The 71,171-nt window shown below is 40.6% G+C and overlaps 5 protein-coding genes across 13 annotated transcripts in view; 1 reads left to right on the top strand and 4 right to left on the bottom strand.

The window, feature by feature from the left end:
* Window positions 1–25,798, bottom strand: part of cadm4 (cell adhesion molecule 4) — a 145,776-nt gene extending 119,978 nt beyond the window's left edge. The window contains exon 1 of one of the 2 annotated variants that reach the window (XM_044208736.1): window positions 25,427–25,798. In XM_044208736.1, coding sequence (XP_044064671.1) covers window positions 25,427–25,499 — 73 coding nt within the window. In that variant the 5' untranslated portion in view covers window positions 25,500–25,798. The remainder of the gene's footprint in view (window positions 1–25,426) is intronic. The other variant, XM_044208739.1, reaches the window with a different exon arrangement.
* Window positions 25,799–28,893: 3,095 nt separating this feature from the next.
* si:ch211-79k12.1 (uncharacterized protein LOC568891 homolog) lies at window positions 28,894–38,519 on the bottom strand. Its single transcript, XM_044208740.1, has 7 exons — window positions 38,202–38,519; window positions 37,134–37,255; window positions 36,299–36,497; window positions 35,002–35,147; window positions 32,765–32,909; window positions 30,777–30,921; window positions 28,894–29,664 (listed from the first exon to the last, which is right to left on the bottom strand). The coding sequence occupies exons 1-7, from the start codon at window positions 38,251–38,253 to the stop codon at window positions 29,577–29,579; spliced, it is 897 nt and encodes a 298-aa protein (XP_044064675.1). The 5' UTR covers window positions 38,254–38,519; the 3' UTR covers window positions 28,894–29,576.
* A 1,216-nt stretch (window positions 38,520–39,735) lies between these two features.
* On the top strand, window positions 39,736–44,537 carry taf12 (TAF12 RNA polymerase II, TATA box binding protein (TBP)-associated factor). Its single transcript, XM_044208734.1, has 6 exons — window positions 39,736–39,894; window positions 40,499–40,726; window positions 42,052–42,129; window positions 42,431–42,545; window positions 43,521–43,609; window positions 43,796–44,537. The coding sequence occupies exons 2-6, from the start codon at window positions 40,649–40,651 to the stop codon at window positions 43,829–43,831; spliced, it is 396 nt and encodes a 131-aa protein (XP_044064669.1). The 5' UTR covers window positions 39,736–39,894; window positions 40,499–40,648; the 3' UTR covers window positions 43,832–44,537.
* A 426-nt stretch (window positions 44,538–44,963) lies between these two features.
* Window positions 44,964–49,172, bottom strand: rab42b (RAB42, member RAS oncogene family). 4 transcript variants are annotated; one of them, XM_044208731.1, is made up of 3 exons: window positions 48,771–49,172; window positions 48,394–48,616; window positions 44,964–47,037 (listed from the first exon to the last, which is right to left on the bottom strand). In XM_044208731.1, the coding sequence occupies exons 2-3, from the start codon at window positions 48,609–48,611 to the stop codon at window positions 46,587–46,589; spliced, it is 669 nt and encodes a 222-aa protein (XP_044064666.1). In that variant the 5' UTR covers window positions 48,612–48,616; window positions 48,771–49,172; the 3' UTR covers window positions 44,964–46,586. The 4 variants fall into 4 exon arrangements, with proteins under 4 accessions (XP_044064666.1, XP_044064668.1, XP_044064667.1 ...); XM_044208733.1 differs by having other exon boundaries at window positions 48,835–49,171; XM_044208732.1 differs by having other exon boundaries at window positions 48,918–49,170.
* Window positions 49,173–50,711: 1,539 nt separating this feature from the next.
* LOC122881937 (CTP synthase 1-like) lies at window positions 50,712–69,523 on the bottom strand. 5 transcript variants are annotated; one of them, XM_044208724.1, is made up of 18 exons: window positions 69,370–69,523; window positions 68,398–68,578; window positions 67,944–68,114; window positions 67,608–67,708; window positions 66,091–66,207; window positions 63,257–63,340; window positions 62,707–62,787; window positions 61,927–62,078; window positions 60,776–60,908; window positions 60,477–60,565; window positions 59,233–59,327; window positions 57,952–58,014; window positions 57,770–57,813; window positions 57,584–57,680; window positions 57,437–57,492; window positions 53,820–53,916; window positions 53,415–53,559; window positions 50,712–52,292 (listed from the first exon to the last, which is right to left on the bottom strand). In XM_044208724.1, the coding sequence occupies exons 2-18, from the start codon at window positions 68,561–68,563 to the stop codon at window positions 52,214–52,216; spliced, it is 1,770 nt and encodes a 589-aa protein (XP_044064659.1). In that variant the 5' UTR covers window positions 68,564–68,578; window positions 69,370–69,523; the 3' UTR covers window positions 50,712–52,213. The 5 variants fall into 5 exon arrangements, with proteins under 5 accessions (XP_044064659.1, XP_044064662.1, XP_044064660.1 ...); XM_044208727.1 differs by having other exon boundaries at window positions 69,296–69,513; XM_044208725.1 differs by having other exon boundaries at window positions 68,398–68,582; window positions 69,300–69,512.
* Window positions 69,524–71,171: the final 1,648 nt, after the last annotated feature.

Below are 71,171 nucleotides of genomic sequence, written 5' to 3'. Positions count from 1 at the left end.
GTTCTGTGGAACAGAAGACCCACATGCACACACAAGCGTATGAACACTGTAATTCAGTGCCGAGCAAAGCCACATCATTGTCCACCTGCTGATAGGTACCCATTTTCAACAACAGTTGCAATCAAATCCCGACACACTGCTCAGAAACGGTGAAATGGCCTGCAGATTGGCATGTATGTCATTAGCCCTTTGTGTTTGCCAATCAGTCACTCACACAGCATGTAACAGTGACTGAAGTTAGAACTGTGACTGATGATGGATAACACCTTCATTACTCTGTCCTGAGGTGCCTAAAACCTTTCCCATACACAAACTGTCGACAGACTGAAGACAAATCTCACAGTCTGAAAAATGTGTTAATATACTACTTATTTTCAACCAAATGTTTTGAAGGAGGTGTAATTGCTGTATCGATTACGTTCATTGGCACTCTTTCTAATCCAGGAAGCATGATGTACTTATGCAGCACAAAGGTCATGGGGAGGTCAGGGTGCGTGTGGTTGTGTGTCCAAAGGAGAGGCCTGTAATGTGGTTAAGGATACTAAAAGACTTGGTTATGAAACAATTATGGTTTTGGTTAAATATGTCAAAGTCAAAATGTGCTGTCTTGTGCTTTATGTTAGTATTGACTTTAATTAGCCACGTTTGTTATGTCTACCACTTTTGTCCAGACTGAAATAGCTCAACAACTATTGGATGGATTGCCATCAAATTTTGTACAGACATTCATGTTCCCCACAGGATGAATTGTAATAACTTTGGTGATGCCTTCACTTTTTATCTAGCGTCATCATCAGGTCAAAATTTGAATTTGTCCAATACTTTGTTTTTTGACCAAATACCTCTAAAACGACTGACATTGCCATCAGCCTCAGCTGCTGGTTAACATTATACTTGCTAAACATCAGCATGTTAGCATTGTCATTGTGTGCATGGTAGCATGCTGGCCCTAGCATTTAGCTCAAAGAAAAGCCTCACAGAGCTGCTTGCCACAAGAATACTCTTAGTCTTGTATTTAACCAAGACAACAATCTTCCCCTAACATTAACCAAATGCTTTGAGTTGCCTACACATAACCACAAAACAGTTAATCACACTTTAGTTTCCAGGAGCAGATGCTGTAGGGGAAACAAATGAAATAGTAAATGGTTTGCAGACATGATGAATAGAAAATTTTCTCATTATGTTGGTTAAAAACTTAATTAAATGTAACATTTCATAAAAAAACATACTGTATGTGCTAATGCAAATTAGTTGTCTATGAACATTATTTTTAGGAGACAGGTATGAATCATGATAATCATCTAGGCCTATCAACATATCCATCTATTCAACTATTTATCTGTTTGTCTGTAGCACCCTCCTAAATCTACGGCAGCCCTCAGCCACCCATATTCTACTTAAAGCTCTGTGGGATTTAGGATTTAAGAGACGAAAGCTTCGAACATTTGACTCCGTGAAGCAGCAGCCTGACTCTGAGCCAGACACGTAAGTATTTCTGGGATGGATAGACACGAGACAACGTCTGACGTACCATTAATGCAACATCACACCTTTGATCCTACAGAGGTGGACTCAGTCCACACAAAGAAGGAGGTAAAGATCGGGAGAGAAAGGGAAAAATACAGAGAGAACGAGTGAGAAAGCCACTCTTAGTCACCTCCTTCATCGCCCGTTTGTTTTTTTGTGATGATGACTCAATGAATCTCTAAGTAAAGCAGTCATTGCCCTCAGTTGCATCATGGATAAGGCAAAGATGAGAAAGAAATAAAACACAGGGGGAAGGTGAAAGTAGGCGAAGAAAACTCTTGACTCTTCCCCACTTCTCAACTTGCACAATTTAAATTTTCAGTTTTGCCCCCCCTGTTGTTTTACTCACCTTTCTCTTACTTCTCCTCATCCTTCAAAGCACTAAAATTGTGTTCAATTGCTGTCTAGTCTAGTGTTCGTATGTTCATTCATTCAAAATTAGAAAACGCAATGGAGTTGCATCATTCTACTGCAGATAAAATGTGTTGTGATGGCAGAGTTACACGAATTGGATTTAATCCACTAATGCAATTATGCATACTGGTAATCAAGTGTTATTTATGGGGTTTTCATTAAGAGAACAGTCCAGCATTTAATTAAAAAGCTTTATATTGTATTATATTTATGTTTAAGCCACACTTGCACACACAAATGCAGTTCAAAAGTCTCTCAAAAGGCAGCTTCTATGATTTGCTTTTTGTGATTTGTTTAATGTGATTGTCATTCACTCCCATTCATATCTAAACAGCACAGAAAACAACTCAAGAAACATTTTATTCAGTTTCCACAGATAATCCATCACTGAACAAGAGGCCATCAATCATGCTTTGCAGAGCTCTATAAAATATGAGGTTTTAAACTGAAAGAAATTTCACTCACTGTTTATTATTAATATGAGCATTCATATGAATTTTTTAAAAACCTGCAAACATTTACAAAGTCTCCTACTTTCTCTTTTGATTCTGCCTTTGATGTCGCATTTCTGTACTTTCCCACTTCTTCCAGCACTGCAGCAGTTTAGGGGTTTTACGAGAAGTGTGATTGTGAAAGTGGAAGTGAGATTTAGCTTCCAACAGTTGGCCTGCTCTCAACCTATAAGACTCTGAAACTGCCTGACAACGCAACTCTCCATCCAAACATAGGCGCTCACCACAGACGTGCATGCACAAACACATGCATGCACACACTAGTATACCTCCATGCTTGACAGGAAGAGGAAATGGCTTTTCTCCATTTGGAGAGCCACAAACAAGAGGTGCTGCCGGCCCATTTCAGATAGCAGCCCTCTTAAAGAGCCCCTCTGTCTATGAATATGGAAATGAGGATTTAGGAGAGAGGGAGAGGAGGAAAGAGGGGGGAAATCAAGGGAGGGACAGATCAGAGAGTGAAAAAGACGGAGTAAGAGAGAGATTCAATGTCTCTGAGGTGCTTTTCCTGCCTGCCCTGTGGCCCTTGGCTGGATTTACGCACTGGATTTAGAAGAGTGTGTGTGTTTGTGTGTGTGTGTGGTGCAAATGAGAGGGTCTATGTAGACACAGAGCCAGAGGCGACAGGTCAGAGCGTAATCACACACAGACATGCCTATAGTCATGGGACACACAAACACTAAAACACCTTCATCAGCTCCCCTCTCTTCATCTATTTCTCTTTCACACAAAACCACCTATCTTCTCCATGCTGTTAAACACATCTGCAATCACGCACTCACATACAGACCACATACACCTATGTATCAGCACAGTGCGGCAATTCTCCACCTGGCTCCTTCTCATCCTTGTGTTCATCTTTCCCTTCATTCACTGCCGAGCCAGCATCCTTTGCACCTTAGATAAGCCTATATGGTTTTCTTTCCCGCCTGCGTTCATTTATATGCAGCTCTCCAGCAAAACAAACAGCCGTCCGTGTAAAGCAGATAGCATCTCAGTATCACCATCCAGCAGCCACTACCCACCACATGAATTATGGATAGGTGGAAGTGTGAGGAGGAGGTCAGACAGGAATGATACAGGGCAATCTCTCAGGACCTGTTAGATGATTGATGACCACAAATGTAACAGTTTATTTTCATCATTATCATTGTTAGCACTGTGGTAATAATAGAAACACTTACAGAGCCACTGTCAACATGTGAGAGAAAACAACCTTCATATATGGGGGCTGACCTATGACCTCAACAAAATGAAATTACATGTGAATACTTTGAGTAAAATCATTGTCATCATCATCATCACCACAGGTGCCCACACTCATCGCCATAACTGTAACTGATCATTATTGAGACCATACTGAGGCTTTACGTAAGCTTTACCTGCCTTTCATCATTTCAACATCATGACTTTGATTGTAATTTTTACCATTACAGCAATTATTATATGCATCATGGGAAATGTTGTTTTCTTCATTGCCATATACAGTAATTAACAAATAAAGATATTAATCTGCTGACAGAAGACATAAACATCCACTCCTATAGGAGTGACTGTTCCATGGTTGCTGGCATTAAAGAATAGGTCAAGTCTGTTCTTTAACAATTCTCATATGTCCATATCCACGTTGAAAGTTGTTGGTCACTGCAAATGTTCTTCCAAGGAGCCTATAGGAGATCCCTTCCTAATGTGATTTCATTGAAAGTGATGATAGAAAAAATTGCATTCTGAAATTCAGCCAAAGTGAGTCTTCAGCAGTTAGACAGATAAAGGGTGCTTCTTCCAAAATTACTCTTTTTTTTTTTACTGTAAAATTCCCTCTGGGGCAACCTCTTGGCTTAAGGGTTTAAGGCACTGACCATGAAGTGCAACGTCCCCGGTTTGAACTCATCTGAGGACTTTTGTTGCATGTCCTTCCCTGTATCTCTCTCCCCTGTCAGCTATCTTTTTTTTGTTAGTTTTTTGTTAGAGAGAGGGAGAGAGGGGACGACACGCAGCAAAGGGGAGCTACCGTTGCACCCCCCCTGTCAACTATCTAATAAAGGCATAAAATAACCAAAAAATACTATGAAAAAAATCCCTCTTTGTGTTGCGATCCCTACACTTCAGCTCAGCAAGAAAACACTGTCTGGGGAAACAACATTTTGTACTAAAACAATTTTAACTTTGGAAGACAACTTGATTTGTCCATCTCAGACTGCTGAAGCCTTAGATTCAGTTCAACTTTAGAATAATTTTTTTGCACAGAAATAGGACTGTGCATTTTGTCCCCCTTCTTTTACATTGTAATTACATTAGGAAGGGATCCAGTATGGACAGGAAGAATGATTACAGCGACCAATAACTCTTTCAATGAGTATTTTAATAGCATAGGCTTGAAAAATCATGCACCCATCCTTTAAAGTGCATCATATTTTTCAAGATTAACATAAAATATAAAATTACTCGACAGAAAATTTATCGCCAAATATTTTTACATGAACATTTAAATTATATATCGAGCACAAATGCCAAACATTTGCAGGTACCACCGTCTCAAATGTGAGCATTTGCTGCTTTTCTCTGTTTTCTAAGATTGGAAATTCAATATTTTTGGTTTTGTACAAAAGCAATTCGAAGGCCTCGGGAAAATTGTAAAAAATATCCCATCACAATTTTCCAGACATTTTATAGTCTCAGCAGTTAAACGAGAAAATATTCCACAGATTCATTGATAGTAAAAATAAATGTTAATTGTAGTCCCATATAAAATCACCTCTATACAATAATAATACATTTTGGTAGGAGAAAAATGTCCTCACCGCATATAAGGTGTGGAAGGAGTTCTGTAATCTTTTACTTTACTTAATTTATTACTTTATTAATCCCCTTGGGGGAAATAAAAACTTTTTCACTCCATTATTATTTTTCACACACACACATAGTCTCGAAATACACACATGCGCACACACACAGGACCCATATACATGCAGTTGTTGAGAGTGACGGGGCTCCCACACAGTCAGGAACCCAGAGGAGTTAGGGTTTCGGTACCTTGCTCAAGGGCACCTCGGCAGTGCCCAGGTGGTGAACCCTGGGAAGCGTCCCTACGGACTGAGCTACTGCTGCTACTGAGCTACTGTTTCCTTCCTCACTTTTGTGCAGGTGAAAGAAAATGCTTGGACACTGCATTTTATACTACTGCTCAATTTGAACTGAACCCAAAGAGCACACTGACTTCTCAGACACACAATTATGTGGACTAGCCAAAAACATATTTCAAATTTTGTTTACAATAATTAGCAGAGCAGGTAGCACAGGGGCTCCAACAATCCAGAGACATGCAGTTCAGGTGAATTGGGAAGTCTAAGAGGTGTTAATGTGCGTGTATGAATATACTGTATGTGATAATCCTGTGATATACATCTCGTGTCTCACCTAATGCATTCTGGGAAAGGTTCCAGCCCTCCTGTGACCCTGCACAGGATAAGCGGGTATAGAAATTGGATGGATGGATAATTAGCAGAACTGACAGCACTGGCAGCCATGACACCGTCATCACATTTATCATCATTTCCATTACTGTAATCATAATTCCAACCATCATAATCATAATCAGCATTACACCAGTATCTTCATCACCATCATCACCCACCCAAGAGGATGGTATCTTACATTATTACCTTCACAATCATCATCATCATCACAATGCTAACCGACGTCACCGCCATGGCTGTCTGCGGCTTCATCATCCTCCTCCTTGGTTTCACAGACCTTGTCAGGTCTCATTTCTTAACAGCGGCACCATACAATGAGAGCCATAACCATTATTGTCTAAAGGTCTCCTGTTCCAATCCTTTACTTTACCAAATGACTTTCCCTTGCCCCGGCTCTCTCGCCTTCTCTCTTTCCCATTCCCCTGCTCTAATTACACACTGTTTATTTGGCCTCCTGGCTGCCCCCTAATGCAGAGGAGAGGCATCATTAAAATGATTTACAGATGTAATCCCCCCTCCCTCCACTCTCTCTCTCTTTCTCTCCCCTCTCTCTAAGTTCCCGCCCCTTGGCACCCCCCAAATATAGCTCACCCTAATATCACCGGCGGGATTAAAATCCGTTTCGATTAATCCCTTTTGCTCGCTGCCTCTCTCTTTTCATGCTTTCTCTCTTACTGCCCTTTCCACCTCAGCAACTTTCTCCAGCATCGCCCCCCCGCATCTCCCAACTTTTTTGGTTAAAACTGTTTTTATGAGCTGACGTTCTGTCTCCTTCACTCTTCCTTTCCTTTCTCCTCACCCTTGCCCCATCTCTCTTTCTCCCTTTCAGACACATAAACATTATTCCTCTCTGTAATTATGTTATGGTTAGAAACTGTAATCATTTCGGGTGCCTGACTCAAATGTTATCTCCTTCCATTTGCTCTGCTTCAAACATGAAGAAAGGAAGTGAGGCTGATAGTTTCCTTCCTCTTCTTAATCTGCCATCATAGCCCTGATGGCTTTCACTTTTTAAACTTTTCTTTGCCTTATTTGACCTCCTGGAACAAGCACAAGAACACATACACCAGCTCGCCGTTTAAATTTAAGTATAAAACATACACAACAAGCAGACACAAACAACAGGATTAAAATCAGATTCAATTAATCCCTTATTCCCATTGCCTCCTACTCAGCGATGCTCCCTTTCTTGCACACTTTCCACATCACTAACTTGCTCATTTTATTCCTCAACCCCTATCTTCTTAGGTTAAAATGGGTTTTTCTGCGTGTGTGTGTGGGGGGGCAGCTAAATAATTTTTTTGTTCAGCTCCCTGATTCCATGTTATCGCTCTTACCTGATTTTCCCACACTTCCACTCTCTGCTTTTAATTAACACTCTTTATTTCACAGCTCTCCCTGCTAATCTTCCATCTGAGGCCTATAGCACTAGAGGCTGAGTTTTCACTCCCACCAAGGGCTCTTTGTACTCTTTCAAAACAGAAACGGCAACAAACACAAGTCTAAGCATGCACATGCAGATAATACCCACACACACCTCTTGAAACACATTAATACACACGAATGAAAAAGCAAACGCAAAGATGCACAGGCAAAAATATCTGAAATCTGATTTATAGTGAGAAACTTCCTCTCTTTGTGCTGTGTGTTTCAGGTGGTGAATAATGCTGGTATTTTAACAGTTTTGGGTGATAACTGATGCGTTTCAACTTCAATTAAATGGGTCATTTCTACACAGCCAAGGTAAATCTTTGCAGACTGAGATCCATATTGATTATTCACTACTTTACCAAGAAAAGGAAGTAATAATTGTGTGTTTGTGTGTATGTGATTGTGTACGAGTGTGTCTGTATGTCAATACATGTCCTGTGTTTATACACTCATATATTAGGTTGGATTTAACTGCTGATAGCTTCGGAAACCTCCTCCCCCACACCTTTCCGACGTCAGATCGGGGGGGCTGTGTCCCACCATTTCTGTAACTTTCGGAAACCGAGGATCTGACATTCACACCCACTGGTCAGCTGTGCGGAGGTGAGAAAGTACGCTGAGTTTGAACTTCTCTCTTGACTAGCTGTCTTTTTTTTCTTTGGTTAAGCAACTATTTGTAGCACTTTTCGTGCGTACAACTGAGTGTGAAATAGCAATGTGGTAAAGAGAAAGATAACATCAAAGAGGGAATTTGGGCTTTGGGCGACATTTTATTTGGAGCCTTAATCTTTCCAGCACATCATGCTGTCAGTCTCAACAGATTCTCAACACAGCTCCACATAACATTAATAGATGAGTGCATTAGCATCCTACTTTCTACATGATGATTTTATTCTTGTGCAAGTAGATGTGTTAACATACAGTATTTTCACCCAGATTGTTCTGTAATGTGGGAATAACATGCATGGAATAGGCTGTAAAGGCTCACAACATATCAGTGTGTAATGCTGTGGAGCTGTCAGAGGATGTTGCCAATACCAGATTAAGGACAAAACAAGTCTGGTTTATGTCCAAATAAGGTCAAACACAGATTTGTTGACATCCATTATTGGATAATTGTGCGAACAGGCATTACGCGTGTGCCCTTGCACAGAATTTCATACTGACTTGAGATGAATTTGACAGAACAATGCGTATATAGGGGTTAATAAATCTGGAAGAGAGTTTGCACATACATATTCATGCTTTTGTGTGTATTCACAGACTTTTAGTTTTGAATCATCTGGCCCCCGGAGCATTGACACCACACTTGTCTACACCTGTAAACACCTGCAGGCTATAGATTCATCAGTGCTGACAGCACTTTGCACTGCTTCAGCTCAATAGACTGTGTGCAAAATGGACAGCGTGAGCTCACACTTCGGGAACTAAGCTCGTTGAATTGCTCTCAGGTGTGCTTGACAAATTCTCTTATTAAGCCTGAGGTTAGACTATTCTTCATGGCAGGAATTTACACAAATATCAGATGTTTCTGTTGTTGGTGCTTTATGAAGGCAATCTTTCTGAACTGTAAAAATTACTCATTGCACTGGATGTTGGAAAACAAAGACACTACTAAGATTTGTTTTATTTTTTAATAAACTAAAGCTGAAACATCTTTGTCTTATAGGATACTGCCATTTTCCCCAACCAATATGTTCCATCACTTGACTATTTATTTTTACAGTATTAGTTATTTTGCTTTTATTGTTGCAGTGGTTTGTATGCGATGGGCATTTTCTTCTCCTGCTGCCTGTGTAGTTCAGTGCAGTGTAGTTTGTATTGTTTCAGTTACTGGACTGTTTTCCAATCAAATGCCACTAAGCTTTTCTGTGCCAGAATGTAATAAAAGTGTCTGCTAGTTATATATCCTTTTACAAATCATTAATAGTGGCTGAGGGAGGCCTATGATGATGTCACTACATTTGGAATCTTTTCAGAGAAAAAAAAAGCAAAACAAAAATTACACTTTTAATTTTCTTTCATGGGTAATGTGTTTATGTCCCATGACCAACTTGTTCTGTAGTGCATAAATACAGTACATACAGATATACAGTATATAATCCAGTAAATCCAGTAATGAATAGGTGTTGTGCACAAGTCATTTATGTTCAAAGGCAATATTAGATTGTGCGTTTCTGGGTGTGTAGGTTTGTGAAGTGTTGTTGTGTGCCATAACAACTCATGACTCATTAACATTATTTCACAAATATATCTAAAATCTTAGTCTTCCTCATTGTTTTATGAGTAGAGGAGAAAATAACAGCAGAGGAAAAAAGAGGGGAAAAAAGTTGGGAGTGATAACCCGGGCTGAACTAACACCGTGCAGATGAGGTTCTGTGCTTTGCGCTATCCATCTCTGTCATCCACCCTTGAGATGTCTTTATTACAGTGAATTACATTACACTGATGTGCTATGTTTACACAGGGGAGACACATCACATAATTGAACGAGTGTCACACTTGGATCCAGACAATTGTTAAATGTAAATATGGCATTACCAAAGGGTTCTGAAATCCATGTTGCATTCATACCAGTCTATGAATAGCTCTATATTTGCGCTGCAGGCTGGGTGAAGCAGTTAAGCACAGTTGATTTCCTAGAACTCTCCTCAACTCTAACGGCGTAAAAAACATTGTTCTATCACAGGAGTTCTGATACGATGTTGAGGGGTAAGCAGCGGTGCAGAAAAAAATCAGCACAACCTTTGAGTAAAGACATCAGGTGTGTAATGCTATCACATACCCACTCTGCCTCTTGTCCCACTTTTAAACACGCTGTTTTGAAAGCCTGTCCACTCTTTCCAATCAGACCTTTATTGTCTTATAATGAATACATTTCCCATAAAAGAAAGGCGCTGTGGGAAAAGGGAAGAGAGGGAGGAAGAGAGATAAAGAAAGACCTAAAGTGGAACAAACAACAAACACAAGCGAGAGTGACGGATTTAAAAGGTGAGCAGGCTGGAGGGTTTTGGCCAAATTCTTTATTTTTTCCGGCACCTTCATATTTCACTCCCATTGTTTTCAGTTTAGTATAAAATAAGTTTTGTCAGACTTTGGGTTGCACTTGCAGCTGCAATTCAATTTGCTGGCTGGTGTGTGTGCCTGTTTTCTGGCCCGTAAAATAACCCTCATTAAAAGGGGAGCAGCAACTAATATCAATGTCCGAGCTGCACCAAGTTTGTCCCTGTGCCCTGTCCCCTTCTCTCCTTGTTTAATTTCCCTTTAAGCCCACTTATTGATTCCAGCCCCTCCATTCCGTAACTCTTTTTATTAATAACACAAAGCAATAACAAGAGTGTCACAACCCCAGTGTTTCACACAAGCAATTAATAAGATTAATCTAAAGCTGGCAGATGTGTGTTTGCAATGGTCTTTACAGTGCGGGTCTCTCCCTGACAGTACGCCTTACCTCATCATACCCCTACCCCTTTTTTCCTCGCCTCTCCTCTAAGCTTTCCATCCATAACTCTCTGCCAACTCATACTTCTGAAAGAAGGTGCAGAGGTTTTGGCCAAGTACAAAAGAATGGAATTTGATACAGAGACGGAGCTAAAGAGACTGACGGAGAGAAAGGTAAGCCAAGAGGAACAAGAGGAGAAAGACACAGAGGGAGAGAAGAGCAGGGCAGGAGAATGGAGGAGGAACTGCCAAAAGGCAAGCCTTGGTGGTAAATTCAGAGGCGGACAAGGTGGAGAGAGAGGAAGACAGAGGAGGAGGCAGAGAGAAATACGGATGTGCTGAGGGGAACAGAAATGAATAAAAGATGGAGGAAGACAGATAGGATCGAAAGGTAGCTGAGGTGAGTGAGAGAACTGCTGGAACTATTAGATTCTCAGTAGGCAGTTGCTCCCTCTCTCCACCTCTGCAGTAGTCATCAAGACCAGCTTCGTACGAGGCTATTAATGCAACTACTAAACTGTCACAGTATGACGTGTGTGTGAGTTCAAGTAAGTGCTCATTTATCTACCTGCATTTGTGCTCGTTGCATTTATGTAGAGTATATATGAACTCCATCTGTTGCCGTGAATTTGTACGTGTGAGTGGGAATGTAGAGCATGAAGGAAACCTTTCAGAACTGTGTGTGTACGCATATGTGTGTGGGCGGGTGTATGGCAGAACATCACCAACTATGAGTATGTGAAAGTCTGTTAGATCCATTGACAGACTGTGTGTTCTCTGGATCATACAGACACATTTTAAATGCTTTACTTGAATACACTTCAGGCATATCACCATAACTGCAGGGTTTAAATATTTACAGAGGTTATGTACATTCTATGACAAAGAAAACACCACCTGTGCCACACAGACAGGCTACCTGTTACAGTTGAGATGAAGCAGAATTTTGTCAGCTGTCTAGCTCTTTATTTTTCTTCCTTTTATTTTGGTAAGCCTGCCAGGTGTAACGTACTAACTGTCAGTTTGTGAACATGCCCAGGGCTGCCAAATATCAGAATCACTAACACATTTGTGTCCTAGCTCAGTGATATCTGCAACTGGGGACTGGTACCTAAAGGATAATTCCAGTTTATTACAACTTGGGTCTTATTGTCATAGCTTTGGCCATCATTTTTATTGGTTATAATAATAATAATAATAATAATATTGTACTCAGCAAAGCAAGGAGCAAGAAACACAAGCAAGTTAAGTTTGGCCAACCTGAGAGTTAGTTTCCAACCTGTGTGATTGTCTAACTGCCCCTGTTTTTTGCTGTTGGACTTTTTAGTGAGGTCGCTGTCTTCCCAGATCTCAACAATTAACTTGGTAAGCACAGTGTTATCATAACCAATACAAATGATTTACAAGACCACTTAAGATCTAAGTTGTAACAAACCAGAATTATCAATTTATTCAGTTCAACAAAAAAAGCTTAAAAAGGTCAAAAGCATAACTCATCTCTAAGATTAAAACGTGTCATTCATAATTGTTGTTTGTAGACTTGACTTGTTTAATGGTTGATCGTGAAGTGGTAAGCAGTCACATGTGCATAGTGCCCAGAACATACTGAACTCTCTACTGCTAATGACAGTTAAATCAGACGAGTTGTTTGTTATATCAGCCTCACACATAAACCCACACACCACAAAGGGAAAAGGCCAACAGATGCATCCTCGGCAAATGCATTATTTTGTGAGATTGTGCTGTTGGTCCTCTAGTGTGGGTGGGTGACCAAATCATGTAGCTATGCTACTGTGCCAGTGACAGTCAAGTGTGTGTGTGTGTGTGTGTTTGTGTACATATACACAGGATGTAACTATATGTGTGTGAATGTTGAGGACTGAAATGAAGGTGGGCTGTTATCTCCCACTGCCTTCCTCCCTCCATCCATCCCACCTCTCAGTGGCAGGTCCATGTAAGTTGGTTACAGCCACATAATTTTTGGAAGGGTCGGATGGCAGCATTTTGTTCCCTTACACTCCCCTCCCTCCCTCCCTCCACCACCCCTGGCCATTCCCAGCACTTCACAACTGGATGAGCAAAGCGGCTGCGGCTACCTACCTTACTCTGTGATTGACTGCAGTGCTGCTGAGCGAGCGTCACTGTATCTGTGCCGTGTTTATTGCTTCTTTCACCTTCACCGTAATTGAGTCCCTTCCCTATGCGAAATATGCACCGTCAGACGGGCGGATGTGTGTGTGGAAGAAATCTGTCAGGGGTGTGTGTATGTGTGGAAGCTGGGAGTTGACTGACAGGCTACATAACTCAATTCAGCAATTCTGAGGGAACCTGATGGCTGTTTTCTTGTGTGTGTGTGTGTGTCTGTGTCTGTGTGTGTGTGAGTGTACGCACACCTGGCTATCTGACAGACTGTGTCAACTGTATGTGGAAGTACAGAGTATGTGGGCTTCTATATAACCCTTTTTTTTTTACAAATGAGAACCTGGCATATCTCTAAAAGGAAGGTGTGTTTAGGTGTGTGTACTGAATTTGAAAAAAGTACCCAAACTATTTAAAAATATATTTGTGCATAAGCACATGCTGACTTATTCACAATTTAGGTCCAGGGTCAGGCTGAGCCAGTTAGGAGTGTGTTTGGCATGACAAAAACGCCAGGACAATGATGCATGTGTATGGGCCTGCATGTGTGAGCAGAATACTACTCAGCCTCTTTAAAACAGTACACACAACTGTAAAATGACCAAAATGCCAAGATCAGGCCAAGCAGAAGAGGTGAATCATGATATATAATGGATAAGTGAGATAAAGTGCCACAGAGGTTAAGGAAGAGAGATGGACAAAGTAGTAGTGAGTGAGTGATGGCCTGATCATAAGAAGAAGTAGATGGGGGAAGCTAAACTCTGCTTTGCAGCAAATAATAGGAACACAAAGTTATGCACAGGCTTCAGGAGAAATAAAAGGAGTGAGGTGGGGTGCTGGAAGGGGGGTAGAAGATATAGGGTTAATTAAAAACAGTCATGGGAGCAAGAGAAGGTGGGTGGGAGATGAATGGAGATGGTTGGGGGGACTTCACCGTCTCTGAAGTGCACGTATGATGAAAATAAGCCTCCACCTCCAGAATATTGCAGTGCAGCATTTAAGTAAAATGCACAGTTCAGCAAGCCCAGAGCAAGAGAGATGGGGAGAGAAGGTAAATCTGGAGGTATGTTACAAAGGGAAAAAAAGGCAATTGACTATAAAAAGAAAAAGGAAGTTAAAACAGAAAGTTAAAAGAAAAGGAAGGAAGTGGAAGAGGAACGTATTCTGAGAAACAAGAACAGCAGCAGAAGAAGAGGCAGGGAGAAAACAAAAATAATATTGGAAATGAATCAATGCGGTGTGTGTAAATGGAAGGAGAGAGTGAGGAAAATAAAGAGTCAGACAGAGGGAAAAAAACATTTTGTCTATGCAAATGAGAAGGGGAAAGCAGAAGCCTAAGCGTTCAAGCTGGCCACCTGGGCCCTGTCAATCCTCCCTCTCTACTTTTCTCTCTCTCACTGTCTACATCTCCACACCTGGCCCTGGCACCCCTATAGCCTGCGGCTACAATATAAGAGGTAGATAGGAAGAGGGGTGCAAGCAGCAGGGAGGCAGGAGAGACTGCTGTCCAAAAGACCCATCAGCAAGCGATCCTGGCAACGAAAAGTCCCCCTCCCCTTCGCCAGAATCTGTCTTTCCAACTATCACTGAGTCTCCCTCTCATTGCAAACTCTCAGTAACAGTTGGAGCAGATTCATGCGGACACATGCACCTGGAGCACATAAGTAGAGGGTGTGCATGGGCATGAACATTGGCATTTAAGTACCAACAAGGTTAGACGTACAAAGACAGGCACAAGGGGAGGGGTACAGGGATAAAAAAGCTTTTGAGTGGTCATGGTGAGCACAAACAAATAGACACTAAGTCATTGCTGAGGCCCTTGAACTGGCTTCACACTGCGGGAGAACTGGGATTGAGGAATCAGAGAGGAGGGAGGGGTTGAGGGAGAGAAAGACAGATGGGGGACAAGGCATAAAAAAGGCAGGGAGAGGAGAACCAGTACAGTGATCAAGAGTGAAAACAGGTTTTGATTGAGAACAAAAGGCAGGAAAAGGGTGCTACATGGATGAAAAAAAATCTGAAAACACTGTGAAAATGTTTGTACTTGAAACACAATCACAAGGTGTGTCCCTCTATTTGTATACACGATCCTGGGGAAGCTCATAAAAAAGGAGGCCAGAGACAGAACATGGCATTTAAAAAGCAGAGCACACCAGGAGACAACACGCTGCAGTAAATACGTTTGGAAAGGTCTCCACAGTCTCCCGAGTGCAGTGTAATATTTGTATTTGTGCATATGCAAATGTATGTATGTATGTATGTATGTACGTATCTACGTGTGTGTGTGTGTGTGTGTGTGTGTGTGTGTGTGTGTGTGTGTGTGTAAGCCAACCTGCCTGTCTGCTTTGCTGCAGATTTGTGCACACTTCCGTAACACGGCCAGCGATTTATACATCAGTCATCATTTAGGACCAACCTGCTTTTTAATTACCTGTGGTTTATGTTTGTTTTTAATTTTCCCCATAAGCTCATAAATCGCTTTCCCCACAGCACAACTCAAATGCATCTCCATGGTAAATAAGCATCAGTTAGAAATTGCATATACAAGTAGTGCTGTCACAAAACTAAATTTGACCCCCTTACCAATGTCGTCATGGTTTTGAGTGAATTGCTATAGAAACTGATAAAAAATATATGAGTAATATAAATAAATATATGATAATGTTTCAAGGTTTTTGATTTTGAACCGAAAAGCCATAGTTTGTTTGTTATTTTGAAGCAGGACGTATTTTGCTGATGTCTAAGCACCAAAGTAGCATGGTTGACAGAATTAACTGAAGTCATCTGTACCATAACTTACTGATTGAAATTTGTGGTAAATTTATCAGTGTCAATAATTAAAAATCATTTTTTACAATGTATTGCATTCATAAGTATGACTTTTATTCAAATTTATGATAAAATAATGATGAGAAAGTCACCTTAATTAAGTATAATCAGTGAGGAAGAAGTGAGCTGTTTTCTAATGGATTTACATTTTTTTCCATGTTGAAATTGGTCTTTCTATCCAAATTGAATTTTTAAAAAAAGGAGCTGTAAGCAACATTCACTGCCGCTAAATGTCACAAGAGCACCAGCATCTCAGACCAAAACTAAGGTGCACCAGACTCCATTGAAAAAAACAGTAATTTCACCTCGCATATCATCATAAAACACACTTCATTCATACTGGACAGGAACAAAATAAAACTCACCAAAACTGTCTTTGTTAGTCTTTCCACTATTCCAACAATCACCAACTCTGGTTTTGTCGAAATAAACCCTTAATTTACCAAAATATTCTGGCTTTACGCCTCAGCCGACAGCCGCAACAATGGCTGCTGTAGACAAATGCGACCTTCAAAGTAAGTCCACTAAAAGTGCTTGTTTTTGCCACTGGCAGGCTCAGATTGTTATAAGTGTCTGACAACATTATGGAAAGGTTCACAGACTTTTTTGTTAAACAGTAATGACAGACGTTTTATCGCTCTCGCCCGCCACCAGACTCCATTGAAAAAAAATGATTTTACCTTGCAGACCATCATTAAACACACTTCATTCAAACTCTAAAGAAACTAAATAAAACTCACCAAAACCATCTTTGTTGGAACAGTGGAAAGACTAACAATCACCAACTTTGGTTTGGTCGAAATAAATCCTTAATTCCCCGCGTCAGATGAGGAAAAAACTGCTCTCCTAACAGATGAACAGTTTCACACGAAAAACTCACTTGCACTAACATGCACGCGTAGCCGGTGCGGCTGTATAAACAAAGCACAGAGAAGCTGCGATAACAACACAGACAGACAGAGGGGGTGTGATGTCAACCTCTGCTCAGGACACCATTACTCCACTATATCTTTATATAGCAAAAAGTTGTCAGTGTTCAATGTTCAGAATCTCATTTACAGAAGCTTTAAAAATCCTTTATCTAAGTTGAAGAAACTTGCACAGTGTCCAGAATAAAATTTATCCAAGAAAGTTGTCCAAAATGTAAAATTATGCTTTGTTCTGCGTTTGGCAACGTTATCAAACCAAGTGACACATTAACTAGATATGGGAAACATCTCCTCCGTTATCTCAGTTGATCCGATCCTGACGTTGAGAAATTAACTTTGTCTTCTGCTCATTTTTGCAGACTCATACCTACTTCCCTTAGATTGTTGAGCCTTCATCTTTGTTGGCAACCTCAATTTCCTGCCTTACAAAGTATACATCAAAGAGTTTTTGCTACATAGTGACTTGACATAACCACAGATTCATGCAAGTTTACACTGTTATGCAAGACTCACAGTGATGCCTAGCACTAGTAATCATTGTCAATTGTTGTCATATTGTGTTTCTAACACTGAATAAAGTTATATTTTATTCATTCAACATGTAATGCATATTTATTTTATATTGTACATTTTAATGAGGGGATAAGCACATTTTTAAATAGTAAAATCATGTATCATTGGTCATTTTGGATCAGATATACAGCAAACTGGATCAATGATATCAGTGAGGTGAGGCGTCTGTGCAGAGCCAAAAGGATACTAAGACAATGCCCTCACCAGCCACAGTCTGTTCACCCTGCTGCCTTCTGGCAAGCGATACAGAAGTATCCATTGCCATACCACCAGACTACAGAGCAGCTTCTTTCCTCAGGCTGTGAGCCTCAATTCATCCTCTGCATTTCACCATAAATAATAGTTTTCTGTTTTGTTTTGTTTTTTTGTTTAGCATGAAGGGACTACAGGTCGCATTTTGTTGCAACCTTGTGTTGTATAATGATAAATAAATTAACCTTGAACCTTGAACTTGAAGCTTGGTGAAAACAGCAGAAGGAGTTACTCTGATAAAGGGGAGGACAGATGGCAGCCATCTTGGCCCTTGGGAAGAGAAAAAAAATAATCAAGAATGAAAGCACATTTCCCCACAGCTTTCTTTTATTAGTTTCTCTTGCAATAAAGTGTGTTACTCTATATGCAGTCAAGAGGCTACAGTGTCATGCTGTGTGTACTGTGTGGCTCTCCAGACTGCAGGATCTATATTGCAGACATGAAAACCACTTGCTGTCCATGGCTACAGAGTCCACAAAAGCTAAAAATGACTTTGGTACCGACCACAGAACCCCACTGGCCTCTGCAAGCTGCTTTACAGCTCAGTTAACCAGTATGGCCCAGCGGGTGGCAGTTGCTATGAACTACCATTTCTCCGCAACTGCGCCCAATGCCCAAGGCCTGTGTCAAACTCATTCAGTATCACAGACTGTATGGCTGTTCCACTCCTCTACTGCAATGGCCAGAGAGTGGAGACACGGTCCTTCTGCAGTCCATGATAACATTATTCACCCAACAGATGGACACAGAGATAGGAACACGTCTGTGGACATGAGTCAAAGCACCGCTTCAATCTGCTGGTATGCTTTATGGGAGGTGAGGGGAGAGGGGGTGTACCTGTTAATGGCCATAAGGTGAATCAGCAGTCGTGCACTTAAATGCCCCTTCAGCTGCTCAGGAGAAAGTGAATCCTGGGGGAGAATCAGCCAGAGCTTTCCTCAAGGTCGTTGGTGCTTGGCCACTTTTTAAGTGGCCTTGCCAACTGTAACAATCTCTGCAGAAACAATCACAGCACCAATCCAATTTGGCTCGGCTTCTTTTCTTCTCTTTAGTTCAGTGCAGACGGCTGCATAGCCTCAGTTTTGTTTTGCCCTGCTGAGAGCAGAGCATGAATTGATGACCTTATGAATCTCAAACGAGCCCAGCAAATCATTGCGGTAAATCTCACCCCAGCACATTAAGCATGACCGCAGGCTTATTCCCCTCAATTTTTTTATTTTCTTTCTTCTTTCTTTGTCCATCTCTCTCTCACTCTTTCCTTCCCACAAGCGCTTGGGGGTCTTTGTGAGCGGCCAACTTTTCGAGGATTGTTTTCATGTGCTGCTAATTAATCGCCTATAATTAATGGCTGTTTACGGTTTGCTAATGAAGTGGATCAAAGCTTACTACTCCTGACGTTGAAGCTCTTGTCTTAGGCCCGAACAAGAGATAAAGAGAAGAATAGACAGAGAGAGTTTCGCAGAAGTATCGTAAAAGCTGCAATACATTTTATTTTTCAGTAGCTGTGTCAACAATCACTTGGCATCTGTCCAGAATGGAGCCAGGCAATCTGAGTTTGATCTATCGGCAGCTGCTGTTATCACTTGTCTTTCATTGAGTGATAGCATTTGGTTTTTAAAGTGCATACAGTAAATATGTGGTTTTCTGTAACATTTGCAAAGATAATCTGTGATATTATTTTCCTTTCCCAACATCCTATTTTTTATCCCAACTTCAAATGTTCTTTCAAAATGCTTTAAACATCCATTAATATGATCTAATAAGGCCTGATCCTTCTGAGATTTCCGAAACCAACTGACACTACCACTTTATCTATGCCAGACATGGTCATAGCTCAAATGAATTTGCCACTCGTGAGAGAGACATGTTCATCTGAGACCTCTTCAGCATTGTTGTGTTCGCCTTCTGAAAATCTCCATCTGATTTCCCAGTAGATAGTGCAGTGCTTTGACTGGCAATTTTCAGCATCTGACAATCTCATCAAAGCAAACCTATTAATGGCGATGATACGAAGAAGGATTCTAAATGGCAGACAGATGAATAGCCCTGTGCGTGTGTGGGTGTTTAATTCTCAGAGCCAAAGAACCATGTAGTTTCTCTGAAAGTGGGAGGACTGGCTATGAGCTGCTGGGAAACTATTTCAATACTGTTTGCTTGTGTTTGTGTGTTTGTGTGTGTGTGTGTCTGCATACTGTGACCTCATCGATCATGACACCTTGTCTCTCTGGTGTGGTCACCTACACAGTGCTTGCCCTCTCTCCGTCTTTATCTCTGTGTATCACCATCCATCTCTCTGTCTTCCCTCCTCCTCCTCCTCCTCCTCCTCCTCCTCCTCACCCCCATCCTCTTCTCACACCAGCACCCTGCACTTTTCTGCTTTGGTCCCACCTTCTTAATCTCACCCTTCCCTCCTTCCTGACTTTTGTTAGTCTTCTAAATCTGTCATTCAGCGCAGCAGGGGTTGCTCTCTCTCCCTTGTCTTTTTTTTTTATTTTTTATTACACACCTTCCATTTTAGAGCTGAAATCCTGCAATCATTCACTTGTTTGTTGGACTCCTCTCTGCCTGACTTTCTCCTCTGCTCCGCTTCTCCTTGCTTCACTGGTCTGTGACGCCTGCCCCTGGCACTTTCCTCCCCCCACTTCTTCCTTCACTGTTTTATACACTGTGCAGCCAGCCATCGCTCCCTCTCTCTTTCACTCTCCCTCTCTGACCCCATCAGTCCCCTGGTGCCCCGGCTAAGCCTGGTCACTCTTCATCAGCTAGCCTCCACTGGACACACAGACCTCCCAAGGGTACAGGGAAATGGGGTCTTGTTGGCAACATCCGTGCCCAGCCTTGACAGTTTCACCTGGGTTTAAGTCCTTTACTGATCCTCCTTACCCCTAGACGAGCACCTCATTACCAGCCACCCTCCCCTCTTCATGTCTCTACATTAAGTCTTCCAGATGGAATGTGTATTAGCCTCCACACTGGCTGAGTACACAGTTTCCAGACCCTCAATTTTAGGCACTTGCCCTTTTCAGTTCAATCAGCCTCTTTCGTCCAATCACGGCTAGTAAGGGCTCCGTCGCAGTGCCTGAGTGGTGATAATCAGCTTGGTTACTGGTGTTACTGGAGGCCGCTGTCTAGCCAAGTTAGCGCGGCGCCCTGCGGGAGCTGCGGAGACAGGTGTCACAGCAGCGAGGGAGGGTGTTAAACAAGCCCAGGGCCAAGCAGGAGGTATAAACATTTACTCTTAGTCATGGTAACTGTGTCACCAATAGCGAGGAATGCTCACCCCATGGCGTTAGTGTTTTAATGTTTTTTCAGACTCAGGATCCTCTCTCTCTCCCTCCATCTCTGTTCCCTGACTGCAATTCAACTTTGACTGGCTTAAAACACCAAGTACACCTTGTACCCCAGTAGAAAGAATACATAGCAACTGCCTTTGTGTGTAGTGCCAAGAAGCAGTGCGGAGGGAATCGCTGTTTACTGATTTCACACTCCCATGGCAAAGACAAATATACAGCGAGAGGGGTCAGCGACTGGAGAAAAGCTGCTGGCTCAGGGGACATCAGGTCATAGTATGGAAAGCTGTACCCAAGGAGGGCGTTTCGCTTTTGTACTGAGCCAATCAGATCGGATGGAGTTAAGAACACTGGATTGATTGGCAGGCTTCAGATGCCAGCAAATGGAGGAGACGTCCTTGGCATCCTACTCAGCATTAAAAAACTTGAGCGGCAAAGTTGGTGAAACGCCAGTTGTTCTCAGAGAGCGACACGTAAGGACGACATAGATCACCATTATGATAATCACGCACGGCACTGTCTGGGGAATAGTAATGGGAAGGAGATGAGGTGGCAGCCATAAAGAGTGTTTCTACATTAGCGCTGGCCTGATTAGATTGACAGAAAGTTTCACTAATGGACAATTAAACAAATGGTCAAATGAGATATAAGGCTTCAATTAGCAATTGGTGTCTTTGTGTGCCCCTTTCAATCATTGTGCCTCATGTATTCTGTTTTTACATGAACCTATCCATGAGGACAAAACACAGATTGAAACATGGTGCTGTAAACAGGATGTGAAAAGGGATATGAGATGGCCAAGTCATTTGATGTGTCCTTGCAGTGGAAACAAAATGACTTGTCATGTCTTATTTGCCTTTATTTCTATTCAAGTTGATGTAAAAAACTAAAATCCTCTCTGGACCTGCTCTATAATGCTGGAGGGGGTTATTGAGACGCAATCATTGTGTGAAACAACAGCAGCTCAAAACAAGGAGTTATGGATCGCATTGAAGACTGGGGGGCAGATTAGGAGATAATTACTGTAAAATACATCACCTGCACTAAACGGTGAGCCTAGGAACTTCTTCTGCTTCTGAGTAATGGACCCATAAAAGCCCAGGGGAGAATAAAACCAGCCCACACTAAGCTCTGTAACTCTTTCAGTCATGACTTGCCCAAAAAGCGACACAGTCCAATTTGTTTATGGAGCTTATGCCGAGGCAGTTGCTCAGCTGAGATAGTGGGCCACCCTGTCAGGATCCTTTAAGACTGCATCAGTTGATCAAACAGGGCCGTGCACGACAGCAGTAGACAGCGTATTTAAAAAAAAAAAAAAAAAAAAAAGGCTCATTTCAGCTTCTCTTGTGCTGTCGGGCATGCCAGCACTGTCTGCCAAGTTCAGGTTGTCCAATTATTTAGACCTACAAAAGACATGGAATCACAGAAAAAAATAGAATGCAACACTGAAATCTGATTGTGTGCTGGGCTCAAATTTACACCGTGAACCAGCAGATGGCAGGGCAGAGAGCAAGGAAGCGAGGTCTCGCTCTTTTTAATTAAATTGTCGACAAGTTTATTTTATTTTGGGGGTGAATTATCCTCCAAGGTTTGGATCAAAGGATAAACCTTGGCTTACGGTGAAGACTTTTTCATCACATTAGAGAACAAAGAAAGACGGTGAAAAAGCAAGCCCAGCGCAATGTGGAAGAAAGTAAAAAGGCAATCTTTACTCTGGCATGATGCAAACTGCGTCTGACAAGCATCAAAAACTGCAATTGGGCTCAGACAAACTCTTGCATTAGCAGTCACATTCCTATGTTCAAAAGAAACTCGAATGTACTACATAAGCTATCTAGAGGCAAGGTGTATGTGTATGTATACATGTGTTTCAGCACCTATGCGCGTGCTCATGTGCGTCCATATTTTTAGTTTTTGTGTGTACAGCATTTCCCTTGATGTTTGTGTTTACACGCCAGGCCTCCCTTCTGTGACTCACAAAGACATTGATTTATGCATGGCCTCTGTGTGTGTGTCTGTGTGTGTGTGTGTGTGTGTGCTTGCACACATATACCAGCTATAATTGGTATTCAAATCTCCTCCCACAAGTACGTCCAACTGCTGCCATTTTTCAACCGCCTGAGCCCCAGCCAAGGTCCAAACAGCATGATGAGGAACAAGCTCAAACGGATGGCTCTCATTGCACACATTCAAATAAACAAATGGAGGTGATTTAATGCACACAGCGATAAGGCAGGTGGTAATGGAGGCATAGGAGAGAAATGGGGAGGAGATGGAAGAATTATAAGTGATGGAGGGTGCATGGTAGCGTTTAAAGGTGGGCAAGCAGCAGAGGTGGAGTTAACAGCATTTGTTACTGTACGTGGGGTGTAAGTTTGGCCCACAGCTGCTATGGATCAGCCACCCCCACAAAGCCATGCACTCAGCGCATGAACACAGCGCTGACTCTGTGTGTGTGTGTGTGTGTGTCCCTCAGGCCTGCCCGTCAGACACACTGTGAAGTCTTTCTGCCTTTCTTCTCCCACTCTTTTTCTCTCCCTCGCTCTTTTCTGCCTCTCTCTCCATCCCTCTGTCTCTCCTCCGTTCTTCAAAGGAGGGCCAAGTCTCCCTGCCTCGCCATCTTCACGGCACCCTCTCAATCTATCTGTCCACTCATCCGTCTTTCCATCCAATCAATCTGTCCATTTCTATCCTGGCATAATAGTAAACGTCAAACCCCATTCCCTCCCACCTTTTCTCTTCTTTTCCCCCCTTCTTCTAGATTAGTTTTGCCATTTTCCTCTGTGGAGGAAAAAGGACCAAGACATGCTGAAATACAGTTTAATGCATGCACAGTAGATGTGCATTTGTGCAGGGTGTTCACAAACAGACCATCTTTACACTTCCTTCTCCCCCTCCTTGCTCCATCCACCCCCTGCCTGTAACACCCCTCTACCCCCGGCCCCCTGTCTCTCCCGGGCCATCAGTGGCTAGATTAATGACAGTGATCAACGAGCAGCCCCCAGCAGAGGTTGCCTGCAGCTCGGGCAAAACCCGGCACTGTAAGCAGCACACATGCACATGCACACAGGCCAAAAGCAGATTTACATGCAACACACAAACACATTCATAAATGGGTGCCCAGACACACACACACACACACACACACACACACACAGACCTCTTACACAGTACTCCAGTTAGACTGACACACAAACGCCTACATGCTTGTGCATATAAATCAACCCTCCACTGTTACAGGGGCAGACATACAAATAGACACACACTCAAGGGAAGAAATCAATACACAGGCCATGGTGAGGATGGTATCAGCGCAGCCGCAAGAATGGCTATGGAGCAATGTAGCACTCCCTATATAAAGGAGACATCATCACAACAACAGCACAGCACAGGTCTGACTGTGACAATATCCGAACTGGAACTTAACCCTTTCACTGCCTCAGGACAAACGTAAACAAAGCCCTATAGAGCACAACAGCCACAGGACACAATTCAGTGAAGGAAGATTTGTGTGCGTATCCTGGTTATCATTCCTGCTCAGTCAGAATCACTGAGGCTTTGGGTGGAATTTAATAAGGTTGGTTTTGAGTCTGTATTTTACCCCAACCAAGCAGATGGCACAGAATACCATGAGGCTGAAGTTACTCAGAGTCATGATTGAGCCTAATCCAAATCCCTATTTTTGCAGTAGATGCACTTGTTATAGGGTGGTGACCATGAAATATATTGTGCCTTTAAGGGAGCTATGCAGGACTATCCCAGACTGAGCTGTTCCAGTGGGGAGAATAATAGCATCAAAGGCACTACAGGTGCCATTACAAGGCTTTGTAATAGATTGTTAGGTGTTATTGTATCTGATAAGGTGAGGTCTCAAAGGTCCTTTCAGTCCCTTCACACTATTGCAGAATATAAAAGCAGTGACAAACCCCACTGTCTGGTGTGTGACACACGTCTGGTCCACTGCGGGCATTTGTTATGAGCTCTCAAGTGGCGGTCAGAATATTCAATACATGCTTGCCTGTACGCACAGGCTGCATATGTCTCCCGGAACTCCCGTCCCGTCTCACACAGCAGGTATGATACAATAAATCCCAATCACGGTCGGTCCGGATAAAATAATCTAAATGCTGTGACGCACGAGGGTCAACAGAGCACGGCATTATTACATAAAATATTTCTGCGTGGGCAAAAAGTGACAGCGAGCCTGCTCCTTTCACTTTTTGTTTTCATCTTGAGGTGTTTTCGGGTCTTTCCAGTTTACCAGTTTCGAGAAGTGGACAACACAATGACTCATACCCAAATAGCAATACGGATGTAGCCCACACTTGCGCAAACGGCTTTGATTCTAATTACCCAGCGGTGAATAGTAACAGTGGTCCGCAGCATGATTGTTAACTGGAATATGTACACGTGTTTTTGTCCCACGGTGAGCTCCTCCTTTCCTTTTCTTTGCCTGACAAGTCAGAATAGACCCGGCGCATTTTAAGCGTTATTCAGCTTCTTCTTAGAGGACTTAGACAAACTTGCAGGGAAAAGCCTCACCACATCGCGACGGCTTAACACTCTTCTCATTCACATCACACTCATTCACTCTCTCGGTCGAGCCTTACCAGTGCGCACTAAGCAGGCGACTGTGATGATGGTTAGAGGGACGCAGTAGTTCCACACGGTCGCGAAAGCCATCGCTGTCGCTGATATTCCCCCCTGATCTTTTCTTCAGTATTCCTCTTCCTTGGAGAAATCAGAGTGACATGAACCCGCAGGTACACTCTCCGACAGTGCCTTCAGCGTCTGTGTCTGTGTGTGTGTGTGTGTGTGTGAATGTGCGCGCGTGCGACTTGTGCGTGAACGAGTGTGTATTTTATCAAGCGCTCAGTGCGTAACAGCAGATCTTCACATAGTAATGCTCCCTCTCATACACACCCACTTTCTCTCCCTCTGAATACCTGAATATGATGGCTTAGCCGGTTTTTCTTGGTTACTTTACATTGTAAATATATTTAAAAGCTTGCCAATAGGGCGGGCCTGTGTGTGTTTCTGACCAATTGCATAGAGCAGGAGCAGGTGGAGGGGTGTGCGGATGAGAAAGAGGGGTTGGGCTTTAAAAAGAAATAGGCTATACAGGAGGAGAGCAGCTGAGGGAAGAAGGGCTGCACCGTCCAATTAATTGAAATCAATTCGCTCTAAATGTGATTGATAACCAACATTAATTTTCCGACGCAAATAACCAATTTGTTTCAAATTCAGTTCCACGGACCGACAAGGATGTGTGGCACAATGATTAAGATGACGAAAAATGAAACAGATGTTTATTGTTTGAGGAGACAATAATGTTGCAGTCTTTTATTTTATTCTGAAGTCACTTGGAAAATATTATGCAGACTATTGTATTACATGTATTATGTGTGCTGAATCATCTGCATGCCAGTAATCAGGCGGACTCACCTTTCCCACATTTTAAGGCTAACATGGTGGCAAACAGAATTACTTATTATTATAAGATGATTTTTCTTGATTGTTTGGCTATTTGGTGATCAAAACTGGAGGAAAGGTTATATATTGACTCACTGCCAAGTCAGAACAACCTATGTGTAGCAGTCTTTAGGTGTTTTGAGATTAGGGGACATTCTGTTGCAGAAGCAGCTTTGTCTCCAAAATGTGCATAGGACTCATCAAGGGGAGCAGGGAACAGACCTGGGTGTATTTGGTTAAATCACCGTTCACAATGGCGGTAATGTTCCGGAAAGAAAACTTGTGCTCCGGACTAGCCAGTGTTTCTGCTCATCTGTAGTCAGGGCCTATTAGGTCCCGCTAAAGGGGCTCTTTAACTTTACCCTCATGCTGTGACCACTGTTTGCCCATAATTGTGTTTTCCAGTCAGAGAGCGCTGCTCCATTATGAAAATTGTTTCTCTTTCCACATCTCTTTTTTCCCCCACTTAATCTAGTGTTATACCATGGGCTTGTAGCCTCCAAGGCTTGAAGGCATCTTTTTGAAACTGTATCTTTGGCGCCCCCTTCAGGTAACATTAGGAACAGCACGACATGGGTTTCAAATCTGCTTTGGCCTCTCTCTCATCTGTTACGAATCCCCCACACACTTTGGTCAGTTCAGCTCAAACAGTCAGAAAAGTTCAAACAGGCAGTAAAGCATCAAAGCAGTCTATTAGCATTAATATTAATATTTCTACCCTTGACTTCCATAAAGTTCCTTTGAACTCACGCCACATATATGACCTCGACTTGTGGATTTGTGTGAAATCTTAAAGTCTCAGCTTCAGGCTCTGTCCGCTCAGTGATTTTCTTTCTCGGCACAAGTTTTAACCTTGTTGTTTTGGCGAGGATAATAACTGCCCCACTCCCCAATTCCCATTCTATCCCATTTTTCCCTGTCAGCCTCTCTGCGAGTGTTTGTTCCCCGGTTGGCAGGGAGTCGGTGGCAGCAGCTCCCCTGCACCAGATGGGGCATTGTCAGGAAGTAATGAGGGGAAAACACCTGCTACTCCAGCAAACTCCACTCCTTCATTTTCAGCCATTTGACACAACATATGCAGGATACACATACAAAACCAAGTGACCATGACAAGAACAGCAGTGGGCGATGGCATACAGTTACAAATGCCTGGCACTTTGGTATGTTAGTCAATGAGGTGCCATGTTTGGTATAACTCATCTATACATGTAGGTTAATGTACTGGGGGCTGCCTACCTGATTGTTGACACTAGTGATGGGTTGCCAGACTTTAATGTCACAGATCTGCATCCTTAGGACCTTACCTGCACCAGACTAAACATTTTGGTTGCTCTGTATTCTCTGCACAGCTCCTGTATCGCCCTAAGCTGTTGTCCGGTGGCTTATCCATGAGGCACTATCAAGGTCAAAATGTCACTGTAAACTACACTTCTCTCCCTTCCAACCAGAGCCTTGTACCTCAGGGACAGCTATACTGTGTGAAATTCCTGATACATAATCTTGTCTTTTCTGGCCAACCAGTTGAAATCCCAGGACCAAAGCCCACTGGGGAGCACACAGCTTTTCACTCATGACTGACTCAAAGGCCAAAACAAAATGGTGCTCACTGACATTTCACATGCAGGAGGGCATTTTAAATTTACAACATTGTATTTTTTCCTACGGAGTGTTACATCTTTTTAAAAGTCTTTCTATTTTGGTTACAGTCTTCCTATCTGTTGTCTCTTTATTCCTGGGGTTGACCTAAGACATAAAGTAAGCAGAAGTTTGTAGAGTTGGAAAAGAAATACAAGGAGTCTGTAAAATGCTCAACAAAGGATGGCTGCAGCAGAGGCGAGCTGTACAGAGGGCTTGAATAATCAGTTTAATAACATTATCCTGGCTGTGCTCTGTGGCGCATGCACCCGTTAATGGAGTGTCATTGTTAAACTGCCGCTTCGCCCATTATTAACGACGGCCTACGGTCAACCACACACCGATAATAAAACCACATAAAACCTAACATAACTTCAACAGACAAGCGTAATGAAATTCTCTGCATTATGTGCACGGTTATGGTAATAAGCAATGGTGCTGTGGCACGGCGTTAAGGGTTACAAGGCAACAGAGGAGAAAATTAAAAAGATGAAGTTGTAGTCTATGATGGCTATTTTGGGGGGAATCAGAATAGATTAAATCTAGTTAATATTGAAGTAGAAATAGCAGTGGCTAACCGTGCCTACTCTTATAGTGGATGGCCAAAGTTTCAAGGTTACCCGACTTTACTGTTATTCTCACTGTGTGAGAGTGTGAGTCCAGTTCATGTATGTGTTTGTGAGCTGAACTGATGGATAATGGGTTTTGTGCTTAAAGGCAGATGGGGAAAAATACAAGCATGTACAGGCACAGTATACTGCGAGAAAAGGTCATTGCTTCAGAGTAAGGTCTTACAGACTGAAGGGAAAGGTTGGTAAACAAGCTGATGCAAGCCTGAGATGGCATTGGATTGAGAAGATGTGCGGCCAAGTGAGCATGCATGGCCGGCTTTCACCACGTTGTCAATACTACAACCTCTTTTGTATCTCTAAAATGGAACAAAATCAATGGCACACATGAGGACGGTAAATATTATTTTCTGAAAGCCATTTAATATCAAAGAAATCCAAAGTACATTAAATAAAATTGTAGAGTGCAATGTGCTTGAGAGCTGTCACAGTAAAGAGATTATAATAACCTTCTCACAGATGCTTTGAGCTGGCTCTGCTTTGCAAAAAAAAAGGTTGAAAGCGAAACAAATCAACACAATAAAACCTTGTCCTATCACCCAAATGGCTCATTCATAATACACAGCTGAGCAATTATGTTTGCAACAGAAAGGAGAGAATTACATGTGGAATCTTTACAGCTCTTGCAGTACACAAGACTCATCAATGTTTTGCTAAGAATGTAGCTCACCATTTTCCACACTGCAATCGCATAACTGCAGTATACGCCCACAAGCAAATCAGCTTATGTGTCTCTAAAGCAATCATTTGCCCCTCAGGTTTTTTTAGGTTTTTTTTTTTGGTTTTTTTTACACCCAGCATGTAACTGATTTTGCTCTACCTACAATCTCCAAATATCCCACTTTGCCTCCCTCCTTTCCTCCCTCTCTCCTCCCCCAATGTGACCATCCATAACCCTATACCATCTCCTCCCTCTTTAAGTATCTCCTCTATGCCATCCCTCATTTTCTGGCCACCCACTCCATCTTCCTCGTCTCTCGTTCCATCTTCTTTCCCCTCCTCATCCTTCCAACTGCCTGTGTAGTCACACCAGAGGTTGTTTGTCTCCGCAGGTGGAGGGTAGAGACTCCACACTGGTTTTGTAGATGGGCTTTTTCTGAGATCGGTCATCACTGAAGAGAGGGACCGAAGAAAAGACAGAAGAGCATGATTATCAGTATATCGACCTCCCAGTAGGCGCTAGAAAAGTATAAGTGAGGAAATTATAGACTAGAACCGAGCATTGGAATCACACCTGGCTGTTGATATGAAAGTCCATTTTTCTCTCCTTCGCTCTGTTTCTCTATTTATGCACACATGCTCATATGCTCATATACTGTACACATGGCAGCACATGCCCAGCCACAGTTGTAAGGATTAAACTTTTTCTTCTACACCACCACAAAGACACAGAAATCATGTATGACTCAGGCACTTTTTAAAAATGCTTTTTTCAGCCCATATGGAAAAGAAGTTAATGAGCAAAGCTACGTGGGGTCATGGTGCACATTAACATACTGTCAGCAACAGATTTAATGGGCCTTCCACTAATGCTCTTATCATTGTTGTAGCCTCATTTATACTTTACTATCACAGAATTAAACCTGGAGCCATTAGCCCAGGCTTTTCACAAGCAGAAAGTGTGTGGAAACACATGGAAGAGGAGAGAGCATGAAGGAGATCAAGGATGAGGTCAAGTGGGTCAGACCTACTGAGATAGACTTTAATATTCAGTGTGGATAACACCTTTTAAAACACATAACAGCACACAGGCTCTAGTCTGTGTGTGGAAAGGTTTTCTGCAAGAACACTTGGCATACATAACACACACACACACACACACACACACACACACACACACACACGCACGCACACACAAGGTGAAGTATACACCAAGGTATTCACTAGCATACACACCAAAGCACACACACACTGTAACTGAAATGGCCTTGGTTCTATCACATGAGACAGAATGAAATATTGCAGCAATAACCATATCCGTAATATAAAGTCAAACTGCAGAAGGAGAGACTGGGGCTGAGTTAAGGAAAATAGGAAGGTGAGTGTGTGGATAAAGCGGTGTAAAGAAATCAAACAGTCACACAGGCGCACACACATTTACTCGCATTCAGAGGCACGTTATCCATCAGATTTTGAACATGATTTAAAATGAAGATCACAAGTAAAGTAAAGGAATTTCTTATTATGAAAGAGGAGCAGACATGAACAAACAGTCGTTTCTTACATGGGTCCCTTGCTGGTCTTGGTCTGCTTGGCCCTGCGGCACAGGAATACACTCATGGAGAGGATGAACACCAAGAGAGACACAGCCGCCGCCGAGGTCATCAACAGGAGACGTCCATTACTAGACTCATACCAGGGGGCATCCTCTGTGGGACAGATCAGTCAGACATGAAGGGAAACATGCATCACACAGACTATGAAATCAGCAAAACTATGAGCTTCACGCCTCCAGGCAAAGCTTCTAAAAGGAAACCTCCTGTTTGTTTGTAGAAGAAAAGCGTGTCTGCCTGGAGTTCAGATGTCATACTGTCATACGCAGCAAGGATCTTCAAGAAGTTGGCTTTTTACTATTTTAAAAACTGGCTGATTATCTCCTTCATGTGCATACTTTTCCAAATTATATACAATATTTGTGGATTTCGTGGACCTTATGTGTAGTGGACAAAGTGGACAAAGATTGAAAAAAAGATTATGAGGATTTGAGGCAGCAACAAACACATGGTAGCTGGAGTCACAGGGGTTTGCACCAGGAATGTTTCCCAAAGGTTTGTAGTTCTATTGTAGTGCAACTTCAAAGCAACAGCAGTGACATGCAACATTTGCTCACCATACTTTCAACGATGAGCAAACGTTATTTCACCATTTAGGAATATTACCTTTTTAATTAGTACATGTGCTTCAGAGAAAATACTGGAGACACTGTGGAGCGCGGTGACCAATGAGTCAATTGCAGCAGTAATAAGATAACTCTACCATAATAAATAACATGCATCGGCTTAATTGCATTTTTAGAGGTTGCATAATTTCAGCGATTGAAATCACAAGGCTTATGAATCCTACTGGGTGAGAGGAGAGTGTTTAAAAACTGCAGTGCATTAACACTGTGCAGTCATCTCACAGGTCACTGATAAAGATGATGAAGACAGATGAAGTGCCGTAACTTGGATTAGCTATAATGTTGTAATGAAATTAGTTCTCCACTTGAATACAATCTTCACGTTTCATGAGAAATAAGACAGTTTGTCAGTCATACAGGTTCAGTAAAAGAAAAACTGTCACTCCGTAGACAACCATCTACAAAAGCTAATAGACAACCAGACTTCTAATCAAGGAGTGACTGTTGTCTTTCGCTTAGTATTATCATGTACTATATGTAATGTAACTATACTGTATACTTTCTGATGATGTTAGAAAGTCCCATGGGTGCATTTAAATCTCAAAAGACTATACAATATCATTTGGAACAAATAGAATAAAATAAAATAACAAAAGCACAGCAACCAATCACCTGCTCACAAATTTCAGTTTCTAATGACTCACAAGTATTTCTAACTTCTCTTAAGGCTCTGTGCTCTAGAGTGCACTTATGTTTGGCTTGCTATTTCTGTCAAAAGAGAAAAGAAAATCAAAGATCAGGTAAAATCATTGCTTCTGGTAGATCTAATAATGATCCTCTTATCCTTTAAAGTTGGTGCAGTTCTGTCATTGCCTTTTATGCATGTTATTTAAAATGCATTATGTCCTCTGGTATCATCTTGCCTATTTTCTATTGACATTTTATGTCACCTTTTTTATATGAGGTGTTTCAATAAATGTGTTCACCTCTCTTTATTACAGCATCATTCAGCGTCTTTTTCTTACTTCTTTATCATTTCTGTGTGCAGATACATTAAACCTCAACCCTGCACTACCTCCTTAGAAATTTAGGGTTTTAAAAAGGTGTCACACTTACATATGAGAACTTGTAACATGTTCATGATGACGTAATTGCACCCAAACACCTGACCTTTGTGGTCACATTTGAGTGGCTAATTTAGAGGAAATAGAACAAAATATTTTTTGGTTTTGCTTAGGAGATGTTGACATCTGAATTTCCCAACAGTTACAAAGAAAGCTCAAACCAGTTATTAGAATGAGGAAGCGAGAAACAACTCAATCGATATGAAGGACAACAGGACTTGTCCAGGTAGATCTAAAGTCTCCTCTTACCAGACAGAACGGTGATGCTGACGGTGCGTGTCTTGCGGAGTGACTCCACAGAGGGATGCTCGGCCATGCAAGTGTACTGTCCTTCATCCACCGCCCTCACTTTCCTCAGCGTCAGTGTAGAGGAAGGAAGGATCCAGTCATCCCCCTGAGAGAGAAAGAAGACATACAAGAGGGCACAGGAGAATTAGAAGTAGAAAAAATATTTTATTGGCTGGATTGTTTGCAGCCCTAAGAGAATCGACAAAGTCCTACAAATTAAAATTATGCTGAGAGCACAAGAGAGATGGAGAATAGTTAGTTGGAAAAAGAGAGAGACGGAGAGAGAAACACAGACTATCAGACATGAAGCGTATAAAAGAGAGAAAGAAAAAGAAGCGGGGCAGAAAGTGTTATTTTGGATTTGTGTATGAGTGAAAGAGGAAAGGCGGACAAAGAGAGAACGAAATAGAACAAGATAGACTGGCAATGGCAGCGGGACATAGACTGAAAGACAGAAATATCTGCTGGTGTGTGGCCCTCAGAGAACAGACCCCAAAGTCCCAAATGAAGTGTATTTACCTGAGCAGTAATCCCAATGAATGAACACACATCGACATAAGTCAATAACCCAGATAACACCATCATCCGCAAAGAATGATGCCACAACAACACACTGTTAACACAACACATAATGAGATGGCAAGGGAGCAGGATGAATTGTTGACACAAAAATAGCAGCACTATTATGAGATACAGCCCGACATGGGAGGAAACAAATAATAGGCCAAACACAAGGATTGGAAAACAAACGAATGTGGAGGAGGGGGTAAAAAAAAAAAAAAGACATTACACCATGCAAATGATTTGGCTCCTGGGAGCTGCAGCTCCTGCCAAGAAAGTCCATTTCAATTTGAATGGATCTGAATTAAGAGGATTTCCCATAAAGGCCAGGTCTGGCTAAAGCAGCATTTTGTATGCAAATCCACTGGCTCCCAAGCAGTGGCCCATTTCTGCCTCTGTCCTGCTGTCATTACCGGGGGCCAATGTGCCCACGGCGGCTGTCTGTCAAAGTGGGCCATTCTGATGCAGCTTTTTGCCCCATATCCATTCCTGTCATACTTACAGTGGGCTTACACACAGAGATAGACAAACACACACCCACAAACACACTCCCCACTAACATTTCATCTCATCTCATCATTTCCTTGAATGTGTCATTCTTTTTTTCCAAAGGTCTTGTGACTTATGTAAATGGAGAACGAGTAGATCAACAGGTGAATCCTGACTGCTGGTGCGCTAAATGATTCTGACTCCATACAGTGACGGACGTGTCAGTCATTCTTCAACAATATTCAACAAATAATTACAAAAACCTAAAGCACTACATATGATCATGTGGAGGACAAACAGTATTAGCAGTATAAAATGCCCACTGAATTGGATTTGGACTTGTAAGCCCATTTAAAACCCGGATTATCAGTGACCCTTTAACAAGCATATTAACCCCGAGCAGACTTATCAAGAAAAATAACAAAAGGGGAAACTTGGCAATTACGTCTGCCTGTTCCCTAGATATCTTCATAGCTTCATTACACCTGTTACTTGCTGGTGGCGGTAGTGGTGGTGGACACCTTGAAAGTGTAATACCATTTTCTGACCACAAGGGCACAGTGTATCTCCCCGACTCATCAACGTCTTCTTGTTCTACATGCCTATTGTCACTATGGCATTTTACACTGACACATCTTAATTTCCCTCAGGCGAGGGTTTCTTAGCTCAGTGAAGAGCCCGGTTGAATAATTCAATACTGGTTACCCAAACACTAAAAAAATCATTAGAAATCTATCCACATAATTGTTTTCAGGTTGACTGGCTCTTGTCTAGACCTCATTAAACTATTAATCCTCTGTAAGTGGGCAAGCTGCAATCCCCAGCGAGCGGTGGGCCTAAGCCAACCGGTCACTTAAATACAGAGCACTTCTTCAGAGGAGGGGATGAAAAGACGACAGGCGAGGGGAAACAAGTGGCTTGAGAAAGTCAGGGAGAGAAACAGAGTTGTGTTAGAAGAGGAGAGCAAATTAAGAGAATGCTTGAGCAAAGCAAGGAGAGAAAGAGGGACCTAGAGAGACTGGAACAAGACAGGAAAAAAATAAAGAGGTCACGTCGAAAGTGGAGGGAGGGAGCAGGAGAGAGAATGACAAGTTCCCAAAAGCATAATGAGGACACTGCCACTGTGCAAATTCCTGAGGCTTTCTCACGTCTTTATTCCAGAAATAGCTCGGCTCCTCGGATGAGCTGGCAGAGCACTTCACCACCACGTCATCCCCAAGTCGCACCTTCAGCTCCTGTGGGACACCCAGGTAGCTGGTGTAGCCTTCCCTGGACAGTGACAGCTCCCCCATATCTGCAACGCAGCAGGAATGAGGAAGCATGATCGAGCATTAAATGAAGCAAGAAATGTAATGTACGCTGACACTACCTCTTCAAGAGTTTGTGACATGACATGTGCATATGTTTGCAGTGGAAGTAGCTGGTAAACACTCAGATCTTTTAAGTATATTTGAGTATATAGGCTGAAGTATGAATGCCTCCCAGTGGTACAGACTGTACCAAGCAATCAATAAAAATGATAATAGGCTTCATCTTATCGAAGTCTTTAGAGAGGCAGTGTTGTGAATAATGGCTAATTTTCTCTTCCATCTCAATAGATGGCCCACGTCCATCCAGCTCCTGGCTTCTCTCCCTCTCTGTCTCCTTCGGTCCTTTAGTCCATTCTAATCTTTGCCTCTTATTGATTCCCCCCATGAAGCTGAGGAGCCTATCAAACCGCATCACGGTCGATTCGATGGCCACTGAGAAGATAGAGGACACTGATAATCTGACTAGCTATGCCACGGATGCCGTTTCATGCAACTGGGGATCCTACACTGATAGTTTCAAACTTGAGCCCCACCAAGAGTCTTTGTTTGCTCGGAGTGCAGAAAAAAAAAGTGAAATGACTGTAGTCAACCTATCATAGGTAACAGTCTTTGCACTGCATCTGTACTTTTTGCACTTATTTTGTTGTACACCCTCTGCAGCTGCACTGCATAGATATGTCTTGTGTTATTAAGTATTCATGTGTTTTTCTATCCCTCACTGTGAAGAAAGCTGTGTCCACAGTGTCTATCTTTACCTCCTGCTGGTTGGAAATATGAGGAAAATTACAAGGTTTCAGAGTATCTCTGTTCTGTCTTATCACCTAGACTGTTTACCAATGTACATTTAGATCTTTTTTTTTATATAATTCCTCCTTTGTTAGTAATGTCAACACTCTCAGCTGTGCCTTGCCTTTCCTGATTGGAAAGTGAAACTCAGAAGCTGCGTATCTTACTTACGTCACATTTTTATCTAGCTTATTGTCAGATTCCTGCAGAAATCTCTTTGACCACTGAAGGACACATGGTTTATTTATTTGGCAGAAAGGAAATATAGTGTCACAGACACAGATTGTTCCACATACTTTCAGCAGACAGCCCCAACACAGCTCCTACCCATATCATCCCAGGCACTCACAATGCACTTTGAAGGCCAGCGGCTGGGAGGAGTTGTCTGGCGCAGTCACATTTTCTGCGTCGGAAACACAGCGGTAGGGCCCCTCATAGAACCTTCCTGCATGGGGCATGGACAGGACTAGTCTCTCTGCAGTTCGCTCAATTTGCATCAAATAGGAGCACCAAGATCGCTCCCAAACTGGACGCCAGCTCTGTATATACTGGTGAAGGGAAAGAAAGAAAGATTGGTCATTGAAAGATCATTGTTGTGGATACTGGTGATGATAATGGCCTATTTAAATGCATATTTTGAGAACTTTGGGGCTAAATATCAGATTCAGGAGTAATGCAAAAGTAACATAATCACAGAAAATAACTTTGAGGAGCATTCTGATGGATTACATTTCATGTGTTATAGTTTTTGTAAAATCCGCCACTGTGTTGAACCACACAACAGCCAGCTGCTTGATGTGATATTTACATAGAGCTGTTGACTGCCTATCTAGAGACAGGCACTGCAAATTAGTTTAGGCTATAAATGTTATGACATGTGACAATGTTCAGGGAGCAGTGTCAGACTGTATATAAAAAAAACAACATAGTAAAATTATTAATAATTTTTCCACTAATACAAGAGTTAAATTAAGAATTAAATCACTGAGAATATTTTACATTCATTTTACAATAATTCAAACAATAACAATGAAACACTTGAGCACTTGGGCCTTTCTTACCAACCCTGCAGTGATGTAAGCAAACCCACATAATGGTGAGTGGAGGGTCCTGACCTTTTGACAAGCATAACTTCTTTCCTCTATTTCCTCTTACACCCACCTACCCATGTTCCTGTGGCTCACCTTGGAGAAGACCTCAAAGTGGACATGGCTGATGTTGAATTCAGAGTCTGAGTACATACACTCCAGTGTGATACTCTCTCCCTCCAGAACTGGCTGGGTTGGCCCTTTAATGAGCAATGTGGCTGCATGTGGACAGAGATTACAGATGCGGGTTATTGATCACAACATGAACAGGCAGGGAGCTGACCTGCACTGGGGATCTAGCTGCTGTTCTGGTCAACACTTTCAAAACAACCTCTCCCTTTTCCTGACATTTGTTTCAGGCTCCTGCTGGAAAACTGCCAAGATACTCTCAAAGTCACAATGACCACATGACCAGCAACAGGTTCTTCCACTTTACTGTCACTAGAGAGACAGCGGCAATTTGTCTTTGACTTCAGGCAAGAATTACTGCACAACACAAACAGTTTGCATTATTTCTTCACAGTTAAGATGTGAATTTTATGGAAACAGTCTCTCACATGTAAGAGAAACAGTCTCTCACACACACACACACACATATACATATACACATATATATATATATGTATATATACATACACATATACACATATATATATACATACACATATACACATATATACACATATACACATATATACACATATACACATATATACACATATACACATATATACACATATACACATATATATATATATATATATATATATACACACACACACACACACACATATATATATATATATATATATATATATATATATATATATATATATATATATGTGTGTATATGTGTGTGTGTGTGTGTGTGTGTGTGTAAAAATATTTAGCTGTTTTCTCGTCAGTCCCTTGATAATTCCACCAACATTTGCTGTTTTAGTCTGAGTCTCATAACCACCAGGGGAAACCCATCAGTGTGACAGATGAGAAAATAAAGCGGTTTCTCTAGAGGATAAACAAACTCAGAAGCAGACACACACACACAACCAAGTGAATATGTTTGTGAAAAAATACCAGAAACAGACTTGAATATTAAACCAATAGCTCATTTAAGAAACAATAAAATTAAATGTTTTGTTTTGTATAACATAAAAACATATTTACCATAACTGCCATGAATCAGGGCGACCACTGCGACAACTAGAAGTACTTTCATGACTGTGAAAAACCTTTTCAATATCAGAAAAATGGCGTGCAGTCCTGCGCAGCTTCTAATCTGAAATGAAAGTTTCCTCAGTATTTATCTATAATGTGTGGGTGTGGCTTTCAGTCTTCTTTTTTCAGGAAGTGGGCTCAAAGTACTCTGAAATTCTGAAAGCACAAAGAAACTATCCATCCAAATCATTATATAGCTAGAAATAAATTGCTCAATAAGCCCTATTATATGTCTACGGTCTTATGACTCTGTTTTGCTGAGCAGTATTTACGCCTGAAATATTGTTTGTGTGAACTGTAAATGAAGAGGCACTGAGCTGCTCCGAATCCGATAGGCTAATCAAATTCAGCCAGTGCGTCATTTGTCTCTAAGGGGAGTCGGGGCTATCACGTTTTCAGTCTCAGCTTGTTGTTGATGTCAGTATTTTTCTGAGCAAATTCAACAGAATTCGCCAGAAAGCTTCGGAATATCCCGCTGTGATATGTAATGCGGAACAAACAATCTTTTAACGCTTCATTTGCTGTGACGTTTGATTGATTAGCTGTTAACCTGAGCTGGACAGGAGACACAATCGAAAGAAATTCAGTCTGTCAAAGGGTCTCAGAGATCATTTGCTGTACGCCGACTTAAAATGCTTACGGAGTCATCTTTTGACTATCTGACCTGCCCTCGTATTTCACTTTCATTCTATGTATGCGTCTTGCTGCAAAAACAATGTGTAAAATATTTAGGTATTTATGTATCAAAAACCATACACAGACTTACATTTTTCTTTTAAAAACTTTGACTATATTTAACCACTGGCTGCAAATTAGGGACCTCTTTATTCTTGGGAGAATACTTTTTCTAAGTCAGATGTTCTCTCCCACTTTTTCTGTACTGTATTATCTCCTTATGTAAATAACAATCACTGCTAAGGATATTAACTACTTTATATTATTAGGAAGAATAAAGAAAGCGCTCTGAAGGTGGTTTGGAGGTATTGCACAAATCTTAAAGTAAACTGGCTGTAAGATGTCTTAATGAATATGACTTCTTAATGTATGTCATTCCAAATAATATTTGTATAAATGTTGGTGGTTTGCCAGAAAAAAAAATACTTCTTCAAATTGTCTTGGCTGTATGAACACGCTTTATTGTCGTTATTTGTATATATTTGCTTTTATTATTATTATTGTTATTAGTAGTAGTAGTAGTAGCCTAGTAGTAGTATTAATGGAATAGGCATCTGCGTATTGAATTCATGATATTCAATTACCTGTGTCTTTGCATTGTTTTTGTTTTGTTTTTGTTTGTTGTTTAATTGAAGGAATAATAAAAGAAAACATTCTACACCATTTATGTCCCTTTATGTTTATCTAGCGTTCACTGCACCGTATCCACTGCGACCAGAGGTCGATTTTAGTAAACAAATCAATTTGTTTAATCCTGGTGTCGTTCTACAAAATATCCAGCAGATGGCAGAGAAGAGGCCTTATGTTGCCACCGGAAATAGACACAAAGAAAGCGGAAGTAGTGAAAATTTGCTAGGCGATTTTTCTAGCTGTGTAGAGTCAATTTGAGGGAGTCTTTTTGTATTAAACTCACTCATTGTCGTTGCAACGACATCGAAACATGGACAGATAGTGTTTGTTTAATTGGGTAAGTTGACAGTTTAGCTCGTAATTTTCGAATGCAGCGTGCATAAAGCCGCGGCGCTGGGTTAGCTGCTAATGTTAGCCTGTCCGGCTAAATTCAAAGCTTGATAGCTGCTATTGTTTTTAGCACATAACGTTATGTTAAGGTCCGTATCTTACGCGTTTCCTTTATTTGTTGAAGCTGCGAAGCCACTTAGTAGTTTCCTGACTGTTTTTTTATTTTACGAGTGGGCTGTTATTTTGCTAACTTGGTTAATATTTTGAACAGCGTTGTTTTACGGCTAAGTTAAGTGTCTGCATGTGTCGTGTAGCTAATAGTAATAATGATAGTTAACTATTTATACTACACCGTTCAAAACAAAGTTACTAAGTGATTTACAGGGGAGAAAGATTAAACATCCGCCCTACAATTAAGTAAAATCGGGCGTAAAAAAAATAGAAAATGAAAGAATCAAATAAACAACAGTAAAATAAACAAAATGAGCAGATAATTCATATTAGGACTGGAAAAACAAAACTTAAGACTAACATTAATAAATGGCTTTTGCATAAAGATTCTGCAAGCAGGTTTATCAACCTATTTTGTAATTTCTTCCTGTTTTCCCCAGATATACGGACGTGGTCCCTGTAAAGGATAATCCATCATATCTGTGCCCAGTTCTGTCACTTAGGACTCTGACACATACAGGCGCAAACAAACAACAGTTTTGCCTCTTGTGAAACGCCAGAGTCCCTCCACTTTTCCTGTGCATCCTAGCATGGCTAACAGCACCGCAACAGTAGTGAAGGCTCTGCAGCCTGGACCTGCTGGGAGAAGTAGTCCAGAGGGATCTCAGGTCAGTATTTTTTTTATTTATTTATTTTTTTTTACTCACCAAACCCAAAGATGCTGTTGCTGGGCTGGGTTGCTGCACCAGCATCTGTATAGAGTCCCGCTGACTTGCTTTCTGGATGACTGCACACATACATGAATCACATAATGTAGAATTTAAGCAGTAACATTTCCCTTGCAAATATGAGCTCCAAAATTGTTTAGCATTTAGCACTACATTTCATATAGAGATGGGTGACAAATTAAAGGCAGAACTAACATGAAGTGTCTTAGTATGGAGTCAGGCCACCACGAGCCTCCAGAACAGCTTCAGTGCTCCTTGTCAAGTCTGTGGAGGGATGAACACCATTCATACAATACAAGATATTCCCTCATTTATATATACAACCTTTTATTTAATCAGGTAATGTCATTGAGATCAAGATCTCTTTTGCAAGATAGACCTGAGTACAGCACATAGAAAGAAAAACAAACATAGCCAGACACAACAAAAGGACATATAGCATCAGAGGCAGTCACCGACATCATTAAATAGATTTGAAGATAAGTTTATATTATATCATTTGGTCTTATGGAGATGGTGATGGAGAGCATTGTCTTACATGTTGGTCCAAAATCTTCCATAGGTGTGAAACTGGGTTCTGGTGACTGTAAAGGCCGTAGCATTTTATTCACATAATTTTCATACTCACCAAACCATTCAGTGAGCCCTGGTGCACAGAAGGATCTGCATTTTATATGTTGCTTTTATTCAGGTTTTTTCCCCTTTAATTTGTCTCACTTCTGTACTTCATGTGCGTGTTAATTTAATTTTTTTTATAATTTTGATATTAGCCCAGGTTGTGCAGTTTTTCTACCAGACAAACAGTCTACTAATTACAGTCCCACCGGCTCCACAGTCGTTATGACATTGACCATTAATTCATTAGTAAGAAGAACTAATTCTCAACATCAGAGCTATAAAGTGAGGGACAATCCCACTGTGAAATTTGCCTTTTTTATATCTTGTTATCCCTCCTCAAACGATTAGATTATACATTGTCGTTGGTCTTTTTGGAACCGTATCGTATTTGGCATAAAGATTTTATTTTTACATATGAGATCTTTTATAAATATCAGTGTCAAAATCACGTTTCAGCCTCATAACCCATTTTGTGGGCCTTGACTTTATATGTAAAAAAAAAAAAAAAAAAAAAAAAAGACTTGTGGGTGCCCTGTTGTCATTTTTGCATTTAGGGCTGTCATTAGACAACTATATAGAGCACACAACATCTGCACACCTGTGCTCTTTTGTAACTGAGTGAATGGATACGTCTGCTTTCTTTCCAGGTGCTCAGTAAGAAGAAGCTTCAGGACCTTGTGAGAGAGATTGACCCAAATGAGCAGCTGGATGAGGATGTTGAGGAGGTCTGTCAGTGGTTTTAAATGCAGTTTCAAATCTGTACTTTTCATAAGCATAGTAAACAAGTAGAATGTTTGGTGTGAAATTAATACCACTTGCATCCTCCATGTTCTTGTTGCTGTAAAGCTGCCCTAACCTATTGCTGCCACATCCATCATTTGGAAATCTTGAAATCTATTGAAAGTCTGGCTGCATAATAAATGGTGTGAGCGGCTGAAAATATGAGGGATTTTCCAGCCGTTGTGGAATGTTGCTCTCCTTTACTGAACACGATTGATGGTTTTCAAAATGTCTGTCTCTTCTCAGATGCTGCTACAAATTGCAGATGACTTTATAGAGAGTGTAGTGACAGCGGCCTGTCAACTGGCACGCCATCGCAAGTCCAACACCTTGGAGGTGAAGGATGTTCAATTACATCTTGGTAAGTTGCTGGTGGCTTAATTTTCAGGGTTGTAACACCTAATATTTTCAAAAGGGTGTGTTTAGTGTGTCTCAAGTATAAAAAAAATAAAAAAATCTCAAGAATACATGATATGATGGTCAGCCTGTAATTACTGGGGGATAATGGCTTTCAAAAATGATTGTCTCAGGAATTACTATTGAAATGATGGCGCATATATCATGCAGATTTGATGTGTGAATTATTCATTTCTTAGCCCAAAATGTTATCTCATGAATTTTATCCATAATGATATTTATGTTCAAATATGATAGTTACGGGGCACCCCAGTAGCTCACCTGGAAGAGCATGTGCACAGTGTACAAGGATGAGTCCTTGCCATCTTTCCTACATGTCATTCCCTCTCTCTCTTCCACATTTCCTGTCTCTCTTCAGCTGTTATATCAAATAAAGGCTAAAAGCCCAAAAATAATCTTAAAAAACAAATATGACTGTTACTTTGAATGTAAAAAGTTATTTACCAAACTTTTTGTCAATTTAAGAAAACATAATTTGTGATAATTTAAGGGAGCAGATTTATTCCTTTTGAATTTTACAAAAACTTCTGACAGTTGGCATCTCAAAGGGAAGCCTTCATGGATGTATGTGCTGTAGAGAAAATACAAAAAAAACATGTTTGAAAATGTTCTGCCAAAAAAACCCAGCATGTTTTCTACCCTTGAGTTAAAGTAATTTGTGTTCATCTCCTTGAGTGACTGCAAACATTCAGTCATAAAATGCAAGAGCTTCCTGAGAAATTTAGTTTTAGAGTAACATGGCAACCAAATCACTGACAGCTATGTTGTCATCTCTGCTGCTTTGCTCTGTTCAGTTTAAAGCACATGCAGAATGATAGCCCTGATAGCAAAAGTGTTTTATGTCACTGAATATCTGTTGGGACTCCTGAGTAGTTCATACAGCTGGTGTCTTGCTGACATTGTACATTGCTTTTCTCAGAGCGCCAGTGGAATATGTGGATTCCTGGTTATGGCTCAGATGAGATTCGGCCGTTCAAGAAGGCTTGCACCACAGAGGCTCACAAACAGGTGAGCAATAGAAGGCTTTGTTTCTGTTGGACATGTTACAATATTCCTATTAATACAACATGTAGAGTGTGCACAGGTAGAGAAACATGACAACTGTTCATTAATAATCTTGTATTTGTCAATATTAGTGATTTGTTTTATATTGTAATGAACACTGTTTTTCTTCTGTCTTTGTTTTTATTTCAGAGAATGGCGCTGATTCGCAAGACAACCAAAAAGTAACAAGACTGTACACCAATAAGTTGTTCCCACTCTGTGTATTGTCTTTTCTTTTTGTTCTTTCCTTTTCAACTGGGATTTGTTGGGCTAATGAAGAAGAACGAGACGGTTTGGGTGGGGGTATATATATATAATTTTTTTTTATTATAATTTTTTTTTTTTTACATTAGATAGTGTTTCATCGTCATGACTCCCTAACTTTTGAGTGTTTTGCCAGCACTATCACACAATAATGTAATTCTTGTCTCTGATTCTGTTTTGTTGCCATTAAGCTAAGCCTGGCAGAACTATATTCATTGCATTTTTGTCAATAAACATTTACTGGAATACTTTTGGATTATGACCACTGCTGTATCCAGTTCACCTTTTGATACTCTAGAACATTTGGATGTGATTGTCTGCCTCCTTAAAATTGATATTTGTTGTCATCTTACCAATAATAGATAATCATAACCATTGAGTATGTAAGAAATTGTGGCTTCCCTGTTTTTCCATTCTACTCATACAATGTTGTTGATTATAGTTGGGGGTTGTTGGTTTTTTTTTTTTGTTTTTTTAATAAATAGAGGGTCTATAATACCAGATTCCTACTGCAAATGGTGGCCACAAATACAGTAAATTCTTTGTCTCTGTTGTTAGACATATATGTGCTGTTCTGTATTGTTACTGAATGTAGTAGGTTTTATTAAATTAACACATTTCAACCATCTATGTAAATTTTATTTTTACTTTATATTTCTGCAAATTGCATCAAAATATTGATAGAAGTAATGTTCCCAAGATGTTGACTTTTCACAATGTCAGATAAAAAAATTAAAAAAAGACATTATCAAACACAAAGACGTCTTGGAGTATGGCATTTGTTGCCAGACTGATCTGAGAAAAGGTTAGCCAAGGGTTATTCATGCATAGGAAAGGGTTCTATTTGAGTTTTTAGGGAAGGATTATACCTTGTAACTAGTGTAAAACAAAACGCACTTCTTCACTTATTGCCATTGCCTGCTGTTTTTAATCTGACTTTTAGTAGCAAAATCAATTGTCTGCGTTTTGGTTGCAGAAGCACAGGAGGCTGTTCATCTGCCAGATGAACAGTAATTGCAATAGAAACCTCTCACAACATTTCAAAAGAACAATATCCAAAGACACCCTAGAGTTTTTATTAAATTAATTTCAACAACAGCACCTGAAAACAATCACTCACTTATGGGATGCTGTGCAATTATTGATGATGCAACAAAGCTTTTTCCAGACAACTACTCAGGCCCAAAATATTAATTCACATAGATGGGTGATGTTTCTAATCTCAACCAGGGGACCCAATACCTTAACTGCTACCACTCATGGACAGAATGAGCAATATAGACAAGAATCACTAATATATGTCCAGAAATGGGTTCTGAGGAAAAAGCAGAATGTCCTTATAGTGCAGTCGTTCCCAACCTTTTTGACCAATGCCTACTTACAACCCCTCATTACAAGTTACGACCATAGGGTGGACATGAGCAGTTTGACTAAAGATACATTTTTGACTCTGAAAGAGATAAAAAGTAAAAGCAAAAATAAACAATTGTAACAAAAACATAATTTTTCTTTTTTAATCATCTTCTGACCCCTCAGATATATCTTAAGACCTATTGGGGCATCAGGACCCCCAGGTTGGCAACCACTTTTCCACTGTACAGGTCTCGAGGTCCAAAAATCAATAATAGAGAAGATGTGATCGTATCCCATCCTTGTAGATTGAATGCGGTGGTGAAGCAGTCACATCTGGCACCAATGGCTTTGGCTCAATATGTCATCATTACAACCCCTGCCCTACTGAACTGAGGTAAGAAATAACCTCATCAGTCCATGTTAGTCTGGTCAGCTGTTGGCCTAGCATCTTACATAAGAGAGCGTGAACCTCTCTGTCAACTTTTGGTCATATGAATACAAAAAACTATAGATTTTGCAATTAAACAGACAAACAGAGTTTACAGCTATGCTAGCAGCTTTGTGAGGCTGAACTAAGGCACATTTTGAGCTAAATTCTAGCAACATTCAAACTCACAGTGATAATGCTAACATGCTGATGTTTAGCAGGTAATATTTATGAGGTTCACCACCTTAGTTTAGCCTGTTAGCATGCTAACATTTGCCAATTAGCAGTAAACACAAAGTACAGCTATGGCTGATGGGAATGTCATTAGTTTTGCAGCTATTTAGTCACAAGCCAATGTATAGGGCAAACTGAAATTTTGACAGATGATGGCACTAGATTTAAAGTTAAGGGACCTTCAACACCTGTAGCAAATTTCACAGCAGTCCATCCAATAATTGTCGAGACATTTCACCCAAAACCTAATGTCAACCTGCTTGTGGTGCTAGATGAAAAGTTTTAGGGTTTATAGCTATTTTAGTCTGAACCAAAATGGTGGACCGACTGACTGACTGACCAACCAACATTGCCACGCCGCTATCATGGCTAAGAATAACAATTACACAAAACCTTTATTTCTAAAGTTAAATCTTCACTCATTTCAGGAATGTCAAAGTATTGTAAATACAAAATCCCAAAGTGTTTCCTCAAATGAGTCTCTTACATTACTGGTTAAGATTGTATCTTCACAACAAAGGTGCAAAGTGCAAAAAATGCATTTCAAATCTGTGTGTTTCATGATGGTCCCGTTATTACAGTAAAATTCCACCACAAGTCCAACTTCCTAGGCTGGTTTTGGTTCTACAGTAACATGAGTGCATATGGGTAGTAGTCCACAATTTAATCACAGCACTTCTTGTTGTTCTTGGGGGCTGTGCTGGGCTGTGCCAGGCCGGCTCTCTGTAACTGCAGCGCCTGTGGTGCAGTGCACTTGACTCCATCCCAGCCCTCTTGCAGCTCTACCTCTCCACTCAACAGACCCTGGTAAACCCGACGAGTGAGCAGCTCAAAGGCGTCCCTCACGTTCTGACCTGTCTTGGCAGAGGCCTCCACATAGGGTATCCCCAGCTGTCCGGCCAGTTTCTCAGCCTCTTCCAGGCTCACCACCCTCTCCCCCTGAGCATCTCGGTCACTCTTTTGGCCAACCAGGACAAAAAGAACCTTATGCGGCTGCACTCGCTCGCACACCTCAGCATGCCACTCTTTAATATGGTCAAAGGAGGCTCGGTTGGTCATGTCAAACACCAGCAGGCCTCCGACAGAGTTGCGATAATAGGAACGGGTCACTGACCTGAGGAAAAAAAGAGACATGGGAGAGAAAAATTAGGAAAGAGGAAGGAGGTCTGAATTTTAGCACATGAAAACCTCCCTACGCTGTCACTGGGTAGTGCAGAATTCAGACTTTGCTACCAACTTATTTCCTGTTCCAGTGAGTAAATAATCAGCTGATTCTCTGCACTGTTTGAGTTGAGCTATTTTTTTAGATAAGCAGATTGACAAAGAGTCTGTTTCTTTGTAAGAAATTGATAACCACTGTTTTTCTCACCTTAATCATAGAGCTGTCAAGAGGTACGTAGTTCCCCTATGAGTCACTGAATGTTTAAACCAAAGGAAAGGTTTGGTAAAGAGTCCTCCCAGCTGCCAGTTGGTAAAAACTTACTTCTTCATTAGATAACTTCTTTATGAAAACAAACCGGATTTGGCTGAACTTTTAGCTGACTCATATGGGATTAGCAGGCTACAGATACCATGCAGAGAGGAAGTAAACACAAACAAGCACAGTTTGCAATTTGCTACGGTTCATTCAACTGGAGAACTGAAATAATGAATTTAGAGACAGAATGAAACATGTTACTCCTAGTGTTTTCGTTAAATATGCTCGGCAAGAAGAATAATGCCTTTTCAAAGATCTGCCATTTCTACTTTAAGCATTACACATATTGCATCTCTGTACACATTGCACACTGATCTTGTGAGGGTGACAGGGTGGATACACAGTCATAGCTGAAAGCAAACACTGATGTACAGCGCCGGTGTAAATGGAATAACCAGTGGTAGTTTATTTGGATAGTATATTTGCATGCACACAGATCATTCCTTTAATATTCATTATAAGAACTGTGTTCTTTGTTTTACTGTCTTATATAAAAAGGCATAGACCAGTGCTGTGCTACTAGGCCTGGTGCACAAAGAAGGCATTTAGATATATTAAAACTAGGGTAGGTAACGTTGGAGAAACTACCAAGAGACAGCTAGATTTTGAAAGTATCCAACCGAAAAAATCCCACCCCCTCCTGTCGAACCTCCCTCCAAAGCCACCTCCAAAACACATTTTCATGCGCAATGAGTGCAGGGCAGAGTGCGCGCAGGTAGACAGGCAAGTAGGCTTATTACAGGCCTGCGACATCGACAGATATCAGATTTTTTTTCCCCCAGAGTATTTGATTTATTGATTTCTGTCGGGATGTAAAGAAAATTTCAACAAATATAACAGAAAATGCTACCGACATTACCTACGCTAGCTTTAAGACATCCAGTAGTGCAAAGAATCAGAAATCTGCATTTGGAGAGGTGTTAAGCTATGACTGGCTCTAATGTAAAGACAGACACCTTGTCCCCATTTGTCACAAGATGGGCTCATCCTCACCTGAACCTCTCCTGTCCAGCTGTGTCCCAGAACTGCAGCTTGACACGGACCCCCGGCTCCACCTCCAGGAAGTGAACGTAGAAGTCTACACCCACCGTCTGGTTGATGGACTCCAGGAACAAATCTTCAGTGTAGCGCTTCAGCAAGGAGGACTTGCCCACTGTGGAGTCCCCCAGCATGATGATCCTGAACTGGTACTGCCACAAAGTGAGGTCCATTGTTTCTGGTAGTGGGAAAAGAGGGATGAAGACAGCTTGCGGGAATACAGAGGGAAAGAGAGAGAATAATACGATATACACTGCAGGAATTATAAAAAGGGGTTATAAAGCAGGTTAGGTATGGTTGAGGAGGAATATACTGGACAGCCTAGATGGTACCATGGTGGTTGGAGAAAGAGAGAAAGAAAGAGATGAACGCTGTTAGAGACTAGCAATCCCACACCAGCTTGCCACCAATTGGTTCCCTGTCTTTGATACTCCAAATGTTGAGAAACAACCACAGCAGCCACTCCGTATAAATCTCACAATCAGTAGAGCAGTCTATGTTCACAGTGATCACAAACTCCTATGTCGTTGATGGGAAGTCCCTCAGTCTCATTCCCGTGGTGGTTCGTCACAAAGTAGATCCCAGTATCGCTGCAGTTCTCATCTGATTTGCTGATCTTAACTGCTATTGTAAACATGTGCATGAGTGTGCTGTGCAGGGGTGTGGACTTCTAAAGTTTGCCTGTTGATACTTGACAAAAGGTGGGGCAAGAGCACAAGGACAGGGGAGGAAAGGGAGGGCCAGATGTGGGAGTGGGGGGGTTACGGAAGTAGTAGCTGCATTTAATACCATGTCAAGGCAAACCGTGCAGTTTTCACCAGCTCATAGCTACATGTCATCATTAACAATCATAGAAAGTGAGGGTGGGCGACTGTTTGCCCATACAATTTGCAGCTATGCTTATCACTCTGGTCCTGTCCGTTGAGTGAATATTGCTACCTAAAACGGGAAGTTGATAACAATGCAGCTTTACATTCCCTGGGGAACGCTAGGAAAGGCTCGGGATATATAATTCATTTTCTATAATATGTTTGTTGGAGGTTTAATGCTATATTTACATTAAATATTTTAGTGATGACTACATGAATTTAGTCATTGTGGCTATTTTAGTATTAAACGTGGGTGCCAGTCATTAAACACTAGAGTACCATATTAAAATCAGAATTCAATTATAGTAAACCAACATTTAGACACTGGCATCACTCCCAAATTGATTGAGCTTTTTTAAATATGATAATCACTAGACAACCACTAAATCTAAGTAATTGTGTTCTGCTTCTGTAAAAGGTTTGTTTACATAATAATTTCAGTAAACCTTAGCTGCTACCTTTTCATATTGTGGGGTGTAATAAATAGGACAGTGTCTAGAGCCTGCTAGAGTGGCTTTAGACTTTTTGTTTTGTATATAAATAATTACACTGGGAACCAGTGATTTCAAGTGATGCCAAAATACACTGAAAATAGTGCTATCAGTGAAGACAAAGTTTTTCAGTCACTTTAAGACATGTGAGAGTATCAATGCATGTCTCTTTACAATTTTGCTTCAAAGTGTCACACAGTTGCTGGTAAAAAGCAGAACTTGCTGATTCTGAGCTCTACTAGAATAAAAGCCAGATTGTCAAGATGAATAAAAATATATATATTTAGAATTAACACACATATTGTATCACACATGTATCATAAATATAAATATGGCATGGTTTTTTTTTCATACAATTGGGTCACCAACAGATAAATTAAGGTAGCAACGATTGAACTGTCCAGGTCTAGTTATGACTTAATGTCATTCAATTTGACATGACTACAAGCAAAAATGTAACTTGGAAGCTTGATGCGTATCATCTACAGTTGGCTGCTACTGATGTTTTAAATCTAGGTTTTTGTTTCAGTTTTTAGACACCAGTTCTCATATGCCAAGCTTTCTTTTTCAGTTAAAGTGACCCTTGAGTCAACAGTATTAAGTTGGCCAGATTGTCAGATGACTGTGCATCAGTATAATTAATTTTAGGAAGTTCTGGGTCAGATATGGCAGTAAAAGGCAATGGAGATCAAAACCGTGTTTGCTGAAGTCAGCAGGCAAAAGGTCTCAAACATAAAAGTCATGCAACCTGAACTGGTGAGTTCCGGTTTAATGTTTAAAATCTTATTATCAACACAAAGTTCTAACTTTCATGCAGAATTTAAAACTCATAGTTATTGTGATATGGGCTGCCTAAACAATTCACTTTATTACAACAGAAAAATTAATATATACCCCCACAGTCACAAAAGCACAACTTTGTGGTCCAGTTTAATCTCGTACAGATTTGCATGTACACTATGTAATACAGTGCAAGATTATTTGAAACCAGAAAGGCATATAGTTTACACACTTTTTTGTAGTAACCCTGAATGATTGTTATATGTAACCTGGTATTAAACCTAAAAGGAGTAATACATTAAATACATAAAATAATTACACATAATAAAACTGTAACACACAATAAACATTTCAAAGAGGTACATGTATCAATGATATGTCTCAATGATATGTCTCATTGTCATGATACAAAGCAACATTTTGTAAACAACTGTACAAAGTCATGCTTCTTATCAGTGTTTTCCTACATTGGATTGGATTGATTTGCAGGATGGCTGCTCCAACAGGAGACCCGATTGCACCCTAACCCTTTGTCACTGTTACTGTGCTTCCTGCAGACTGATCTGCTTATTCTGAGCTAGTCAGAAGTTTCTATACCTAACTGCAAAATACACTATCCATCTCCTCACAATTTTGCCCAAGCATCATGATCTTAACGTTGCAAGACATTGCACATATGGTAGGGCTGGGGGATATGGCTTATAAATAATATTTCTATATTTTTAGGCTATGCCGCAATATACGATATACACTACCGTTGGAGTTTGGAGTCACCTGCCACAAAAGCTCGATTCGGTACAGTCAGGTGGCTGAGACGAATACTGTATATTTTTGAATGGTCTTTCATGCTTTTAGGTTGTAGAAAGTCCTCTTTACAAATAGATGTTATTTTGTATGAAGGGTTTGCAAAAAAAGTAATGGTTTGTACATGGAGAACAAAACACTGTACAATGTTTCAACCAGACTGACAATTGAAAGAGACAGACAGACAGGCAGGCAGAAAGAGACAAAGGTACCTCTGAGCAACAGTTAAATAAGAATATAAGAAATCAGCTGGTAGAAGAAATTGAAAGCTTAGCATTAAAATCTGTGAGGATTTAAATAGGACAAGGTTGACAAGGTTTCAGTGTCAAGTGTACAATAATGCCTCTAACAAGCTGGACTTAACAGTTGCTTTAGCAAAGCTATTCTTAAGACTTCAAAATAGAAATAGTAGGTTAGTATTGTTACACACACACACACACACACACACACACACACACACACAAAACATACGGTATACTGATGGCTGATGTCTTACCCTATTCTATTTCAACAAAGGTTTTTCTGTACAGGTATTCCACAATGTCCAAATCTTTTCTTACAATTCCCCCATAAACCTTTATTCCAGCTTTTGCTGACTGCAGCACCTCTAAAGCCCCATGGAGCTAACAGCAAGACATCCCTTTACCTTTATAAAACTCACTGAAGGCATAATATATTTAGAGTATACATGATTAACATATTGCACCAATCAGAGCATAAAAACAGTTTAATAAAAATGGTTTTGCAGTGTCAGTTGAGGGCAGACCAGCTTTTTTCTGGGCCTTGCATTTATCTGCATGAGTGACAAACCCAACTACGTGTGCTTTAGTCTCAGGACAAAGAGGGGAACTTCAGCTCAGTGATGTCCACTTCGGGAGAGCTGCTGCCGCTGCTGCCGCTGTAAGTGTCCCTGCAATGGCAGGTGAATACATAAAATGAGTATTATAGCAGTAATACCTGACAGGGATTGCTTTGTTGTGCATGCAGGTGCAGTGATGAAATAGTGTCACTGTAAACTGCAGCTGTAATACCCATGGGTCTTTTAATGTAATTACATTGCATAATAATTTAGGAGTGCATATTACGACACTGAATAAAAATATGCTCGTAAATTTCCATTCATGTTGACAAGTCAACTAAATTGGAGTAAACACATAATACATACCAGAGATGTAAACTCATCAGGGGTGAAAAAGGAGACGAAGATGCGAATCCCTGTTGTTTAACTACATCATAAGTAATGTAGGTCTACTTTAGCTAGATTAAAGTATCTACACCGTTTTCCCATGAATTCTTTCATGCTCCAAAACAAATCCAAAAGCTAATCGTTTAATTACGCTGTGGTTATGACAGTATTAGCCTCGCTAATATTATCTTAGCATAAAGAAAATGGAACCATCAGGGGCTTACATTAACGCTAAGTTGGCACTTTGGCTGAGGAGCTCAACTTATTTTGTAATCGTCAGAAAAATGGTAATGTTAGTAACATTAAATGAGTAGTCCCAGAGCCCTAAAGTCAGCAATGTTATACAAGTGGAATTTGGAATAACAAGTACGCTAGCTAACGTTAGAGTCCATGTAAATAACATTAACACCTAACGTTACATCCCCATCATAATGGCTAGCATAATAGTCCCAAGCTTAACATATCGTCATACAAACCAATTAAGGTTATCATAACGCTACTGTAAGAGATTCTTAAGGCATGTGGGCAGTCAAAAACGGACCACCCAGAGACAGCTCTCTTCAGTCTTCACTCCTCTCAGGTGTGTTGCACGGCACGTGCCAAGCACGGAAGCCAATGGCTTTTTTTTTTTTTTTTTTAACTCACAAGGCATGGTTCTCATTTCATCGCCCCTCCCTTCAAACTTTCAAAAACTCATCAGATCTACATGAATCACACAAATGACTTATTTTGGATTTTGGATCGCAAAATCTATCACCTGCTTGAGCATCATACAGTAATTTAGCAGTTTCATTTGAACTTCCACCAAATAATGTTTGAATAACACATTGCTGTGTCAGAGCTTACCGTGGAGAAAGGCGACAGCCCTTGGTGAGGTAGCTCTGGAGTTTTCCTGCAGCAGCCAGCAGGAGGCCAAAGTATGGAGGAGAAGGTTTGATGGGCCTCGAGGTGAACTCTGGATGGTACTGCACTCCAACAAAGTAACAATGATCTGAAACAGCAAAGATTATTACAGACACATTGACCTCCACTACATTACGCTACACATACCACAGTTAGCATGTGACTTTATAAAACACATATCATAACAAAGGACAATTTCAGGCAAAGCATGTTTAAGAAACAGTAAAGATGGTAAGAGTACATCCTAAAGATCAGCCAGGTGAAAGCTTTTAGGTGATGTACAGCATGATGTATTCATTAGCAGCAGCATGTGGATGCTTTTTTTCCCCAATAACACTTTCCACTTACCCTCTAATTCAATGACCTCCATTCTCTCTCCTTCCACATCCTGGCCGACAAACTGAAGACCCTTTTTCTCAAAGTGGTGCTTCAGCTCAGGGTTCACCTAAAATGAGCAAAGGTTCAATGTAGGGGTGCCCAGATCACGTTTTTTTGCCGCCGATACCGATTGTCTGTGAGCCATATCAGCCCATACACGGCCGATGATCGGTTTTTTGTTTTGTTATAGCAGCTGGTATAGCGGTATTGTAGGTCAGTTGGACTGCTTTGTAGTGTATTGGGATTTCCATCAGGTGGCAGCATAACCCAGGTGCGCCTGAGCAACCACATGCGCAGGTCTTGGTCAGTGAACAAGGTGGGAGGTCAGACTACACTATACACACGGTACACGCATGCTGTTGTTGCTCTCAGCCGCATGCACGAGCGTTTAACCACAGGTGTGTAATACTAGTTTGCCTTCAGGGCTTTGCAACGAGAAATTATTTCATTAGCATTAATTATTTCATTTGGAAGTATTGAGCTTTTGACTAGATAAGTGAGACTTGGATTATGCTGCACAAGTTTTTTTGTGAGAGTTTTTAAATGGATGTCTTGATACAGTTTTGAGGTGTAATGCTATCAGTACCGGAGTGCACCTATGACATGCGTGAGCGGTTACATTTTGGCTCGTTTTGAAGGTTATGTAACCACTGCTCCTACAAGTGATGTGTGGGTCGGCGAGTTCAGGTAACCTTTCTAGAAAATATCACGGGTTCGGGTGGGCGGGTCAAAAAGTGACACAGCAGCATTCTGAGCTATTAATAACTTACAGAAACATTGCGTGCATTCCCCTCCCTCTCTCTCTCTCTCTCTCTCTCTCTCTCTCTCAAACACACACACACGCAGTGCTGGACTCCATTCTTTGACACAGTGCAGTAATCACATGTATTCACAGCCTTTGCTCAATACTTTGTTGAAGCACCTTTGGTACCAATTACAGCATCAAGTCTTTTTGAGTATGATGCTACAAGCATGGCACACCTATTTTTAGGCAGTTTCTCCCATTCTTCTTTGCAGGACCTCTCAAGCTCCATCAGGTTGGATGGGGAGCGTCGGTGCACAGCCATTTTCAGATCACACCTCCAGAGATGTTCAGTCGGGTTGAAGTCTGGGCTCTGGCTGGGCCACTCAAGGACATTCACAGAGTTGTCCCGTAGCCACTTCTTTGTTATCTTGGCTGTGTGCTTAGGGTCGTTGTCCTACTGGGGCGAAGGTTCATCTTCCAGTCTGAGGTCCAGAGCGCTCTGGAGCAGGTTTTCATCAAGGATGTCTCGGTACATTGCTGCATTCAAATTTCCCTCGATCCTGACTAGTTTCCCAGTTCCTGCCACTGAAAAACATCCCTACAGCATGATGCTGCCACCACCATGCATCACTGTAGGGATGGCATTGGCCAGGTGATGAGCGTTGCCTGGTGTCCTCCAGACATGACGCTTGCCATTCAGGCCAAAGAGTTCAATCTTTGTTTCATCAGACCAGAGAATTTTGTTTCTCATGGTCTGAGAGTCCTTCAGGTGCTTTTTGGCAAACTCCAGGCGGGCTGTCATGAGCCTTTTACTAAGGAGTGGCTTCCGTCTGGCCACTCTACCATAAAGGCCTGATTGAGTGCTGCAGAGATGGTTGTTCTTCTGGAAGGTTCTCCTCTCTCCACAGAGAAACGCTGGAGCTCTGTCAGAGTGACCATCGGGTTCTTGGTCACCTCCCTGACTAAGGCCCTTGTCCCCCCGATCGCCAGGCGGCCAGCTCTAGGAAGAGTCCTGGTGGTTGGATGATGGAGGCCACTGTGCTCATTGGGACCTTCAATGCTGCAGAAACTTTTCTGTACCCTTCCCCAGATCTGTGCCTCGATACAATCCTGTCTCTGAGGTCTACAGACAATTCCTTGGACTTGATGCTTTGTGCTCTGACATGCACTGCTAACTGTGGGACCTTATATAAGCAGGTGTGTGCCTTTCCAAATCATGTCCAGTCAACTGAATTTACCACAGGTCTACTCCAATCAAGTTGTAGAAACATCTCAAGTATGATCAGTGGAAACAGGATGAACCTGAGCTCAATTTTGAGTGTCATGGCAAAGGCTGTGAATACTTATGTACATGTGATTTTTTTCGTGTTTTTATTTTTAATAAATTTGCAAAGATTTCAAACAAACTTATTTCACAATGATTTTGGGGTATTGTTTGTAGAATTTTGAGGAAAATAATGAATTTAATCCATTCTGGCATAAAGCTGTAACATAACAAAATGTGGTAAGTCCCCACAATCAAATGTTAGACTGATTTAATGAATAGTTTCATCATGTTGAGAATATTACGAGGCATTCAGCCAAACATCGAACTGAGTAGTATTAGCCGATAATATGGATGTAGTAGGTTGTAACTAGTGTGAATAAACATAAATAGTTTGTTTTGAATGATTAAATTAAGCAGCATTTGAAATGTCCATTCTGAGGAATAGTTGCAGTGCATACAGAGGTCAAGCTCATCTAATAGGCTAGGCTATGAAAACATAGCTAAGCAAGCTTTCATTTCCTGCAGGCATTGTGGATGCAGCACATGCTGGCCAAGTTTAACAGGCTGGTTTTGTAATGTTTCTTTGTAAAAACCGTCAGAAGAGTGAATGATGTTTTGCTGCGTTTTCATCTTTACTAGTTAACGTTAGCTAATTACAGACTGCTGCTCAAAAGCTACCGGCAGCTACCGGCAACTTTTAAGGTGGAATTTTTTCTTACATGTTACTCAATATATAATAATAATAATAATAATAATAATAATAATAATAATCTTTATTTATATAGCGCCTTTACAAACCAGAGTTACAAGGTGCTTCACAAAATACAATACCATACAGATAAAACAATGCATGAGCTGACGTCGTGAATCAATCAATACACCTTAAATATCAATATGACAACTTTGACCATTCTATTTGTTTTTATTGGCTCCCTTGCATGACATATGCTTTAGTGAGGATTGGATCTTCAAGCACTTAAAAAAAAAAAAAAAAGGATATGAATTTCAACGGGATTATGCTAACTGCAAATATTCAATAAGCAATTTCCTCGCTTGGAGGAAAAAAGTGGCGGAGGGTCGTTCCGGAGGGTCGTTCCGGTGCGATCCGGCAGCACTACACCTATCGTTTTGCCATTTTAAAAACAAGAGCGCCATCAGCTTAGTAATTGATATACAAATCATTTTGGGGGTGAAGTGCTCCTTTAGGTTAGTTAGCATGCGACAATGCCAACAACTCAGCTGAGAATTGGCTCAGTTTTTTGCATCATCTATCAGATTTTCGCGATTGGGGACTAGAAAGTATTAATTCCAATCTCCCAAATCACATACTTTTACTGAATATCGGCCGATGACGATTGGCGGCCGATCAATCTGGGCATCCCTAGTTCAATGATTCAGGAAAGATTTTTGAGAAATAAGGTTTTGATCTTATAATACTTCAACACTAGATTTGAACACAAAGATGAAAAGCAGAAAGATTAAAAGGGAACCTGAAGTCCTTGCAACGTGTACAGGCAGAATAAGAAGTTCTGCGCTCCCAGATAAAAAGCTTTAAAACATTGTTTTGGTCTCTACCTCAAATCTGTGTCTGTGCCTCTCGTCAACATATTCCACATCTCCGTACAGTTTTCCTAGAACATTGAAATATCAGTCATCAGAAGCACAATAACTGGAAAGGCCAAAAAGCCAACCGTCCACCATTAATTTAAGGAGGATACATACTCAGTACACTGGTGTTGGATTTGAAAATGGTCCGCCTCTTCCCCAGCCTCATAGTCCCACCCATCTGTCCTTGGTTGTGCTCTGGCATGTCAATCACCTGTTGAGATCAAACAGGATGTTAAAACCATTCTGGTGAAGACTAGCTGATATGATGTGATATGAGCATGGCAGAAAAAGATAACCTACCACGGGGTATTTTGATTCTGGATTAAATTCTGTGGAGTTGGCATCTGAAAAAGATAAGCAAAACTGATCTAAGCTCAAATCAACTGCCCAACAGGTCTAAGGTTCTTTCATCATTAAATTAGAAACCATAGGAATCAAATATTTCTTAGCAGTGTCCCAAGCTGAACTGTGCAATTACTCACCTTCCCATCCGAGAACATTGCGGGCAAACTCACACACTGCCAGCTGCATGCCCAAACATACCCCTGCGCAAAACAAGACAAGCAGGATTTTTGCATAATGAGAGCTATTGTAAGGATTCATAAATAAAGAAAGACTGAAGATCCCCACTGTGTAAACCACTTACACGACTAACTCTAGAGTATTTGCATATGATTATACAGTGCCTATAAAAAGTATTCACCTCTCTTTGGACTTTTCATGTTTCATTATTTTTACAACTTCGAATGTTATAAGTAGATACAATTAAGCTTCTTTATTGTCAAAGTGAGAACAAATCTCTACAAATGGATCTAAATTACGTATAAATATAACACACAAAGTATCTGATTGCACAAGTACTCATGCCTTTCAGGTGTATTTTTTGTTGTCACCTGTGGCAGTAATATAAGCTTTGAATTTATGGATAGAGTGGGTCTGTAAGAACTGTATATACCTGAACACAACATTTTTTTCTCATTTGTCTTTGCACAATTGTTCAAGCTATGTAAAGTTGCATGGAGATTCTTAATGAACAGCAATTTTCAAGTCCTGACACATTCTCTCAATTGGTTTGAGTTCTGGAGTCAATGATATGGCTGTCAAATACAAACATTGTTTCTCATTTTGTGTAGCTTTAGCTTTATATTTCAGGTTGATGTTTTGCAGGAAAATGCATTTTATCACAAGTCACAGTTCCCTGGCAGACTGTGGCAGCTTTTCCTTCAAGATTTCTCTATATTTTGCTGAATTAATTTTGCCCTTCACAAACCTTCCAGGGCCTGTTGTACCGAAGCATCCCCACAGCATGATGCTGCCGTAGAGGTGATGGGCACTGAACTTAATGTCAAACTTCTTAATACTATGGGCTGCACCAGTGACAATTTAAGTAATCTGTGTCAAAGTGGTGGAACATTTGTGCAATCAATTATATTTTGTTTTATATTTCATATTTGTACTAATATTAATTTAAGAGTTTTGTTTTCACTTTCACTTTTCTACTACATCCACTGAGTCTTGTAAAACAACATATCAGCAAATAACTTCTTTAGAGACACTGTAGCTATTAATTTAGTTGTTTTATCCAAAGTAATGCAAGTATGAAGCTGCATACCAAAAATGTCTTAAGTAACAGTCGACAAATAGGAGGGAACAACATGTTTTACGTTTAGTCTTCATCAGTTTTGCTTATAGCACGAAATCTTACAATATAATATAATGAAGGAGAATGCAGAACCTATGAGACAAAGTAGAATCTCTCTTACCCAGCAATGGCTTATTCTGTTTCCTCGCCCAGTTAATAGCCAGCATCTTGCCTTCCGTCCCTCTCACACCAAAACCTCCTGGTACCAACACACCACTGTGGGGTAGAAGAAAGGAATGACAGCCTCAGTTCATCTTATAAATTAGTCCAGATTATTATTTTTTTTTGAGACAAACATTACACAATATCAATACCTGTATACAGAGACACATTACTAATAACAGTGTTATGACTGAAAAACTAAAGACAGTCTGAGAGGTAGAGTTTAAGACAAGTTACAGTAGATTTTGTAAATGACATCTATTATTTGACTAAACAGATACAACTCTTGAAAGACTACTGCTAGTAAATATTTTTTTAGGATACTATGAAGAGAGAGACATTAATATGTCTGTAGTTTAAGGTGATGATGGGAATATGACCTGTACTTGCTTATAAGCTTTGGCGATAAAAGGGATATTAATTGCAACACTCCTATTCACTCAATATAAAATTTTCCTGAAGACAATTATGTATAGGAAATCGCATAAATAATTGGGAGAGTTTAAGTTATTTGAGTCTTCATTCTTCACACATGCACTGGAAGAAATGTTCCCATGGCACTAACTAGTTTATGCTGGTCTCTGTCATTCCATATTTGGAGGGAGTCTAGGGGCAAAAGGCTGGACAGCTATTGTAGTAGCCATCAATCTAGTAAACTAGTTCAATAAACACACTGATGACGACTAAACTAGGTTGCTACCTAGTGTGCAAATGTTTTTTTTGCATTTGAGATACTATGTGGTAAGAAATTATTGCTCATGATCTGATTAGGAAACACTGGCTTTCTCCATAGACTAGATAGATAAATTAATGCACCAAAGACTAAAACTAATGCATCCACAAAACAAACCTGTTTTCGTTTCAGTCCCATGTTAATGTCTGCTTGAAAATAGCTACAGGACTCACAAATGTAACTTTTTTATTATTTCATTTTAGCAATATAAAGTTTTACAGTAAATTGCGGACGTAATCTATACACGGAAATGTAATAAAACATTGTGAATTTCTAAGAAAACACATAAGTCCACTGACAATTTTATGAAGCTGCATGAACCCCTGGGCATGACAGCACTCTAGTGCCATCATGTGGCATACATGATAACACTGTATCACCAGAGTGTAAAACTTAATATTGATCATTGTAGATTTTCAACATCATCCAAGTTTATTGGCACTTGTGTTCTCCCAGGTTTGTCTACTCACTGAGAACTGCAGAGTTTTTGCCAGGCCTCATGATATTTCACTGGTTCATCTTGCAGAGTGGTAGTCTCCAGGTCTGCAGAGTCTATGTACTGTAGTAATAACAAACAGCATCATTTGGAAAGAGATCAGTCAACATCATGGCGAACAGGCTAACTACTGTGTAAATATGGCAATTGTGATGTCATTATGCCGTTTTAAAAATGTGTTCTGTATCAACACTCAACACATAAACTGCAAAGAAGTGATGCAAAATCCAGAAATCAATACACAAAACATAAAAGTGCAAAATGTTTCCATACCTTGACCTCTAGTTTGTGATTAATGGCGAGGGCTGAGTGCTCTAGGGCCTTGATAACAGAGGTGTAGGAGTCGGCCAACTTTGTGTATTTCCCCACCAGGGCTATGGAAACATGCTCTAAGAGACGGTCAGATCTGAGAAGAGAGTCACAGTACTGACCTAGTGCATCATTTAATCATAACTCCACAGCTACTCAAAGAACAATTCAATGTTCAGCGATTTAACCTCTACAGTACGCTGTAGTGATGGAGGAACATTTGTCTTTCAAAGTTCAACAGTCTTTGGTTTGTAACGCAATTCCCAGAAGTGACAAAGTGCCTGAGTGCTTTAAAGTGTTCCATAACTGTGAGATTAATGTTTGTAATGATTTGTGTCCATTAGGGCTGCAGCTAACCATTATTTTAATAATAGAGTATTCTACAGATTAATCGAGTAATCGGATAAGAAGTACTTTTTTTTTTATAGAAAAATCTACATTTTTATTGCTTAAATTGCATGCAATAATATTATCTGACAAAAATAAACCCATTTAGTGCATTTAAGTGCCATATTACATTTTGGGTTTTAAAGAAAAACATTTCGAAAACAAACACCTTTTGCTTAAAAAAAAAAAAAAAAAAAGGTATAACTACAAAAAAGGTTGAACTACAAGTTTCAACCTAACTACAGCTCAGGCATAACGTAAATGGTAAATGGACTGTACTTCTTCTGACCACTCAAAGCGCTTCACACGACACACTACATATTGCGTTCACCCCATTCACACACACATTCATACACTGATGGCAGAACTGCTCATCAGTACAAAGAAACTAATCATTCACACACTCACAGGGCACAGCCCTCGGGAGCACTGAGGGAAGCCAGGATCGAACCACCAACCTTACGATTGGTGGACGACCCGCTCTACCACTAAGCCAAGTAGGCCTTTACTGTCTTCTTTGTGGCATTTGTAGGAGGCAAAAATGAGTTGACAGGAACTGTGACTATCATAATAATAATAAATAACATGAATGAAGCTCAGGCTTTCACAAAATGACTGCAGCATTTTATTTTCTGTGGTTAATATCTTGAACAAAACCTAGCTAACTTAGGGACATCATAACTAGCCACCACTTGGGAAAAGTTAGCAGCTAAGACAGACTTCCTTACCTGTCAGCCATCTTCTTCCACTTTGTGAGCATCTTCCTAGGCCTCATCTCGATAGGCAGGTTCAGCCGCTGATACAAGTAGCTCACAACACCCTGGTCCTCCAGCAGCAGGGGCACTTTGTACACTGAGGAGACATCTTGGACACAGATCACCTGGAAATAATTACAAAACATGTTCTTCCAGCTTTATTTCTTATTTGGCATGTTATGTTGTTAGCGTGTTTACATTAAACATGTGACGTACAATTTAATTGTCCCCAAAATTGTCTGATAAAAACCCACAAACGTTTGAAAATGACTCAACATTACAATTACATGAATCATAAGTTATACTGCTGTTTATTTGTGGTGGCTTTTGTGTTGTTTTTTTATTTTTTTATTTAATTTCTAAAGATTTTCATCATTTGAGGCTAGAAGTTCTCAAAATACATGTTTGAGCTTTGTATGCAGTGGGCATTGAAACAATACAGTTGCATGGCTCTTACATCCCAGCAGTAGGCCTGCGACCAATTGACCAGCAAGTGTCACAGACGTTCACACATCATCAGATAACGATTCAATCAAATATCACTCAACCCTAGCATACAGTGAAGAAGTAGTTATCCATACTTAGTTCATGTCCTTCTTATATGCACTGTATACCTATTGTATTATCACATACAACATGAATTGTCCCAGTTCATGACTAATGTTAGCATCATGCTCCGCACAGAGCTTCAAGTGAGAGAAAAAAAAAAAAAAAAAAAAAAAAAAAAAAAAAAAAAACATCACAAAACCTCACCTGTGTGGGCTCCACATGACAAAACATGGAGATCTTCTCCTTGACAGCCGTTTCTAGGGGCGTTGAACAGCGGCACATAATCTGACAAAATCAATATATTTATTTTTTTATCATAATATACAACAGGACTACGGTATAGTTTCAGAGATTCCTATCTACACATCATATCTTAGACTTGATGTCAGATTTTATTTGGTTGTGTACACCATGAAATGAAGACATAACCAAGAATTATTGGTTATAGATTTCTACATATAAAAAGGGAAAGTAGAGGCACAGCCTGTTTATATCTGGGGTGCAAGTGGGAATGCCAAGTAGTTGTTTATTTTAAATTCTATTGTACTTTTTTGGCATTTTATTTGAGAGTGACAGTAGAGAGAGAGAGAGAGAGAGAGAGAGAGAGAGAGAGAGAGAGAGAGAGAGAGAGAGAGAGAGAGAGAGAGAGAGAGAGAGAGAGAGAGAGAGAGAGAGAGAGAGAGAGAGAGAGAGAGAGAGAGAGAGAGAGAGAGAGAGAGAGAGAGAGAGAGCGCCAAATTGTAAGCTGATTTACCAAATCTGGAGACAAGCCTAGCCCTCTGAGCTCTCGGACACTGTTCTGGGTCGGTTTGGTTTTCTGCTCTCCTGTGGTATTGGGCTGAGAACACAAAAGCAAAAACAAAATAAATAATAAGACTATAAACCCTCTGAAACACAAGCATTGATTTTATTGATGTAGAATTTGTTTCTCTTTTATAAACTGTTTTTAGCAGGTTTCTGATCAAGAAAACAATGAGGTTTTTTCATTTTTGGGGTATTGGAGGATGTTGTGAAAACGTTGCAAAATTGCAACAGCGGGTCTTAGCGCTTACAAATATCACCACTTAAATTTTAACAAAGTCCATAGATTATTAGGCATTGATGATTCAATAATATCACAATATGTATCTTCAAAATTTATTTTATTTACATGAAAATGTCAGCACAATAAAAAGCAATTTAATGAGATTAGTTAAAATTGTAATCCATGCTATAATGCATTTCCGCTCGATAAAAAACTAAGAAAATTATTTGTTATTGGAACTTTTTTTACCTTGCAAAACAAGAATTTTATTACATCAGTCCTCTACAGTTTCTTCATATTTACTTTGCTTGAACATCATAATGACTTTTGATGTCTGAGGACACTTCTTATTTGGTGAATGCCATCCTCGTTTGGGTCTCCTTATGCGTGAAACTGAAGGAAGCAGTTTTTTGATCTGTGAAGCACAAACGAACATCACACTAGATGCATGCAGTTGATGTATAGCCATTGTCGCAGCGGCCTCTTGTTTTAGCTTTCATTGGCAAGTGCCCCACATTATCCATGTGAACATCAGGAGGGGGGCTGTGGGTGATCTTTTTCGCACTGGGGCTTTGTGCCCTTGCCCTATCCATGGATGGTCTGCTTCTCTTCAGGGTATTGATTTGGATGAGAGAAGTTGCCAGCTGTGCCTGGAAGCGCCTCCTGTTCATGACTTCCTTTTCAGGGTTCTACAGTCATGCTTGAATTGCAGCCAAGCATTGACCACTCCAAGGAATTCAGCAAATCAATCCCACCCATGAATTGGTTGTACGTCTTCACAATGGATGATTTACTCACTTTAATGTAGGACTTGGTGGATTGGTCCCACCGGGAAACCTTGTTAACTGGGTGAGGACCATCAAAGGTGAAGAGAAGAATAACTGACCGGTTATCATACCACCTTACAGCACAAATGTTGTGACTTTGCTTCACTCATCAAAGCTCCCTCTGCCTTGTTTTCTCAGCTCCTTCTCTTCTGCTAACCTGAGGTTTGGCACACGCACAGGGTGCACTGTTCCAACAAAGTGGATATCACGCTCAAGGAGTTTGATGAGTAGAGACACCGAAGTGAAGAAATTGTCTGCAAAGACCTTATAGTTTTGTCCTGCAGGAAGTGTTGGTGCAAGCTTCATGACTACATCTCCTGATGATCCAAGCTCAGACTTAGCGCGTTTACCCTGCACACTCCCTTGGTACACGTCACAGTTGCAGAGTATGCCAGAGATTCCTGATCCTGACAAAGTGGATGGATGAAAGCAAGGACCGGAAACGATTACGAGGCATTACATCAGCTACAGGGCCATAGCGTCTGTCAGCTTCCCAGTAAACCCTGACATCAGGCTACTAATACTATACCCATTTGCAAGTACATACCTATCATTTGCTCTAGCTCTTTCACAGATATGTCAGCAACTGTCCCATGTTTCTAGAGACTGTACTCATTGCTCTTGACCATCACATTCTGCAGCATCTCTGAGGGCACAAATCTCTGGAAGTACTCCAATGGGGTTTGTAGTATACATAGTATTCGGCAATAAAATCAGTACCTGTGGAGGTTGTTTGAGGGTTTATGAACTCTTTCTTTAACCAGCGAAGCTCTCTGCCTTCTGCATTCTGCCTGCACTGTGCTGTACCAGGAATATCCTCACTGTCGCTGCTCACCTTTTCTGTCTGACTTTCTGCCTGGTTCTCACTTAGGCTTTCACTCTCTCCTTCATTGCCAATTGAAAAGTCCTGATCCGGGCCATCCTATGCTAGGTTTTCTTCATTGCTATCACTGCTCTCTGACTCACTCTCAAAAATCATTTGTATCTCCATATCAATGACATCCAATACATCCGAACTGAGTACACTCTTCCTTTGTCAATGGCAATGTGAAAAGTTTTTTTTGTTTTAGAAATTTAGATAGCTAAAGCAACACACACACACACACACACACACACACAATACCTATATGCTGTAGGCTATACACACACACACACACACCACAGTTCCCACACTTTCTTAAACATCAAATTCAAGGACTTTCCAGGCCCAATTCCCTCAAATTCAAGGACCCAACACAGATCAAGGTTCATTACTGTTACAACACTGAGAATTTCTTTAGAATAGCAAGCTTTATAGAAGCTAACAAAAAATAAAAAGAGAGAGAGGCTTTAATGTGCGAACATGTCTCAATTGTGCTGTGCTACAGAGATGTTACTTTAAGAAAAAAAAAAATATCAAAAGAACTATAATTTCTATTCTTATAAAATACACAAATTCAAGCACTTTCAATGACCCTCGTCTATGTATGTCGTTTTTCTAAAACTTTCAAGGCTTTGATTTTTTTCCCCCTCAAGGATTTCAAGGACCCGTGGGAACCCTGATATACACTGTATATTGCCATAGGTAGTACAACTGATGAATTTACTCATGACTCAGTGATGGTGCCTTGTGTGTGAGAAAGTGAGCCCATTGAAGCCCAGTGCTGCGTCACAGTGCACAACTGTGGGTCTCTGAGGGTTAATGCAGATGTAGTGATCCTGCAGTTATCCCATTTTCTGTTCACCAGTGTGCCATACCTGTGGTATCAGGCTGACATGGATGTTGCAAAAGTTCTCTCTCTTCACCTTGAACTGGAACTGTCTGAAGGCCTCAATGAAGGGCATGCTTTCAATGTCCCCCACTGTGCCTCCCAGCTGTTGACACAAAACACCAGCTTAGACCACAGAACTGCATGCATGAACACACACGTTTTCAGCACCTTAAATAATCCTGGCACAGTCTTGTAACATACAAAATGCCTTAAGCTGTACTGAGTCCATAATACAGACAGTGCTGGTTTTGATGTATGCCGTGAGAAAAGAAAAGAACTGCTGGAGGCAAGGCAAGGCAAGGCTAGTTTTCTTGTATAGCACCTTTCAACAAAAAGGCAGTTCAAAGTGCTTTACATAGACAGAAAAGCATAAAAAAAGTTATAAAAGAAACAAAAATGCAATGTAAAAAAGACACATAAGTAGGATTTTAAAGAGTAAAACAAAATAGAAAGATAAAAATGAGCTACAATACAAGACAAATCAAACAGTGCAATAAAAATTACAGTGCAGGTACAGTGCAAGATATGAATAAAAAGTCCCAGGTTTAACTTGAAGAACTGGAGTGATGTGACCCACTCTCCTGGTCTTAGTGAGGACTCTAGCAACAGCTTTCTAAATCAGCTGCAGATTTTTTAGAGAGACCTGTAAAACAGTGTTACAGTAGTCGAGTCTACTGAAGATAATCGCATGGACAAGTTTTTTCTAAATCTTGCTGAGACATAAGTCCTTTAATTCTAGATATATTCTTAAAGGTGACAGTAGGTGATTTTGTAATTGTCTTAATGTTAAATTTTATTTTCTATGAATAGTTTGTGGTCTTTAACATTAACGATTGGAATTAAGCATCAACTTTAAATCTTTCTTCTGGGTCCAAAAACACTTAATTCTGTTTCATGACAGGGTAACAATTTATCTTTGTTTATGAGGATATGACCCTTTTCAGCTGCAAATATACTAAAGCTGAAATACTTTTGCAGTACATAATGTCAAACAGACACTTGATTTATACCACTAAGATTAGTTTTATTTTTTTAACAAAATAAAAACACTTTGTTTTGTACAGTTTGTTTCCCATGGGTGAAAATAGAGCCGGGCTTATAGCAGGGGATAGTTTTACAGACTCTCCACACAAATCCATTTTTAAATCCCTTGATTTTTCAGTTTTTCAAAATAATGTTTGTTTTTTTGCTCACAACCCATTTGGGTACATTCAGCAATTTCTTGCCACTGCTTGTTGAATGGTGCCAATATTTTCTATGGCTTCAGGCAACATGCTTGGTTTCATATCATTTTTGGTTTTTATTTCTCGATAACACACTAAAAGAAATGCCCTGGTCACAAATCACTTAAGATTGGTCCATGGGAGTTGTTGAAATATATGACCCTTTTGATTTGACGACAGGTTTTCAGTGTCCTTTTGTGTTGAGTACAAAATCTAGTTTGGCCATCTACATAAATTCCTGCGTGAGGAGAACAGAGACAAGTACCTAAGACCAACTTACCTCTATGACACAAACTTGAGGCTCCACACCATCATCATCTACTGAGATCCTGGCCTGCTTCATTACTCGCTCCTGGATGGCATCTGTGATGTGGGGTACCACTGAAAACAGATTTATAGAATAAAAGTCATATAAAACCAATAAACACGGCTCACTGGACATACATGGGAAGGAAAATACAGCTCCTGCCAAATGATGAGTTCTAAAGACACACTGGAAAATACAAATACAAACAAGTGTGTTGCTGTGCCACATGTCCACCAAACTTTTGCCAAAGGCGGGGTTGCAGAATTTAAGGGGGAGCTTCCATGTTTTGTAGTAGGTGCACTCACTCACCCTGTACAGTCTTGCCCAGGTAATCTCCCCTCCTCTCCTTGTTGATGACCGACTGGTAGATCTTTCCAGTAGTGAGGTTGTTGTCTCTGGTAAGACGGATGTCCAGGAAACGCTCATAGTTCCCCAAGTCCAGATCCACCTCCCCACCGTCATCAAGAACAAAAACTTCACCTGCACAACACAGATATTACATCCATTTATCATAGGGTTAGTGAAGCAGCAGATCCAAAACTGGCAGAAACTCAGTGCTTTGCTCACTAAAACAACAAATATCTATTGTATGGAAACAGCTTGCCCCATGCCATTCAGCTAAGGGTGGTGTGTCTTCCCACTAAGCCACACCACATCTTACCATATATTAACTGCAGGACTCAACCACACAATCAAATAAAAACAGTAGATGCCAGTCAAGGATGATAAAAAGCAACCGTGTTGAATGCACTCAATCACTCACCATGTTCATAAGGTGAAAAGGTGCCTGCATCAATATTGATATAAGGATCGATTTTGATGGCTGTGACGTGAAGTCCGCAGGACTTGAGGATTGTTCCCAAGCTGCTGGCAATGATCCCCTTACCAATACCAGATATGACACCACCAGTAACCAGGATGTACTTCATAGTGGCAAGTGAAGACTAAACACAAAAAAATCAAGCGGGCATGTATTCAGTAAATACACCTGCAAAAGTATGTTGCACAACACTTCCAACTCAACCACATGCGAGATGAAGAGCTAATGCAATACACACATTATGAGCTGTGAGATGCAGATTACATCTGAATTTGTGCCTTCACTTTATCCAGACACATATCGCGTGGTGACATTTAACGAGTAAATCCGACAAAATCAAAAGTATCCCACCCTAACCTGAGAGTGTGTTTAAAGCTTACAGTCACTGCAGGTTTTACATTGTGTTCAGATTATATGACATGAACGGAAAATACCAGCGACACAAGCACGAAAATATGAAGAAAAGGAATGAAAGGGACTCCTGTGAGCTTTCTGGGTGACTTCATTCCAATATTATGATGCTAGTCTTACTTGTCATTAAAAGAACGCCCAATACATCATTACACAAAGCTGTTAAACTGTAACGACCTAGCTCAGTTAGCTATCGGTCCACAAATTGCAGCCAAGAACTGCTTTGTCACAATCAGTCCTGCAAGCAAAATGGTAACTTGCTTGACAGAGGTAAAGTTAATATGTGCACCCTGCGTGACTTACACAGCAGTTAAGTTAGCTAGCTAACTGTGAGCAATTTCGAGACGACTACTTTAGCAGCATTTTAACTATAAACTGGCAACTGACTCTCTAGCACACAATATATGTCTTTAAAGCCACACAAACTTAGCTAACGGCTACAGAGAAAGACGGTGTTGGTAAGTAGCGATTAATACGAGTAACTGAGAATTTTACTAACTCTACCTCTATTTACGAAGCATCAGGCTCCACGTTTCTGCCGCAGTAAAAACACGACAAAACACGTGTGAGAAGCTGACTGATCCACTTCTCCACAGTACAGCTTGTACAGTTTCAATATTATGATTATATCAATTCCCTCTTTTTAGCCTGTCAGGCAGTCCTTAGTCTGTCGCGCACACAGGATCCACCAATCAGGTGGATGAATTCAGGATTAGGTTACTGAGAAAGTCTCGTTGAGAGGCTGAACTCTGGGCGACAGTTCCCCAAAAGTTTTCATCGTGTGATATCACATTTATTGGATTGAATGAAGTATTTCAAGGTCAATGAAAGAAATTGATCAGCTTTATTGAAACATAATCAGTTAACCATGTTGTCCTGTCCTTGTAACGTAAGTTAGTTATTTGCCATGACTGTTTATTTAAAAACATAGGGTATATATATATACATACATATTCATATTTAAACTATTATTTTTATCATATAATACTTTCACCTGTATTCTTTTATTTGTTCTTTCAAACTGCAGTCTCGCCACTAGATGGCGTATGAGTTCTATGTTGCAATATTCAGCAGATATCTAGGTTAAATTGAGCTTTTAACACACATAAGGTTACTTATAAATAATGAACCCAGTGACTTATTGAGGGTAATAAGGCATCAGATATAGCAACAAAGAGATTAATACTGGTGTAAGCATAGATATCCTTATAGATTCTAGTTTGGTCAAGTGAGGGACTACACAGTAGAGCAATAGTCCCATCAAAACCGCATTTATACAGTAATACTGTCTCTGAGATATTAAAGTTTTCTTCATGTATTCACTGTCGTGCTGCTCCAGTTTTGCTGTGGGTAATGAGAGTGGTGATTCTAATTCATTTCTGTCCATGATCTTGATCTAATTAAAGACCTCATCCCTGCCACCTCATTTTCATAAGCTGTTCCCTTCAATTACATCTGACAAGTGAGCACAGACACACATTAACCTCCTGCATGAAGAGGTACTGTGCTTCTTTTATCGCTCTGCAATCTTAAAATAACAGGCAGGGCAATTCAAAGGCAATTCCACATCCTTCAATACACCATTTTGGAAAACACATCTGTGGATGGCAGTGTACTCTAATACCCACCTACAATATCTTCCTGTTTTCTGATACAGATGACAAGATAGTGCCATGCAAAAACTTGTTTTGCACTGTGTTTTGGTCATATGTCTGACTGTGGCCAAAGTCAGTTGTGACAGCTCATCCTTGTTTGTCTACTGTATATAATGTTTTTTACTTTCCAAAAAGAGCAAGAGAAGACAATGAGTCTGGAGAGATCTGAAAACTGAATGAAACTTTACTCAAAATAACTTCAGGCTATAAGTCTTTTAAAGGGGGGAAATGGACCTGACCTGATTTGTCCACCTAAACATATTGGATCTCATACAAAATTGACTTACTTTGCTACTATTAAAATTGACATAACATCATATAGCACTGCAAGCTTGTGACACTGACATACTTTATTGGTGTTGCTAGGTGTATTTTTGAACTTTGGTCAGAGTCAAGCTAGCCATTTCCCCTACCTCCAGTCTTCATGCTGAACTAAGCTAATTGTCTCCTGGCTCCAGCTCCATAATTAACACACATATGTGAGAGTTGTATCGATCTTCTCATCTAACTCTAGGCAAGAAAGCAAATAAGCTTTCCCAAAATGTGGAACTATTCCTTTAACATTTGTCAAAGTTTAATAACTTTGTCATTACTTCACTTATCTATTTTCCCTTTAAAATGCAAAAATTGAAAACACTTTTCTGTTACCAT

This window comes from Siniperca chuatsi, linkage group LG9, assembly GCF_020085105.1.
Source record: "Siniperca chuatsi isolate FFG_IHB_CAS linkage group LG9, ASM2008510v1, whole genome shotgun sequence".
Lineage (NCBI taxonomy): Eukaryota > Metazoa > Chordata > Actinopteri > Centrarchiformes > Sinipercidae > Siniperca > Siniperca chuatsi.
Note: the sequence above shows the minus strand (reverse complement) of the source record. Positions and strands in the feature narration are given on the sequence as shown.

Bases quoted from the DNA above. Each gene is read 5' to 3' on its own strand.
- rab42b (XM_044208731.1), bottom strand. From the start codon at position 48,611: ATGGACCTCACTTTGTGGCAGTACCAGTTCAGGATCATCATGCTGGGG. The intron at 47,038-48,393 runs GTGAGGATGAGC...TTTTTTCCTCAG, and splicing joins GCTGGACAGGAGAGGTTCAG to GTCAGTGACCCGTTCCTATT.
- LOC122881937 (XM_044208724.1), bottom strand. From the start codon at position 68,563: ATGAAGTACATCCTGGTTACTGGTGGTGTCATATCTGGTATTGGTAAG. The intron at 53,560-53,819 runs GTAAGTGGAAAG...TTGCTGTTTCAG, and splicing joins GGAGGTCATTGAATTAGAGG to ATCATTGTTACTTTGTTGGA. The intron at 52,293-53,414 runs GTAAGCTCTGAC...CTGCCATTGCAG, and splicing joins GGCTGTCGCCTTTCTCCACG to GGACACTTACAGCGGCAGCA.
- taf12 (XM_044208734.1), top strand. From the start codon at position 40,649: ATGGCTAACAGCACCGCAACAGTAGTGAAGGCTCTGCAGCCTGGACCT. The intron at 42,130-42,430 runs GTCTGTCAGTGG...GTCTCTTCTCAG, and splicing joins TGGATGAGGATGTTGAGGAG to ATGCTGCTACAAATTGCAGA. The intron at 42,546-43,520 runs GTAAGTTGCTGG...TGCTTTTCTCAG, and splicing joins GGATGTTCAATTACATCTTG to AGCGCCAGTGGAATATGTGG.
- si:ch211-79k12.1 (XM_044208740.1), bottom strand. From the start codon at position 38,253: ATGAAAGTACTTCTAGTTGTCGCAGTGGTCGCCCTGATTCATGGCAGT. The intron at 37,256-38,201 runs GTAAATATGTTT...GTCCACATGCAG, and splicing joins CCTGATTCATGGCAGTTATG to CCACATTGCTCATTAAAGGG. The intron at 35,148-36,298 runs GTGAGTGCCTGG...GCTGCGTTGCAG, and splicing joins GCTGGCCTTCAAAGTGCATT to ATATGGGGGAGCTGTCACTG.